The sequence below is a fragment of the Lactuca virosa genome, chromosome 5 (genome assembly GCF_052849685.1).
Source record: "Lactuca virosa cultivar CGN04683 chromosome 5, Lactuca_virosa_CGN04683_v6, whole genome shotgun sequence".
NCBI classification, from domain to species: domain Eukaryota; kingdom Viridiplantae; phylum Streptophyta; class Magnoliopsida; order Asterales; family Asteraceae; genus Lactuca; species Lactuca virosa.
Genome location: NC_136430.1, coordinates 273,141,961 through 273,214,049, shown reverse-complemented (window position 1 = coordinate 273,214,049; position 72,089 = coordinate 273,141,961). Strand labels below are relative to the sequence as shown.

The 72,089-nt window shown below is 37.8% G+C and overlaps 1 long non-coding RNA gene and 1 pseudogene across 5 annotated transcripts; both read left to right on the top strand.

Annotated features, from left to right (window-relative positions):
* The first annotated feature begins 38,087 nt into the window (after positions 1–38,087).
* On the top strand, positions 38,088–42,327 carry LOC145116219 (uncharacterized). Of its 5 annotated transcripts, XR_013711928.1 has the most exons (8): positions 38,088–38,356; positions 38,466–39,174; positions 39,266–39,362; positions 39,435–39,522; positions 39,615–39,741; positions 39,976–40,019; positions 40,911–40,986; positions 42,075–42,327. It is a non-coding gene; the product is annotated as an uncharacterized LOC145116219 (long non-coding RNA). The 5 variants fall into 5 exon arrangements; XR_013711926.1 differs by having other exon boundaries at positions 38,098–39,174; XR_013711929.1 differs by having other exon boundaries at positions 38,099–39,174; positions 39,459–39,522.
* Positions 42,328–57,066: 14,739 nt separating this feature from the next.
* Positions 57,067–57,711, top strand: LOC145112752 (secreted RxLR effector protein 161 pseudogene; annotated as a pseudogene).
* The last annotated feature ends 14,378 nt before the right edge of the window (positions 57,712–72,089 follow it).

Sequence of the window (72,089 nt, the reverse complement as noted above, 5' to 3'; positions counted from 1 at the left end):
CTAACGATTTTGAGTTAGAACAACTTGATGTCACTACAGCTTTCCTAAATGGTGAGCTTGAGGAAGAGATTTTTATGCAACAACCTGAAGGTTTTGCAGTTCCTGGAAAGGAGAACTACGTATGCAAATTGAACAAATCTCTTTATGGCCTCAAGCAGTCTCCTAGACAATGGTACAAGAGGTTCGATTCTTTCATGACCAGTCACAAATTCAGCAGGTGCACCTATGATAGCTGCGTTTATTTCAAGAAAGGTGACAATGGTTCAAAGATCTACTTACTCTTGTACGTGGATGACATGTTGATTGCAGCAAAAGATATGAAGGAGATTCAGAAGTTAAAAGACCAGTTGAAAGCTGAATTTGAAATGAAGGACTTAGGAGCTGCCAAAAAGATTTTAGGTATGGAAATTATTCGTGACAGGAAGTCTAGGATCTTGCATCTTTCTCAGAAAAGTTATATTGAGAAAGTCCTAAGACGCTTCAGTATGCACGAAGCAAAGTCTGTCAACACACCTTTTGCAGCTCATTTCAAGCTATCATCCGCTTTGAGTCCTACTAATGAGACTGATATGGCTTACATGGCACGTGTTCCATACTCTAGTGCTGTTGGATCTTTGATGTATGTTATGATCTGCACGCGCCCTGATTTGGCTTATGCTGTTAGCATGGTTAGTAGATACATGGCGAACCCGGGGAAAGAACACTGGAAAGCAGTACAGTGGATTTTTCGTTATTTACGCGGTACGTCTTCTATGTGTTTACGTTTTGGTAAATCTAACACTGGGGTGTTCGGATATGTTGATTCAGATTATGGCAAAGATTTGGATAAACGAAGATCAATTACAGGATATGTGTTTACTCTAAATGGTTGTGCTGTTAGTTGGAAAGCCCAGTTACAGTCTACAGTTGCCCTGTCTTCTACCGAGGCAGAGTACATGGCGATTACAGAAGCAGTTAAGGAAGATATCTGGTTGAAGGGGTTATTTGGAGAACTCGATGATAGAATAAAGGTGACCACAGTTTTCTGTGACAACCAGAGTGCTATCTTCTTGAGTAAAGATCAAATGTTTCATGACCGAACTAAGCATATTGATATTCGTTATCATTTTGTGCGGGATATCATTGAAAAAGGCGATTGTGTTGTGGACAAGATTCATACAGATTATAATCCCGCTGATATGTTCACTGAAAGTCTTCCTATAGCCAAGTTCAAATTATGTTTGGACATGGTGGGTGTTTCTGATCGCAGTTGAGCCTGAAGGCTCGTAGGTGGAGGAAGTATTATTTATTTTTCGGAAACAATTTTTCTCTATATAATTTTGTAGGTTCTTATGGAAGTTTTAGAGTTTGAAGAGCTATAGGTTTTGACTAATCGTAAAGCATGACTTGCTTAATTTTGATGTCAAGGTGGAGATTGTGGAAAATGTTGCCTCCAAAATTAGCAAGTGGCAAATAGTTCAGGGGTTATTTCTGTAACTTATCATTTACTATTCATAGTTTATGAATAGTAATATAAGTATGAAATGTTTGAAAATGAGAATGGACGGTAATATGGATTGGCAACTTGTTTGGTAAATATTAGGCGCATGCTTTTTGGGTCAACAATGGAGGCGCAGTATAAACAAGTCAAATTAGAAGGCGCAGCAATTTTTGGACGGAAAACACTTTTTTCTTTTCCTTTCATATTACATTCCCTTTGGCTATAAATAGCCTAAGCCATTTTCATCATAAACACACGAACCGAAATCAAAGTATATATAGAAAAGCATTAAATATATATACTTATACACCACCGTGTATTTTAGCTCTCCCACTCTATTTGTAATCTCTTTCATAATCCCTGTAAACACTGCAAATTATAGTGAATTGTTTCTCGGCTTCCTCCGCCCGTGGTTTTTTTCCCGATTTGGGTTTCCACGTAAATTCTTGTGTCTCTATTCTATTTATTTTATTCGTATTACGTTGTGATTATTACGTTTTGATAATTTTTGATCCCATTCCGCATTGAGCTAATATTATTTAAGTCAATTCGTATCCGTCGTATTTTACAACAATTGGTATCAGAGCATCCGGGTTGTGATATTAGCTCGTTGGGATCATTTTATCAAGTAATTAATCATGACTTCGGTAAAATACGATATTCCACTACTGGATCGTAACACCCGATTTCCGTTGTGGCAAGTAAAGATGAGAGACATTCTCATTCAGATGGATTTACACAAGGCGCTCTTGGGTTTCAATAAGATGCCCGATACATGGACCGAAGAAGAAAAGGAGATGAAAGATCTGAAGGCTTTATCCCAGATTCGTTTGCACTTGTCAAACGATGTTTTGCAAGATGTTCTAAAAGAAACGTCAGCGGCTTCTTTATGGCTAAAGTTGGAGCAACTGTTGATGACCAAGAGCTTACCAAACAAGTTGCATTTGAAGCAACGATTGTTCAATCTCAAGATGATTGAAGGAGGCTCTTTAACTGAACATATATCCACATTTAAAGAGTTAGTAAATAACTTAGAGAATATGGATGTTCAGTATGAAGATGAAGACTTGGCTCTATTCTTACTATCGTCGTTGCCAGAATCCTATAGCCATTTTTGTGATACTATTATCTATAGCCGTGACACTCTAGTTTTAGATTAAGTCTATACAGCTTTGGATTCAAAAGAGAAGATGAAGCATATTACTGGTTGTGGTTCAAGTGATGCTAAAGCCGAAGGTTTGAATGCCAGAGGAAGAACAACAGAGAGAAGTAGAACTTCTCAATCTTCCAACAGAACCAGATCCAAGTCAAAAGGCAAACGAAAGTTTTGCAACTATTGTCACAAGAAGGGACATGTGCTTGAAGAATGCTTCAAGTTGAAGAACAAAGAAAAAGAGAAGACGGCAGCAAATGGTAAACAAGCTAGCACTTCGGGTGAAGCCGATCTAGCTGAGGTCGAAGGTATTGGAGAACTTTTGACAGTTTATTCAGATAAACTGGATTCCACTGGTGATTGGATACTCGAATCTGGTTGTACTTTTCATATGTGTCACAACAAAAGTTGGTTTTACACATTTGAAAAGGTTAACCAGGGCTATGTGTTGATGGGTAACAATACTACATGTCCAGTTCTTGGACATGGTTCAGTCAGGATCCGTATGTTTGACGGAGTTATTCGAACCATGGGGGATGTTAGATATGTTCCTGACCTCAGAAGAAACTTGTTATCTCTCAGTTCCTTTGACAAAAAGGGATACGAGTTTGCTGGTAAAGGTGGAGTTCTCAGGGTATTCAAAGACGGTTCCGACAAACTGAGAGCCGAACGAAAAACCTCAGATCTTTACTTTCTTGACGGGCAAACAATTTCGAGTGATGCTGCTGTTGTGTCAAAGTCACTTTCTGATCCAGATCAGTCCTGTCTTTGGCACCTTCGACTCGGCCATATGAGTTTTCAAGGCATGTCAGAATTGAGTCGAAGAGGTTTACTTGGTCAACAAAAGATTGTTGATTTGGATTTCTGTGAAGACTGTGTATATGGCAAGGCAAAACGAGTAAGGTTTGCAAGTGGTATCCATACAACGAAAGGACCACTTGATTATGTTCACTCGGATTTGTGGGGACCGGCTCGAGTTGCTTCAAAAGGTGGAGCTATTTATATGCTCACTATTATTGATGATTTCTCCAGGAAGGTGTGGTCTTTCTTCTTAAAAAATAAAGGAGACGTTTTCTCTACCTTCAGAAATTGGAAAGTTCAGGTTGAAAAGCAATCAGGTCTGGTGGTAAAGTATCTTCGTACGGATAATGGACTTGAGTTTTGCTCAGAAGAGTTTAATGTCTATTGTCAAAAGGAAGGCATTACTCGACATCGCACAGTAGTCCATTCACCTCAACAAAATGGTGTAGCTGAAAGAATGAATCGCACCATTATGGAGAAGGTCCGGTGTATGCTTTCTAATTCCAAATTGCCAAAGTCTTTTTGGGCGGAGGCTGCTTCGACTGCTTACTATGTTATCAACCGATCACCGTCACGAGCAATCGAGAAGAAAACTCCGTTTGAATTATGGTCCGGTAAACCTGCAAATTATTCAGATTTAAAACCATTCGGATGTCCAGCGTATGCACGAGTTGACAATGTGAAGCTAGAACCAAGAGCAATCAAATGCGTTTTTCTTGGGTACAATCAAGGTGTAAAGGGTTACAAGTTATGGAGCTTTGATTTGAAGAAAATTATCATCTCAAGAGATGTTACTTTTGATGAGTCTGCTATAATTCAACCAGTTGCTGACTCTTCTAAAAGAACAGATGCATCAGATGTATCATCCGAAGCAAATAAAGAGAATGCTCAAATGGAGGTGGAGCTTCCTACTTCACCTACCACTAATCAGAGTACAAATCAGCATCAAGATTCTTCTTCGTCGGATGAGCATGTTGTTGGTGAAGATTCAACACCTTCACAACCACAAGCTACTACTCCAAGCATTGCAAGAGATAGACCGAGAAGACAGATTATTCCTCCGAAGAGGTATGTTGAATCTGATTTGGTTGCCTATGCTTTTATTGTTGCTGATAATATTGAGTCTGCAACGGAGCCTGCAAATTATGACGAGGCTATCAAATCTGAAGACTCAAATGATTGGATGCTCGCTATGCAAAATGAGATGGAATCCTTGCAGCGAAACAGTACTTGGAATTTAGTTCCTATTCCGAAAGGGAAGAGACCAGTTAAATGCAAGTGGGTCTACAAGCTCAAGGAACCTGTCAACCCAAACGATAAACCAAGATACAAAGCTCGGTTAGTAGCTAAAGGCTACAGTCAGATTCCTGGTATTGATTACACTGACATTTATTCCCCAGTTGTCAAACATACTTCCATTCGTGTATTGTTGGGGTTGGTTGCTTCTAACGATTTTGAGTTAGAACAACTTGATGTCACTACAGCTTTCCTAAATGGTGAGCTTGAGGAAGAGATTTTTATGCAACAACCTGAAGGTTTTGCAGTTCCTGGAAAGGAGAACTACGTATGCAAATTGAACAAATCTCTTTATGGCCTCAAGCAGTCTCCTAGACAATGGTACAAGAGGTTCGATTCTTTCATGACCAGTCACAAATTCAGCAGGTGCACCTATGATAGCTGCGTTTATTTCAAGAAAGGTGACAATGGTTCAAAGATCTACTTACTCTTGTACGTGGATGACATGTTGATTGCAGCAAAAGATATGAAGGAGATTCAGAAGTTAAAAGACCAGTTGAAAGCTGAATTTGAAATAAAGGACTTAGGAGCTGCCAAAAAGATTTTAGGTATGGAAATTATTCGTGACAGGAAGTCTAGGATCTTCCATCTTTCTCAGAAAAGTTATATTGAGAAAGTCCTAAGACGCTTCAGTATGCACGAAGCAAAGTCTGTCAACACACCTTTTGCAGCTCATTTCAAGCTATCATCCGCTTTGAGTCCTACTAATGAGACTGATATGGCTTACATGGCACGTGTTCCATACTCTAGTGCTGTTGGATCTTTGATGTATGCTATGATCTGCACGCGCCCTGATTTGGCTTATGCTGTTAGCATGGTTAGTAGATACATGGCGAACCCGGGGAAAGAACACTGGAAAGCAGTACAGTGGATTTTTCGTTATTTACGCGGTACGTCTTCTATGTGTTTACGTTTTGGTAAATCTAACACTGGGGTATTCGGATATGTTGATTCAGATTATGGCAAAGATTTGGATAAACGAAGATCAATTACAGGATATGTGTTTACTCTAAATGGTTGTGCTGTTAGTTGGAAAGCCCAGTTACAGTCTACAGTTGCCCTGTCTTCTACCGAGGCAGAGTACATGGCGATTACAGAAGCAGTTAAGGAAGATATCTGGTTGAAGGGGTTATTTGGAGAACTCGATGATAGAATAAAGGTGACCACAGTTTTCTGTGACAACCAGAGTGCTATCTTCTTGAGTAAAGATCAAATGTTTCATGACCGAACTAAGCATATTGATATTCGTTATCATTTTGTGCGGGATATCATTGAAAAAGGCGATTGTGTTGTGGACAAGATTCATACAGATTATAATCCCGCTGATATGTTCACTAAAAGTCTTCCTATAGCCAAGTTCAAATTATGTTTGGACATGGTGGGTGTTTCTGATCGCAGTTGAGCCTGAAGGCTCGTAGGTGGAGGAAGTATTATTTATTTTTCGGAAACAATTTTTCTCTATATAATTTTGCAGGTTCTTATGGAAGTTTTAGAGTTTGAAGAGCTATAGGTTTTGACTAATCGTAAAGCATGACTTGCTTAATTTTGATGTCAAGGTGGAGATTGTGGAAAATGTTGCCTCCAAAATTAGCAAGTGGCAAATAGTTCAGGGGTTATTTCTGTAACTTATCATTTACTATTCATAGTTTATGAATAGTAATATAAGTATGAAATGTTTGAAAATGAGAATGGACGGTAATATGGATTGGCAACTTGTTTGGTAAATATTAGGCGCATGCTTTTTGGGTCAACAATGGAGGCGCAGTATAAACAAGTCAAATTAGAAGGCGCAGCAATTTTTGGACGAAAAACTCTTTTTTCTTTTCCTTTCATATTACATTCCCTTTGGCTATAAATAGCCTAAGCCATTTTCATCATAAACACACGAACCGAAATCAAAGTATATATAGAAAAGCATTAAATATATATACTTATACACCACCGTGTATTTTAGCTCTCCCACTCTATTTGTAATCTCTTTCATAATCCCTGTAAACACTGTAAATTATAGTGAATTGTTTCTCGGCTTCCTCCGCCCGTGGTTTTTTTCCCGATTTGGGTTTCCACGTAAATTCTTGTGTCTCTATTCTATTTATTTTATTCGTATTACGTTGTGATTATTACGTTTTGATAATTTTTGATCCCATTCCGCATTGAGCTAATATTATTTAAGTCAATTCGTATCCGTCGTATTTTACAACAATTGGTATCAGAGCATCCGGGTTGTGATATTAGCTCGTTGGGATCATTTTATCAAGTAATTAATCATGACTTCGGTAAAATACGATATTCCACTACTGGATCGTAACACCCGATTTCCGTTGTGGCAAGTAAAGATGAGAGACATTCTCATTCAGATGGATTTACACAAGGCGCTCTTGGGTTTCAATAAGATGCCCGATACATGGACCGAAGAAGAAAAGGAGATGAAAGATCTGAAGGCTTTATCCCAGATTCGTTTGCACTTGTCAAACGATGTTTTGCAAGATGTTCTAAAAGAAACGTCAGCGGCTTCTTTATGGCTAAAGTTGGAGCAACTGTTGATGACCAAGAGCTTACCAAACAAGTTGCATTTGAAGCAACGATTGTTCAATCTCAAGATGATTGAAGGAGGCTCTTTAACTGAACATATATCCACATTTAAAGAGTTAGTAAATAACTTAGAGAATATGGATGTTCAGTATGAAGATGAAGACTTGGCTCTATTCTTACTATCGTCGTTGCCAGAATCCTATAGCCATTTTTGTGATACTATTATCTATAGCCGTGACACTCTAGTTTTAGATTAAGTCTATACAGCTTTGGATTCAAAAGAGAAGATGAAGCATATTACTGGTTGTGGTTCAAGTGATGCTAAAGCCGAAGGTTTGAATGCCAGAGGAAGAACAACAGAGAGAAGTAGAACTTCTCAATCTTCCAACAGAACCAGATCCAAGTCAAAAGGCAAACGAAAGTTTTGCAACTATTGTCACAAGAAGGGACATGTGCTTGAAGAATGCTTCAAGTTGAAGAACAAAGAAAAAGAGAAGACGGCAGCAAATGGTAAACAAGCTAGCACTTCGGGTGAAGCCGATCTAGCTGAGGTCGAAGGTATTGGAGAACTTTTGACAGTTTATTCAGATAAACTGGATTCCACTGGTGATTGGATACTCGACTCTGGTTGTACTTTTCATATGTGTCACAACAAAAGTTGGTTTTACACATTTGAAAAGGTTAACCAGGGCTATGTGTTGATGGGTAACAATACTACATGTCCAGTTCTTGGACATGGTTCAGTCAGGATCCGTATGTTTGACGGAGTTATTCGAACCATGGGGGATGTTAGATATGTTCCTGACCTCAGAAGAAACTTGTTATCTCTCAGTTCCTTTGACAAAAAGGGATACGAGTTTGCTGGTAAAGGTGGAGTTCTCAGGGTATTCAAAGACGGTTCCGACAAACTGAGAGCCGAACGAAAAACCTCATATCTTTACTTTCTTGACGGGCAAACAATTTCGAGTGATGCTGCTGTTGTGTCAAAGTCACTTTCTGATCCAGATCAGTCCTGTCTTTGGCACCTTCGACTCGGCCATATGAGTTTTCAAGGCATGTCAGAATTGAGTCGAAGAGGTTTACTTGGTCAACAAAAGATTGTTGATTTGGATTTCTGTGAAGACTGTGTATATGGCAAGGCAAAACGAGTAAGGTTTGCAAGTGGTATCCATACAACGAAAGGACCACTTGATTATGTTCACTCGGATTTGTGGGGACCGGCTCGAGTTGCTTCAAAAGGTGGAGCTATTTATATGCTCACTATTATTGATGATTTCTCCAGGAAGGTGTGGTCTTTCTTCTTAAAAAATAAAGGAGACGTTTTCTCTACCTTCAGAAATTGGAAAGTTCAGGTTGAAAAGCAATCAGGTCTGGTGGTAAAGTATCTTCGTACGGATAATGAACTTGAGTTTTGCTCAGAAGAGTTTAATGTCTATTGTCAAAAGGAAGGCATTACTCGACATCGCACAGTAGTCCATTCACCTCAACAAAATGGTGTAGCTGAAAGAATGAATCGCACCATTATGGAGAAGGTCCGGTGTATGCTTTCTAATTCCAAATTGCCAAAGTCTTTTTGGGCGGAGGCTGCTTCGACTGCTTACTATGTTATCAACCGATCACCGTCACGAGCAATCGAGAAGAAAACTCCGTTTGAATTATGGTCCGGTAAACCTGCAAATTATTCAGATTTAAAACCATTCGGATGTCCAGCGTATGCACGAGTTGACAATGTGAAGCTAGAACCAAGAGCAATCAAATGCGTTTTTCTTGGGTACAATCAAGGTGTAAAGGGTTACAAGTTATGGAGCTTTGATTTGAAGAAAATTATCATCTCAAGAGATGTTACTTTTGATGAGTCTGCTATAATTCAACCAGTTGCTGACTCTTCTAAAAGAACAGATGCTTCAGATGTATCATCCGAAGCAAATAAAGAGAATGCTCAAATGGAGGTGGAGCTTCCTACTTCACCTACCACTAATCAGAGTACAAATCAGCATCAAGATTCTTCTTCGTCGGATGAGCATGTTGTTGGTGAAGATTCAACACCTTCACAACCACAAGCTACTACTCCAAGCATTGCAAGAGATAGACCGAGAAGACAGATTATTCCTCCGAAGAGGTATGCTGAATCTGATTTGGTTGCCTATGCTTTTATTGTTGCTGATAATATTGAGTCTGCAACGGAGCCTGCAAATTATGACGAGGCTATCAAATCTGAAGACTCAAATGATTGGATGCTCGCTATGCAAAATGAGATGGAATCCTTGCAGCGAAACAGTACTTGGAATTTAGTTCCTATTCCGAAAGGGAAGAGACCAGTTAAATGCAAGTGGGTCTACAAGCTCAAGGAACCTGTCAACCCAAACGATAAACCAAGATACAAAGCTCGGTTAGTAGCTAAAGGCTACAGTCAGATTCCTGGTATTGATTACACTGACATTTATTCCCCAGTTGTCAAACATACTTCCATTCGTGTATTGTTGGGGTTGGTTGCTTCTAACGATTTTGAGTTAGAACAACTTGATGTCACTACAGCTTTCCTAAATGGTGAGCTTGAGGAAGAGATTTTTATGCAACAACCTGAAGGTTTTGCAGTTCCTGGAAAGGAGAACTACGTATGCAAATTGAACAAATCTCTTTATGGCCTCAAGCAGTCTCCTAGACAATGGTACAAGAGGTTCGATTCTTTCATGACCAGTCACAAATTCAGCAGGTGCACCTATGATAGCTGCGTTTATTTCAAGAAAGGTGACAATGGTTCAAAGATCTACTTACTCTTGTACGTGGATGACATGTTGATTGCAGCAAAAGATATGAAGGAGATTCAGAAGTTAAAAGACCAGTTGAAAGCTGAATTTGAAATGAAGGACTTAGGAGCTGCCAAAAAGATTTTAGGTATGGAAATTATTCGTGACAGGAAGTCTAGGATCTTGCATCTTTCTCAGAAAAGTTATATTGAGAAAGTCCTAAGACGCTTCAGTATGCACGAAGCAAAGTCTGTCAACACACCTTTTGCAGCTCATTTCAAGCTATCATCCGCTTTGAGTCCTACTAATGAGACTGATATGGCTTACATGGCACGTGTTCCATACTCTAGTGCTGTTGGATCTTTGATGTATGCTATGATCTGCACGCGCCCTGATTTGGCTTATGCTGTTAGCATGGTTAGTAGATACATGGCGAACCCGGGGAAAGAACACTGGAAAGCAGTACAGTGGATTTTTCGTTATTTACGCGGTACGTCTTCTATGTGTTTACGTTTTGGTAAATCTAACACTGGGGTGTTCGGATATGTTGATTCAGATTATGGCAAAGATTTGGATAAACGAAGATCAATTACAGGATATGTGTTTACTCTAAATGGTTGTGCTGTTAGTTGGAAAGCCCAGTTACAGTCTACAGTTGCCCTGTCTTCTACCGAGGCAGAGTACATGGCGATTACAGAAGCAGTTAAGGAAGATATCTGGTTGAAGGGGTTATTTGGAGAACTCGATGATAGAATAAAGGTGACCATAGTTTTCTGTGACAACCAGAGTGCTATCTTCTTGAGTAAAGATCAAATGTTTCATGACCGAACTAAGCATATTGATATTCGTTATCATTTTGTGCGGGATATCATTGAAAAAGGCGATTGTGTTGTGGACAAGATTCATACAGATTATAATCCCGCTGATATGTTCACTAAAAGTCTTCCTATAGCCAAGTTCAAATTATGTTTGGACATGGTGGGTGTTTCTGATCGCAGTTGAGCCTGAAGGCTCGTAGGTGGAGGAAGTATTATTTATTTTTCGGAAACAATTTTTCTCTATATAATTTTGCAGGTTCTTATGGAAGCTTTAGAGTTTGAAGAGCTATAGGTTTTGACTAATCGTAAAGCATGACTTGCTTAATTTTGATGTCAATGTGGAGATTGTGGAAAATGTTGCCTCCAAAATTAGCAAGTGGCAAATAGTTCAGGGGTTATTTCTGTAACTTATCATTTACTATTCATAGTTTATGAATAGTAATATAAGTATGAAATGTTTGAAAATGAGAATGGACGGTAATATGGATTGGCAACTTGTTTGGTAAATATTAGGCGCATGCTTTTTGGGTCAACAATGGAGGCGCAGTATAAACAAGTCAAATTAGAAGGCGCAGCAATTTTTGGACGAAAAACTCTTTTTTCTTTTCCTTTCATATTACATTCCCTTTGGCTATAAATAGCCTAAGCCATTTTCATCATAAACACACGAACCGAAATCAAAGTATATATAGAAAAGCATTAAATATATATACTTATACACCACCGTGTATTTTAGCTCTCCCACTCTATTTGTAATCTCTTTCATAATCCCTGTAAACACTGCAAATTATAGTGAATTGTTTCTCGGCTTCCTCCGCCCGTGGTTTTTTTCCCGATTTGGGTTTCCACGTAAATTCTTGTGTCTCTATTCTATTTATTTTATTCGTATTACGTTGTGATTATTACGTTTTGATAATTTTTTATCCCATTCCGCATTGAGCTAATATTATTTAAGTCAATTCGTATCCGTCGTATTTTACAACACTCACGATAATCCACACAATAAGAAATCACAGCTAGATAACCTTGGATGGTTGTTAGTTCTCGTGTTTCCCAACTGGTGTCTGGCAATGCAACCGTACCAAAAACATGAGTGCTCAAATCGAATGTCAGTATATAGCAAAGATCGACTATGCCATTTGATTGACTAAAATAAGGTTCTACCTCTACCACCCAATGCAATGCTCCATTCACAAAACACGCATTTGATAACACCTCATGAAACAAAGGAGTAGGGGAAGCAATTGCACACCAAGTACCTGTCTTCATGGCATAAACAAATGAACTTCGGTTGTGTATACTCACAATCTTGTAATCATTAGTAATTTGGTCAAAACCAAACCCAGTTCTTTACCCGAGAAAAGGATCTATGAGGACAATCAGGTAAGGTTAATTTGTGCCTAATTGAAGGGTTCCAGAGACTAATGCACTTTGCTTCTAAATAATCGTACACACAGAGAATTCCATTACATGAACCAATAATACAGAAATCTCTCCCAAAAGGGAACTCGACTGCAGTCATACCGATGTATCCACGTTCTAAGCACAATGGCAATTCATCTTCTCCATGAAATGTATAAAAGTCTGGTTCTTCATTTTTGTAACTACTTCCGTGTCTGAATAGGAGTTTTTGTTGGGATTGAAAAGTGTGTATGCGGATGAAATCTGGGCTACAAATATAAGAAGACCATTTTTTGCAAAGTGATCTAAACCGGAGGAGGGATTTGGGTGGTAGTCTTTTCAAGATGTTAACAATCAACTCTTCACATAGGTAATCTGACATTGTGTAATTCTGCGTTTTCCCAATAAATCATATTCAGTAGTAATATCATGATGCAATCAAAACTAGTGATGTTATTTGCTCAATATATTATGTTTTTTTATTTCAAAAATATTAACTGAAACCGAACCAGTTTAACCTGTTTTTTATTTAATTGGTTTGGTTTCCAGATATGTTCGACTAACATATGTTAAATCTTTTTTGGGTTGGTAAACTATTTTCGATATGCAACTTAATAGAATTACTTCATATTTGATCAAATTTCAAATTAAAACTACAGGATCGGACCTTAGCTTGGCCAGACTAGACCTTATATATATTTTGCGATGTGTATTATTTATCAAATGATGATGTCTTCTAAATGTATTTTCGTGTTTTTTACTATCGACCACATAGAAGGGTATGATATTATGGGATTATCAATGAATTCATCTGTAATTTGATGCCTTATTTTCTACCTGTAAGCATATACCCTAATTTTCACATGGTAAGTACATATAATCCATATATATAATTCAAGAAAATTATTAGAAGTTTCCAAAAACTGTATTATGATATTGTCATCACAGTTTCTTTTTTTTTTAAAGAAAAAAAAAACTCTGCCATATGAGGCCCAAAGGCAAGGCCAACGTGGGAGGTACTTCCCAAAACACTACTGACTTTCCAGTGTAAAATTCCATGATCATCATCACCATAGTTTAGGAACGGGTTTTTGTCAAATGTCAAATATTAAATATAAAAAATTGGTCATGGCGCGAATCATTAAGAAATATATAATTTACAAAAAGCGAATCCCGCCTAACCTAATTAACATCGCATATATTAAAAAAACAAGAAAATATAATCTTAAAAGGAATCAACGATCAACAATATCACTCACCAGAGAAAAGGATCAATACACGATGAAGATGAAGATGAAGAAGGTTTTAGCAAGAAGACGTCGGACGATAGACGGGGTAGTTGTCGACTTCTCTCTAAGGAAATAGATGGTCTGGAGACAGGGATGACTGGTTTGGGCTTAGATACACTAACCCTTAAATAGGTTTGATGTGGGCCCAGTCCAATGAATGAGTAATCTAACACATATAAATAAAGATTTTGAAAAACAATAACAACCAATTTCTAATTTTTGAAACATGACAGACCGGAACGTGGCATTCTGGGGCGAACTTCGAGATAACGAACAAGTACTCTGGAGTCTGGAGTGGCATTCCGAAATAGTTAATAATTTTTTGTTTGTGTTTATTTATGTTTTTTTATAAAATGTATATATTACAAAAATAACAGTGATTGATAATTTTAAATCTATCAAAACTAATAATTACGTCAAGCTACTATGTTTTAAATAATTACATAAATCTAACTTGGGAAAATTTCATCCGTATATTCTTATAACCTTTAATTTAATAATATTTAATATATATTATTTTGAAAATAATTAATTTGTAACATTACAATATCATCATTATCCTATATTGTTATTCTCTACCTATTTACTTTACGAGTCCTTACAAAATATTGACACTCACATTCAAATAGTTTATCCATGATTTTACCTAAACGAAATAACAAGAGGAAGAAAAATTTTGTTTAGAAGAGAATAACCACGGGTCTACTAAATCGATTGTAGGAGATGAAATATTTTTTAGCATTCGATTATGAATATGCAATCATCGGGTTTTGCTAATCAATTATGTAGAATATGAAACAATGAATAATGATCAGATCGTGAATAACCATATCGTGAATAAGGATACTGATTGTGGGAGTGATTGCAAAAGGGTATTTTAGTAATTTAGTTATAATCTCATTTAAAGATAACTTTTGTAATTTTAAATATATTAATTTTCATTAAATTAAGTATTTAGGTATAAATGTGATATATATATATATATATATATATAATTTAGTTATAATTTCATTTAAAGATAACTTTTGTAATTTTAAATATATTAATTTTCATTAAATTAAGTATTTAGGTATAAATGTGATATATATATATATATATATATATATATATATATATATAATTTTAAGTTTTACAATGATATAAACGTAATTATAAAAGTTTGCAAGGATATATATATATATATATATATATATATATATATATATATATATATTCTCCCTAATTTTTAAATATACCAAAACTAATAACCAGTGTTTCATATGTTTTAAATAATACTACATCGTTCAAATGGAACAGTATCTTTTCATGGTTCCCCAAAAAAATTCCACCAATCGCTTGTGATATCATGTCACCCAGGTTTTGGTTGAACCCTCTATCCTATATGATTTCCCCGTGAGTAACATCTTAATAAACCAAAAAAAAAACCCACAATTCTCTTTATTGTCAGCCTGTTGTGGTACGTCTGCGCCCTTTTCAAATGTGACTTTTAAGTTCTCTAGGATCTATAGATTAGTGGGTTTGGTACCCCAATAATTGATACCCACTAGGATTTTGTGGATATAGGCTTGCATAGGTGAAAACCAAGATGCATCATTTGAAAAATAACCCTCCTCCTAGTAACTATCGTATATAGTCATTTTGAATGTCGTCAAATCCAAAACACCCAAAAAACCAGTGAACACTCAGTATATTGATAGGGATGTAAAGCTGCACAAAAGGATGGAATTAAGTAATCATCAAATAACATTTTATTATAAATGACTATTACATTGGTAATGTAATCGAAATATAGTTATAACTCATTATACTCAGAGTAAGCTAGGTAAATGAATCCACCATCCATGTGACTCCAGTCATATGAATCTATGTTGAAAGTTGACGGCACAATCATCCACCGAGCATCATCAGGTATGCACTCAACAATGAGATCCACGTCATGATGTGCTGCCAATCAACACATATATACAATAAAGTAAGTATTGTTATTAGAAGCGTACTACTTAGTGATCACAATTATATAATTATAACTTGCATCACACTCCAACCCGCCCGCGTAACTATCCCCATATAAGTGCGTCCAAAACTCAATTGTCAGTATAGCAGTGATATAAGGGTGTGAAACAACAATGAAACATCTTGTTCTTTATATAGAATGTGAATGGTAGGGTCTAAAAGACTGTCCAATGGTGTTGACTGTTGGCATGCAACACTTTTCTTCCTCATTTATATCAATGGGGACTTACACCATATGGATATAACTTTTTGACGTAGAGAATGCCTAAGAGGTGTTGCAAGCGTTTTACATTCTTCCTGAGGAATCACTTTTAAATCCGGCGAGTCATTATATACAGACATATGCTTGGGTCCTTCATCCGGTGGTTGTTCAGGTGTACCTAACTCAACCATGCACCCAGAACTCATTGTTGTATGTGGTACCAACATCTTCCATGATAAGTGCCTATACGGTTCAATAGTATTTAATTATAAATGATACAATCATGGGTATACCATAGAGTTAAATAAAAAATATACAGGAGTGATATATTAAATCAAAGTACCTCCACCCCCTTTGTGGTACCAACATCATCTCTAGCAACCTTATTATTAAGTTTTAGAAGCATGACTACCATAGTTTTAAGTTATAGAAAACACATATCATATTCCCTCAACTTCTCGCGACATTCATGGACCTCGTTTTTAAACTCAGTAATAATTTGGTTCTTATAAGTTGATGGTATAGTGGGAGGCGGTGGTGGGTCATATGAATTTGAAACTTTCGCAACATCTATTTGTGTCTTCTTTTGTCGAGGCTCATGGGTAGGCTAGTGTTAGGGTGATGATGTTAGGGAAGGTGCCCTGTGAACATCTATGTTAGGTAAATCAGGGCGATCAATCCGTGTCGAGCTAACAGTCCACCATTCAGCACGACTCTCATCTGTTGTCGGCTCCAACTTCTATATAAGTCTATTATCCTACTAACAAAAATATAAAATTATAAATAAACATAAATTATACATATAGATGATAATTATAAATTTTATTAGCAATCATACATCGTTGATGATTAGAAACTGGTTACACTAAATAGTATTCATCTTCTTCAATTTCGACCATGAAACAGTCCGAGGGATCACATTCGATTGTCGGGTGCCAAATAAAACTGCTCACAGGAAAACTCTCAAGAATCAATATCCAAAAGAATAATGTATTATAATATTATCAAACAAAAAATGTTAATTTGTTAATCATGTAATTTACCTTAAAAGCATATAAAATTTCGCTTAAGATGTACGCTGTTTTTTGAGGTGTTTTAGCTTTTGGTTCAACTGGATGTATAAGGTTTTCATATTTATTGAATATAGTCAATAGTTGAGAGTAGAATTGATCCCAAATTATCCTCCCCCATGGATATCTGCAAACATAAAAATTTCACAATTAAATTTGTAAAAAATATTAGTAATGATAATTATAATCTAACGACATGATACATGTTGAATTCATAGTTGGATAGCAAAGTGAAATACTCCTCTATCACTGGCTGACGAGGTAACCGCCCATTGAAACCCTTCTCTAACAGATATAGAGGACATACACAGACCATATCCTTGTCCGTTAACTCATTAAGCGAATGATTAAACACATGAACCACATCTTCTAATTTCACAGAGACATTCCTCTCAAACATAGGAAATACATGGGATCGAAAATCAGCATCGGAAATGGAGGCAGGAAAATAGTCGCCAAAGTGGAAGCCGATGAGAAGACAATAATATTCTTTCTTCTCGAAAGTCAGCTCATAACCCCCAATCTCAAAAACCATTTTCTCTACTTCGCTTCAAGGGTCCATGATAACTTCGTGACAAAACACGTAATGTAGAAGTAAAGGATCCCCATCTACCGCAAGAATATCTAACTACCTCCCAAAACATGAATTTTGGAGCATAGTCTCGCATGTCGGTCTCTCTCTGAGTACCGCAAGAATATCCACGACTTTGGGTTTGCAAGTAGTGTAATTGATGCATCAAAAATCTGGTCATGCACCAAATATAAAACTGGTGGTAGTGGTGTTGGCGGCGACGGTGGTGGTGGTGGTGGTGGCAGCGGTGGAGGTGGTGGTGGTGGAGGCGGTGGTAGTGGTAGTGGTGGTGGGTGATGGTAGTGGTGGTGGTAGTGGCGGTAGCAGTGGTGGTGGCGGTGACGACGATGGTAGTGTTGGTGGTGGCGGTGGTGGTGGTGAAGGTGGAATTGGATTCATATATTTTATATAATGTATCTTTACATGTAAATTAGAAAATAAAGTAAAATTAAGCAAAACAGACAAAAATGATAATTTTGTCATTTTACATGGATTCTAGTTCCATTTCATGCGAACCAAACAGAATCTGGAATTAATTCTAATTTCATTTCATGTCAACCAAACAGGATATGGAATTGAATTCGAATTCCTAACGTATTACTTTTTCAATTTCCATTGCAATTCTTTTAGAAACATTTTGTCAATCAAACAACACCTTAGTTGCTTTTAAACTTATATTATACTAATGGTCACTAATTTTTCCTTCTTATTACACATGCAATTCCCGATACTAGATTTCTTCACATAATTGCTTTAGAAACTTTCAGTTTTATCTGTTAAGTAAGTTTCATTAATCTCTCATATGTTAATTTAAATGAATTACTTCCATTTTAGTCTTCCTTTAAGAGAATCAACACCCTCCATTAATTTAAATTCCAAATAAACTCTATGATATTAATTAAACCCTTATTATAAAATGGAATGTCAAATAAACTTTTTTTATAATTTATATTAGTACATCTTAAATTAATAACTAAACACCAAACGTCTAACCTCGATTTTCGGGTGTTACAATATCTTAGGTGAACACCATTCCTTCTCTTGTGGTGCCGCAAGAATATGTGGGTTCTGCTGGTTACCGAGCTCGTCCAACTGAAAGGGAGTTCAAATGTTACTTGTGTTGTCGATTTTTTCAAAGGTATCACCCATTATCACAATCAAATTCACAGAACTCCGGGTTAGATTCTAATCATTCTATTAATTTCCTCAATGTGACTAAAAGTTGTAGTTATGAATGTTATATATAGGTCAAAATTTCAGCCAGTTTTTCTCTATCTTTTGTTTATGGAACAATGATCATGGTGTTGGATTAGGTGTCTAAGCCCATAACTATAATTGGTATGTACTTGAATTGATAGCAGCACAGTCCTTTTGGGTTGCCCTCAACCTAGCAACTGGACAAGGAAATTATGAAAGGAGAGATATTAATTTATAAGATTAATGAATTAATATAAATGATTTATTAATATGTTAAAAGATTAATATATTAATTATAAATCATTATGTTTAATTAATAGTTAGCCAGAAATTAATCAGAATTAATTTTGGGGTTAAAAGAATTAATTATAAAGTGCAGGGACTAGTTTGCAATTAACTAATAGTTGAGTGGAAGGTTCCAGAACCCCCTTGGAAGGAGGTGGACGAAATTCTTAGGGGAAACCCTAGAGATTTCGTCCAAGGGGTCCAAATAAGGCCTTTGGATCTTGCTTAGGCCCTAAGCAAAGGATAACTAGGGTTTTCCCTAAACCCTAGATCCCTCAGCTATTTAAGGAGCCTCCTGGCTCACATTTGAGGTCACTGATTTCTTTGGAAGAAACCCTAAGGCCGAAATTGCATACTCTCTCCATCCTCTCTCCTCCAAGTTTCCTTCTTGCTAGTTCTTGGGTGTGATTCCATTAGAGGCATTACATTTGTGGTGCTAAGCTTCCAAGAAGATCAAGATCAAGATCAAGAGGATTATCAATTGTTTGCTATAACAATTGAAAGGTATGTAACTCCTAAACCCTAGTTTGTTAATTTTGAAATTAGCCTCTCTCCTCTAGGGTTCTTGTTTTGTAATTCAAAGTTATATGTTCAATAGTTAAAACATAGATCCAAAGTAGGTTGCATGTGAACTTAGGAATTGTTTTCTAGTTTATTTGTTTTACCTAAAACCCATCAGTGGCATCAAAGCCATTGTTTGTTTTAAATTGAATTGCTATAATTGTTGAATTGCAAATTAGGGTTTATAGCTATTAAACCCTAAAGGCCAAATTTTCGATTTCTAGGGTTTTAGATAAAAGGGTTTTTTCGAAAACCCTAGCCTCCAAAGAACCCTAATCGAAATTAAGGTTAGGGTTTTGAAAACCCTAGCCTCCTCCCTTGTAAATTTCGAAATTGCTAGAATTTTTAGGGTTTCTTGTTTTGGATAATTGTTACTTAATTAGATTAATTGGATAATTATCCTTACCCTATTTTCGAAATTTAGAGGGATAAGGATTAGGATTAAATTAATTGATTAATTTAATTAGATAATCCTTACAAGATTTAATATTTTGATTAATAGTTAATTAAAAGATAAATATTAAATCTAGTTAATTGGTTTATTTAAATTTAAATTTAATAGTTTGAATTTCGAAATTTATATAAACCTTTAAAGTTTTAAAATGTTTTAAAACACACCCTATATATGTATTATGATTAAAAGTTTAATATTATATATGTATAAGAATATGGTCAGTCAAATCGCTAGTATGTCTCATTCACGAAGCTAATCTATAAGGGGGGTATAAGGAAACTGCCTATAAAATGGTAGTTGAATGGGTGTCCACTCTCACCCACCGCTTCCTTGATTAGTGGAGGGTCGTTAGCAGAACGGATTTGATAGGACAACTACTTCTCATTAAAAGTATAATGACATTAAAGAAAGTACTAGAACATTATTTTTAAAATCTCAACTCTAGTTACTTTAGGAAAAATGTGAAAAGTATGCTAATCCATGAAATTGAGCATTATGCTTTATTGGTCGTTAGTGGAGCGTGTGTGGTTAACCAGCACACTAAAGGGCACTAATAAAAAGTAGTAGTGGGTATCTCATAGTTGTCATTTTGATGGAGCGTGTGTGGTTTACCAGCGCATCAATAGTTAATGATAAAGACAATGAGGTTACCAAGCACATTTGCATGGTTATTCACATCTTGTTTGTGATCCTCGGCATCCCAGTCACAAATAGAAGAGCATAATCTGAGGTTAAAACATGCCATTGAATAGTTTCAATGTATCTCAAAAGAATTAGGAATTTCACTTCGTTTGTTTCGTCTAATGGTGGAATTGGTGAATCGTCATTCACCTACCTTTTATGAAATTTACACTTGGATCTCGGCATCCCATTTCTAAGTTGTGAATCTTCATAGTTGGATCCTAACCTTGATATTTTATCTTTGGGTTATTATATTGAGGTATCTTGAAATCTAACTAAAACTTTCTTTCTTTTCAGATGTCTACTCCTGGAAACACTTCTGCTTCATCCTCCTCCAACCAGAACTTCTCTTTGCTCAATATCTGCTCCAAAGTCGTTATGGATGGCTCAAACTATAACGATTGGATGCGCAACATCAAGATGGCTCTTCGTTTTGAGAACAAAGAATATGTTCTTGAAAAGGAGCTCAAAGAGCTTGATGAGTCTGAAGCCACTCCTGAAGATCTTGCTGCCTACAAGAAACATTACGATGATGCTACCAAAGTGGCGTGCATCATGGTGGCAACCATGTCCCCAGAACTGCAGAGGTACTATGAGGACTACTGGCCTTTTGAGATGAACAAGGACCTTATGGAAAAGTACCATAAGCGAGCTCGTCAAGAAAAGTTTGAAGTAGTCAAGTCACTCATGGCTTGCAAGATGAAAGAAGGGGAATCGGTTGTGTCACATGTGCAAAGAATGCAACGCTACATAGAGCGTTTGGTCAAGATCAACATTCACTTTGATGAGGAATTGGCCATTGACATGGTCTTGAACTCACTACCTGATTGTTATGGTCAGTTTATTCTAACTTACCATTTGAACAATACTGAGCAGACCTTGGCCCAATTGCACAACTTGTTGCAGACAGCTGAGGCAGGAATGAAGGGTAAAAGTATACCCTCCACGCCTACAAGTGCCCCTGTGTTGGCTATTGGACAGGGAAAGGGGAAAAAGAGGAAAGGTCCTCCCAAGCAAAACTGGAAGAGCAAGGCTCAAGTTGGGTCGTCTAGTAATGGCCCAAAGGCTAAGCCCAATGGTTCCACTCCCCATGTTTCTGATCCAAAAGAGGCCGTTTGCTTTTACTGCAATCAAAAGGGGCATTGGAAGAGATCTTGCCCACAATATCTGCAAGATATCAAGGATGGCAAAGTGAAGCCATCTTCGGCAGGTATTTACACTATTTCTGTTAATAACTCATTATCTTCTCGTTCATGGGTCCTTGATACAGGATGTGGTTTTCATATCTGTTCTGATTTGCAGGGACTAAAGGAAAGTGAGGAGATAGAGCGAGGAAGGATAAACTTGATCATGGGAAACAGAAAGTCTTCACCAGTGACCAAGATCAGAGTTTATCAGCTTCTGCTTAGCAATGATGTTAGATTAGATTTAATAAATTGTTGCTATTCGTCTGAGATGACGAGAAACATTATTTCATTTCATGCATTGTTCAGACAAGGTTTCAAATATTCTTTTAATGATTTGAATGGTTCAATTTCTGTTTATAAGAATGGTGTTTTTATGTTTGAAGCTTTACCTTGTGATGGTGTGTATGAAACAGTGACTTGTGTTGATAGCTTAGGAAATAGTGTACTTAATATTGACTTGTCTAATAGTGTAGACAAGGCATGCTTGTGGCATTGTCGTCTTGGACACATTAACAAGAAACGTATAGCCCAACTCCAAAAGGATGGAGTGTTGGAATCATTTGACCTAAAATCAGATGATATGTGTGAATCTTGTCTTTTGGGAAAGATGACAAAATCACCATTCACAGGGTCTTGTGAAAGAGGTGAAGGTCTGTTGGATCTCATACACACAGATGTGTGTGGGTCCTTCAGATCAACTACAAGAGATGCTAATCGATTCTATGTGACTTTCACTGACGATTATAGCAGATATGGATATATCTACTTGATCAAGCATAAGTCAGAAACTTTTGAAAAGTTCAAAGAGTTTAAGCATGAAGTCGAAAATCAATTGGGCAGAAAAATAAAGATACTTAGATCCGATAGAGGCGGGGAGTATCTTAGTATCGAGTTTAACGACTATCTGAAAGAATGTGGGATAGTCTCACAATTGACTCCTCCTAGGACACCACAGTTAAATGGTGTAGCTGAGAGGCGTAATCGAACCTTGTTAGACATGGTTCGTTCTATGATGAGTCGGGCTTCGCTTCCCATTCACTTCTGGGGGTATGCCTTAGAGACAGCCGCCCACATCCTCAATCTTGTCCCTACAAAGAAGGTTGTCAAAACACCTCACGAAATGTGGACAGGGAAAGTTCCCTCGTTAGCACATATTAAAGTCTGGGGTTGTGAAGCTTTCGTAAGACGAGAGACTCACGACAAGCTAGCAGCTAGAAGTGAGAAATGTGTTTTCATTGGTTACCCAAAGCAGTCTTTTGGATATTTGTTCTACAGGCCTAGTGAGAACGTGGTCTTTGTAGCACGAAGAGGAGTCTTTCTTGAAAGAGAGCTCATATTCAAAGAGGACAGTGGGAGCATTATTGACCTTGAAGAAATTCAAGAGTCAGCCAATGAAGGAACCTTAGATGACACTAGCACTCAACTAGAGGAAACAGTTCATGTTGAACCAATCGATAACTCATTACCTCTTAGAAGATCCACTAGGGTGAGTGTGCCACCTGAGTTGTATGGTTTTCATATTACTTCAGATGGTGGCACATTCATAAGTGACAGAACACTGGTAAACTTAGATGAACCAGTCACTTATAAGGAAGCAATGGCAGGCCCAAAGGCTTCCAAGTGGAAAGAGGCAATGGACAGCGAGATTAAGTCCATGTATGACAACCAAGTTTGGAATTTGGTTGATAGTGCACCAGGTCGTAAGACAGTTGGGTGCAAACGGATCTTCAAGAAGAAGACATACATGGATGGAAATGTGCACACATTCAAGGCTCGACTGGTTGCAAAAGGTTTCACTCAAACCCCAGGGGTTGACTATGATGAGACCTTCTCGCCAGTGGCTAAGATTAAATCTATTAGGATATTGCTCGCCATAGCTGCCTTTCATGATTATGAAATCTGGCAGATGGATGTCAAAACTGCTTTCCTTAATGGGAAGTTGGCTGAAGATGTTTACATGAGTCAGCCAGAGGGTTTTGTTGATGCAAAGTTCCCCAATAGAGTGTGCAAGCTTGAGAAATCCATTTATGGATTGAAACAAGCATCTCGCAGTTGGAATCTTTGCTTCCATGAGAAAGTCAAAGAGTTTGGTTTCTCTAGAAGTGAAGATGAGTTCTGTGTGTATATCAAGGCTAGTGGGAGTATAGTAACTTTTCTGGTGTTGTATGTCGATGACATATTACTCATTGGTAACGACGTTCCAACCTTGAAAGAAGTCAAGTCTTGGCTTGGAAAGTGTTTTGCCATGAAAGACCTTGGAGAAGCTGCCTATATTCTTGGGATTAGAATATTGAGAGATAGAAAGAAGAGACTAATTGGACTTAGTCAGAGCACATACTTGGATAAGGTATTAAGAGGTTTAGTATGGAAAATTCCAAGAAGGGAGAGCTACCTATCCAGAGCAATACCAAATTGAGTAAGACTCAATGCCCGAGTACAGATGTTGAAATAGATGACATGAGTCGTGTACCTTATGCTTCCGCTGTCGGATCGATCATGTACGCTATGACATGTACTCGCCCTGATGTGGCATTTGCTTTGAGCATGGTCAGTCGCTATCAGGGAAACCCAGGTAGAGCTCATTGGATAGCAGTTAAGAATATACTCAAGTATTTGCGAAGGACAAAGGACTGGGTCCTTGTGCTTGGTGGCAGTGATACTTTGAGAGTAGATGGTTACAGTGATGCCAGCTTTCAGACGGATAGAGATAACTTCCGTTCTCAGTCGGACTGGGTGTTTTTACTGAATGGAGGAGCAATTACTTGGAAGAGTTCCAAGCAAAATACGGTGGCTGATTCTACTTGTGAATCAGAGTACATAGCAGCAAGTGAAGCGTCGAAAGAAGCAGCTTGGTTGAGGAACTTCATCGGGGATCTCGGAGTTGTTCCAACCATCCAGGAGCCTATGGAACTGTTATGCGATAATGAAGGAGCGGTTGCCTTGACAAAGGAACCGAGAGATCATGGTAAGACCAGACATATCGACAGAAAGTACCATTTCATCAGACATAGAGTTGAAGAAGGCCATCTTATAGTAAAGAGGGTGTCATCTGAAGATAACCCAGTAGATCCCCTCACAAAGGGTCTGAGTAGGGCTAAGCATATTCAGCATGCTCGGAGCATAGGACTGAAAGATGATATTAGTTTTAGTAGTTAGATTAGTTTTATTCTGAAACTTGTAACAAAGTAAATGTAATTGACTTTTGGTGATTAAATAATAAAGTATTATTTATAAGTTTGGTTTCTGCCTTTTGTCAATTGTTTATTATTGTGTTTCATTTTTGCATGTTTTACTTCCCGAATAATAAGATTATTCAAACTCCACAGTCACTCATACTTTTGGAAGTAAGTAGTGAATTAAGACTGTCATGAACTGGATTGTAGATTGTCTAAGGATAGACATGGCAATAGAATTGCTGCAACGTTCATGAGTACTCAGAAATTGAGATTTGAGTACTGGATAAACCCTCGCTCAGAGTATCACTTCATGGAATTCATCACGAGTAATACTGAGACGATAATATCTTATAATCTTGAAACGAAGATATATGAGTTGCAATTTACAAGTCGGTCATGCATTGGTGATACGAAAACGCATCAGTAACTTGGTGTTATAAAACGTATTGTCATGTATAATTTGATGAGTAAAAGATACAAGCATATGAGTCAACGTTTATTCGTTCCTTTTGCCCTAATAGGAAAAGCGATATCTGTGGGCCCCTCGATGATTTGGTGTTGACTTATGTGCTGGGCCCAGCCAGGACTAGATTGATGTGTTCGATTAGAAGTCCTACATCATCACAAATCAGAAATCGGGAAACATAGATTCTGGACAAAGAGATTAATTACATCCCATGTCTTTTGTCTAGGGATATCTGGCAGAACGAAGGATTATATGATCACTTATCTTAGGACACGTAACTGACTGGGTCAGATTTCGGCAGCAGCTTTTTGGAAGCTATAATTTGCTGGACAAATTTAGAAGGCATACTAGCAATTATAGTTACAAACTTATCCAAGTGGGAGATTGTTGGATTAGGTGTCTAAGCCCATAACTATAATTGGTATGTACTTGAATTGATAGCAGCACAGTCCTTTTGGGTTGCCCTCAACCTAGCAACCGGACAAGGAAATTATGAAAGGAGAGATATTAATTTATAAGATTAATGAATTAATATAAATGATTTATTAATATGTTAAAAGATTAATATATTAATTATAAATCATTATGTTTAATTAATAGTTAGCCAGAAATTAATCAGAATTAATTTTGGGGTTAAAAGAATTAATTATAAAGTGCAGGGACTAGTTTGCAATTAACTAATAGTTGAGTGGAAGGTTCCAGAACCCCCTTGGAAGGAGGTGGACGAAATTCTTAGGGGAAACCCTAGAGATTTCGTCCAAGGGGTCCAAATAAGGCCTTTGGATCTTGCTTAGGCCCTAAGCAAAGGATAACTAGGGTTTTCCCTAAACCCTAGATCCCTCAGCTATTTAAGGAGCCTCCTGGCTCACATTTGAGGTCACTGATTTCTTTGGAAGAAACCCTAAGGCCGAAATTGCATACTCTCTCCATCATCTCTCCTCCAAGTTTCCTTCTTGTTAGTTCTTGGGTGTGATTCCATTAGAGGCATTACATTTGTGGTGCTAAGCTTCCAAGAAGATCAAGATCAAGATCAAGAGGATTATCAATTGTTTGCTATAACAATTGAAAGGTATGTAACTCCTAAACCCTAGTTTGTTAATTTCGAAATTAGCCTCTCTCCTCTAGGGTTCTTGTTTTGTAATTCAAAATTATATGTTCAATAGTTAAAACATAGATCCAAAGTAGGTTGCATGTGAACTTAGGAATTGTTTTCTAGTTTATTTGTTTTACCTAAAACTCATCACATGGAACAAACACCATTTCTTCAATCATTGAGTTCTGATTGCATCATATTAACATGTTACTTTGATGGCTTTTATATCCTTGCAATATGCTTATTATTAAGATTTTTAAATATGAAAACAAGAGAGAGCATCTATTAAAGTAAGATTTGATATTTTTTTATTTACTTACATTTTCATTATAAAGCCCTAGAAGATACCGTACAAAAAAGACAAAGGAGTTTAAACCTTATTAATTACACATCACTGGTTTGTTTCAGTTACCATCTTCCTATGTACCTCTCATCGATTTTTGTGTATAATTATTTTTAATCCCCCATCGATTTTTGTTTTATTGTTGTGCTTTACTGGTTTTTGCTTTTGATTTCCATTGACTTGCAATAACAGACGAAGATATGACCAAGTTTTGAGAAGAAAAGTTTGACTTGCAACACTAGGATTCTTGTTTATGCATAATCTAATTTAAAACCACTTCGGTCTGTTCTCTTTCTTCATTGTAGTGTATTGTAATTGTTGCAGGTTTTGTGATAAGGTAGCATTCAAGTTAGCAAATGTAGAATCCGAAAACAAGGTACCAAGTCCAGTTCCCTTCAATTGCAATTCTGGATAATTTTGATGAAACACTTCGGTGGTACTTTAATTTCTACATTGTTGACATGTAACAAAAGGTTCCGGCTGGTTTGATGTTGAAATGTAAGTTTTTTTATGCACTACTACTTTTTTGAGACTTATTCCAAACTTGATGTTACCTTTAGTGATGTTCTGTAACTAAACCTGAAAGTAGCAGTGCCCAGTTGGCATTTTATTGGTCTTGTTATTGATCACTGAATTGAATATCCATTTTACAATTACTCTTTAATTCATTGTTTATTTTGATGTTGTTGGGGATGTAGGTTAACAAAAACTAACTATCGTTTCACCCCATCTATATATGTTATGAAGATTACATATCTAATTTCTATAGGCAATAACATCTGTCGATTGTCGTTGATAATAGTTGTTTGTTTTCATTATCGTTTAACAAACTTTAAGCCAAAACCTTAATTTGTGCTCCAAGAATTCTTAAATACGATATGGTAATTTGTTTTATGTGTTTGTTGAAAATAGTTTGATTCAATTCATTGGGAACGTTTTGTATTTGACTTTTGAGAACTAACGTATTGTAGAATCTCTATATTGTTTAAATGTGATATAATTATGTAGACTATTTTGCTGAATAGTTTGCTCATGTCCGGTGGCAGATCCAAAAAAACGTTTAGGGGTAGCACACTTTTTTTCATGTAAGACATAAAAATGGATCTTTTAAACTCAAAGGTAAAACCAGAAAAACTTCAGTTTTAGAGGTTGGATTTTAACCATTTACAATCCTTAATTGTTCAAGCTCATCAAACACCATTTTCAATTACCATTATGGTTTATGTTACTAGAAATAAGATGTTATCATAACTAACAAATAATAAGAGAAAATAAATAGCATTGAAAACATACACAATACCAATATATATTAATAATAAGAGGAAACTATTTTGACATTAGTGGAGTGGTTTATATTTGAATACTTAATGGTTTCAGTATTATCTTGCCTTAATTGTATATTAGTAAAAAAGTATAAATGTAAACTTAACAAAAACATTTATATGAAATGAGAATTAAAGACAACTAGAAACGACATATAGGGGAGGTAGGTAGCTACCAATGAGATAAAGAAAAAAAAATGAAAATGTAATTTTTAAAATAAAAGTAGGTAGATTTAGACAAAATTGCAAAAATGGTCCATGTGGTTGTTAAAATTCTGCAGTTTTGGTCCAAAAAAGTTTAGTGGTGCACAAATAGTCCAATTTTGGATCTTTTTAGTGATTTTGATCCCTATACACTTGAAATTACTTTTATACCCTTATAATTTATTTTTCCTTTTTTTATTGCTGTAATACTTTAATTAGTTTAATTTATATATTTTTTTCATCATAAAACAAAATAAATAAATAAATAAATAACCCACTACTCTTCCATCTTTATCATAAAACCCAATCATCACCAACTTCACCTCCATAACCGGTGCAACCCTCTTTTGTCCGGAACCACCATCGTCGGCTGCCATTTCGCCTGAAACTACCTCCGGTGCCCACCATTTTCCCCGGAAAAACGTAGGAGACTTCTTTGGAATATTATATTTCACCGGAAATCATAAAAAGGCAGCGTGTGTTTCATCCAAAACCAAGACATCCGGCGAACACCAAAACTCCGGCGAGCACCTGAACTCCAACACAGCCCCTATAATCGTCATCTTCCTTTTCTTCTTCTTCTTCTTCTTCTTCTTTCTGTTCTCCTGTTCCATTTTCTGACGACGAACACCAAAACTCCGTCGTCATTGTCAACTACCAGGATCTTCGTCACTTCTCCCTCATCTACTATTCTCCTCTGGTTCTCATTCTCCTATATCTTATGACCACTCTTCGAAACATGGCTTCTAATGGACGACAATGGTGGAGCTTCTCTAAAATCATGCTCTTTAAAGCCACCGTCAACATCATCCACCATTGGAGCTTCTTCCAAGTCCTCTTGAACTTGTTTCTGAAAATTAGGGCTTGTGTATGTCTGTTCTTCTCTTCCTCTATTGGGGGCTCCGTCTCGTTCACCTTCTCAGGTTAATTTCCGGTGCTCTACTGTGTTTGATTGAACTTCTGCACAATGGATCTGACCACCACCATCGTTGTCACATACCATCACCATTTGTCACCACAAGGAAACCCTAGCCCTAAAAAATGTAGATTGGAACCACCGATGAAGGAAGAAGGTTTCCGTTGGTGGTGTTTTCTGGAGATGAAGAAAGAAGGATGGTTCCGGTTGTGGTGTTTTCTGGTTACCGTGATGAGAATAGTGATGTTCGAGGAGGAAAATGGGTGGTCCATCGGTGGTTCATAGTTAAATTTTTGGAAGCCATCTTCAAAATCCCTAAATCAAAACTGAGTGGTGGTGTTTGGAGAATGGCTACCGAGAGAGAGAGAGAGAGAGAGAGAGAGAGAGAGAGAGAGAGAGAGAGAGTAGTGTTACTTTATTTTTATTTTTTTAATTTATTTTTTAATTAAAATAGTAATAAAAAATTAAAAATAAATAAAAAAGAATTATCAAAGGGCATATTCGTCATTTCATGTTGGGTCTGGACCAAAAACACATAACAATTCCAACTATAGAGACCAAAACCGCATAAGATATTCGAAATTGGACCACTGATGCACCACCAAACTTTTTTAGACCAGAACTGCAGAATTTTGACAACCACAGGGACCATTTTTGCAATTTTGTCGTAGATTTAAGTAAAAGTATTGGATAGGGGTATCACATCAACAATTTTAGTTGTAGAAAAATAACACCTTAAATTAAAATGATTTCTTTTTTTCCAAAACTTTTACACTACTTAGCCTTTTTTGATGGGTGGCTAGTGCTATCCCATGCTATAACATAGCTCCGCCAAAGCTCATGTATTAGATGGTGTTTGTTCTTTAAAAGGGAAAATGTCTTCTGTATTTTTTTTTCATAATAAAATGTATACCAAAAGTATTTTTCCATGTCTTTAGTTTTCATAAAAATAATTGTTTGTTAAGTTTTCATAAAAAAAGACCGGAGATGTTGGTGGTTGTAGAGGCGGCGATTTTGATGTTGGTGGTGATGGAGATGGCGGAAGGGGTGATGGGGGCGGAGGTGTTGATGATGGCGGCGGTGGCGGCAGTTGTGGATGTTGTGGCAGTCCAAAAAGTTTTCGACTCGTAAAAATGGTCCTTATTTGAGGGTTTTACTGTGGATTTTGTCCCATCTTGTCTTTTTTTTCATTTGGGATGGTTGCATTCTTTCTGGTCTGTAATGACTTCTTTAAGTTAGGTTACACCTCAAATATTATGAATCCAAATCCATAAAGAAAGGGTTGAATTGAAATTTATTGCAGAAAACCAAACCAAAATTTAGATATTTTCATATTGACGAATCGGGATCTATGAATACATGAAGGAGCATCGAATGTCAACTATGGTATACGTCATCGGAAACCTACATCTCGGTATTCATAAATCAAAAATTGAACTAGATGGCGTAGATGGGATATGACTCTCTCTCTCTCTCTCTCTCAATAGCCTCCCAATTTGACGTTTAATATCTTCAATTCAATGGCGAGCACATATGGCATGTTTATGTTAGACAGTCGCCTGACATTGAGTACATTCTTATTGAGGCTGTGTGTATAATGAAAAACCAGCCAGCAATAAATATCTTGAAATTTTTAACGTATCCTTTTTTGTTAAAATGGATAAGATGTTGTCTCTGTTGCTTTCTCGGTGTATTGAATTTCACGAAGTCGGTGTTACGGTTTTTCCCTAAGAGACCGGTATTTGTCGAGCCATCTGAAGGTTATCTTCAAGACATGTATGTAGAAATATTTGGAGAGGTGCAATTTGATCCTTAGGTCCATGGTGCGGTGCAAAATGATCCTTAGGTGAGGTGTAGTATCACTACTACATATAGGCACATATAAAACTCGATTTTTGAAGAAACCGAGTTATATTGTGCAAAAACAAGGTTTATTGAAAGGGAAGGTCATATGACCCTGTTGAACCGGGTCTTATTTTATAACTAAAGAGCTCGTTTCTATTGATATAACCGGGTCTTTTAGCGTACATTAATATAACCCGTTTTTTAGAGCAAAATCGTATTTTATGAAAGGCTAGACACGAATTACATGACCTTCATGTTGGTGATTTTAGTGTCACCATGTCATTTTAAGTAACTGGAACCAACATGTGAGCTAAGGGACTTCATGATTTGTACTCTAATATATGTATGGGGTTGTGCGGAGTGCACGCATGTATAAAATCGAATTAGAAGCCGGTTCGACAACTAGTCGGGGGTCCGGGGGCAGCGCCCCCGGGTCCGGGGTTTCCAAAGAGGCAGCGCCCCTAGCGGGGTCCAAGGGGCAGAGCCCCTGGCTGGGGTCCCGCTAAATCCTCATTAAATCCGGATTAACATTACTTGCTTCCAAAACAACTAATGACGGTCCAACCCTAATGAAACCCTAATCGTGTTTAGTATATAAACAACTCTTCTTCTACAGAAGAGGGGGACGATCTTAAGCTCTCGTATTTCATCACACTTTCACAGAATCCTCTAGCATATTGGCTTACAATTTTTGTGCCTATAATCGTAAGTGTCCACTTGGATTATCCTAGGCTGAATTTCTTGTAACTCAGGCATAGAGTAGAAATATCAGTTCAGTATCTAGATCTCCACTACAAACCCTATTTTTCCCAACACCTCATAGAACCCGTTTTGCAACCACCGGGACTTTTTTAAACTTCACAATTACCACCAAAAAGCCAATAAAATTACAGGAAAGATAAAATTATTTTAGAGGATAATTGCCTTTACTTCCTGGGATTACTTAGTTTATTGTAATCCACCATTAATGCACACATAATATCAGAAGAAGAAGAATAATGCATCTTACTCCATTAACACACAAGAAAACCAAAAACAGCTTGATATGTATCTTTAATCTAGTTAAGTGTTTGCTTTTAACAGCTTTACACTTCCTCTGCAATTCCACTCAATTAATGATAACATATGTAGACACAGGTTTAATGTTAATTTAAATGTAGAAAATCGAGATACACAATAGAATCCAGAAAGAGACTATAATCAATGTTGGATCAACCAGATCCATCACATTCTGAATACGAATGGTGTAAACCGTTGATATCAAGATGGGACAAAGATGCAAAATAAGGAAGATTGGAAGAGGGACTTGACTGTTTGTGAATGACTAGCAGATAAGATGATTGTTTTGGGGAGGCAGTATAAAGTCATGAAGTTATAGGGTAGATGATGATGAATTTTTGGCGGGAATAAGTGGAAGTAATCCCGCCTTTCTTCCAAAACTAAATTGCACGATATATATTAGTGGATAAAAGTTTTGGCATGATATAATATTAATGGAGTTTTTCACATTTAGATTTTCATATTACAAAACAAAATGAATGAATAATTTATTCTATTCTAAAAAACAAATCAAAATACTAATAAATCGTTATATTGCCTAATTGGTTTTATTAGTTTTTTTTTAACGTAAAACGAATTAAATGGAAACTTACTCGTAATATTTCAACGAGCACCCCGAGTTCGAACTCATTTACAATGCAAACCCAGCTCCTACAGGGATTTTCAAGAAAAAAATCTTACATGTGGCACCACAAGAGGTAATATAAGAGAATCGAACTCTCAATCTCACGCCTCACATGGGTATAAAACTGGATGCATCAACCCAGCTATGTTTGACATCACTTGTGTTTTATTAGTTTTTTTTGGAAACGGCAAACGATTTATTAGAAGCCTCACCACAATATTTCAATGGTGACCCCGAGTTCGAGCTCCTATACAGGGCAAACTCAGCCCCAAGGGGATTTCCAGGGAAAACTTCCCACACATGGGGCATAATTGCAAGAGACAAATTTAACAGGTTCAAAGATTTGAACTCCTGACCTCAAACTCACGTGGGTATCAAACTCGGTGCATCAATCCAGCTAGGCTAGGCATCACTTGCATGTGTTTTATTAGTTGATTCATTGTATTCTTTTATATCAATATAATAAGACAAATTTTATAAATGATCCATGTGGTTTCTAAAAAGTAGCACTTTTGAGATATCTTTAGAAAATGTTAAACCAAAAATCTATATAGTTTTAATTTTTTCATGGTTGGTCTCATGGTTTCATTTTGATACGAATTTAATATAAAATTACTATATTGTCCTTTATTAAATATTGTAATGGTTTTTATTAGTATAATTTAATTTAAAACTAATTAATGAATAACTCATCCCCTTTAAAACCCTTCCATCGTTCACACTCGAGATGTTTATCACGTCTCCTTCACGTTGAATCAGACCCACCACCCGTTGTCGCCCCCCTTTGTTATCACCTCCAACATTCTTCATTCCCTCCAACTTTCTTCATTATCTATGTTTCTCTAGCATAGATCAGTGAAGCGGCCATGTAGGGTTGAGCCTTATATCTAATTTGTTTGATGACAGTGGGTAGGTTTTGTCGATGGTGGTTTTTTGAGGCTGAAGGGAAGAACCACCATTTTTGCTTCCAGGGAAGGAGGAGGTGTGGTGCAGGGTTGGAATTCGGGAGCCTTACGAATCAGCTGGTTTGGATAAAGTGAGTAGTTAAGGGTTATTTGGAGCATCAGTTGTGCATTAGAAAGTCTCTTGCGGAGTGTTTACATTATAAATGTCATTTGTTCACAATTTGTTATTAGGGGTTTGGTTTCCAAGGTTGGGTTTTGGTTATGGAGTCTCGAGTCGTGAAGTTCATTGTGAATGTCTCTAGTGATTTGCCAGGTGGGGACACACCTGATCTGATGAAGGTGGGATGCAAATGTGAAAATTATTGGATTTCTCATCTTTACTCGTAGGAGCAGTGGTTGGTAAGGACGTGTCAGGGAGTCAAAGGTTTATTTAAGGTTCTTGGTACATCTTATAGATTTGGAATTGGAAGAAATTCGCGAATCGATGTATTGTGAGTACTTCATTCCGCGTGTTGGGCAATGATCATATTCAAAGGCAAGGGGTGGATTCAACGAGTGGATGAATATCAGTCCTGGATTATGGGTTATGAAGTTTAGATCTAATGGGTTCCCATTCTCAGGAAGCATATTGTTAGAGTTGATTCGGTGTTTGTAGTCTTGAGAGTCAGCGGGTCTGTGATTCTCACTAGAAGTTCGGTTTTATAGCCACACGTTTATAGAATATGTTGGTGTTGTTTTAGAAATCGTAACCAAGACAGATTTCGAGGATGAAATCTAATTTAAGTAGGGAGAATTATAACATCTTGTTTCCTACCATTTATGGGTCGTGGGTCGGAAGTCAGTTGTGTAAGGCTTTGGGCCTGAAGGAGGCAAAAGTTTAGTCCTTGTGGAAGGAGGTAATTTTAGTTAAGAGGTTTTACCCGTGAATTACGTTTCAGGCCAAAGGGTAAAACGAGAAAAGTCATAGGTCGGGTTCTTGCATGAAATATGGATTTTTATCGAGAAGTTTTTAGTCCAAGATATTTATATAATATTGTAGAGCTCTTCAATACCTTTTTTCGTGGATATAAAGAACGTCAAAAACGGAGTTGGAACGAAGAAGTTACGACCGTTTGAAGTTAGGCGATTTCTAGGTCAACCGCGTACGTAGGGCGTACTAGGGCATCCCTAGTACGTTGGGCGTACTCAACATGAACGTTGGGCGTACTAGGGCATCCCTAGTATGCTGGGAGTAAATTGGGTATGCAGGGCGTATGCAATCAGTGCCCAAACCTTATTTTTGTGGTTTGAGCTCTATTTAAGCTCCTTAACTTCCTTAAACCCACTCAATTCTCAGCCTCCACCTCTCCAACACCCTCTCTTGAAACCCTAACCCTATATTGATATTTGTGAGCAAAAAGAAGGTGTTTTTAAGTGTTTTGGAGTGTTCTTGCTGCACCTTGTAAAAGAAGGAACTCATGGAAGAAGTGTCGGTTGCATATGAGCTTGTAGATCCAGACTTTGTTCACCTTGATCTTTCATCTAAAGGTATAAAGTTTGAATCTTGATGATGATATTGTTAGATCTAGCTAGTTTTGAGTGTTATGAGCTTTTGGTCACTTTAAGTGCATAAAGTTTAGATCTTGAAAGTTTATAACCATGTAATAGATAAAGTTGGAAACTTTATCCATCTAAACATCATTTTGATTCAGATATGAAGATTATAGACTTGGACTTAATGGATCAGGTTGAAAATATGCATTTTTTGGGTCCCTTTGAGACTTAAAGACTAGATGTTGTTTGTTGGGACCATTCTAATGGGTAAAGTTGGAAACTTTATCCATTATGGAGCTATTATGAACCATGAAAATATGATATTGAGTGTTGTATGTAACCCATGCATGTGTTAGATGGTCTTAATGGGTTAAGAACATAGGGTTTTGGACATTAAGTACTTAATGGCCATGCAAGACCATAAAGTTGGAAACTTTATGGTCAAGGACATCATTTTGGGCTTGGATCTGGAAAACAAGCTTAAGATCTTAAGGATTAAGCTCTTAATGAGTTGGGTTGACAGCCAATTGCGTATGTTGGGCGTATTTTGGGTATTTTTGGATTGTGTTTGAGAACTGGTCATTTGGATGGATAGATGACGGTTAGAGTTGAGATTCGGAGTCAGGACCTCATCAGCTATTGATCAGATTGAGGGGTGAGTTTTCCTCACTGTACTTACGGGTCTAAGTCACCAAGGTCGGCCCATTGGATTGATATACTGGTTTACCATATGTTTCTATGCTGTAGTGATCTGTTAGATCTATATCCTAGTTTCTAGGGCGTTGCTATGCGGTAGTGATCTGTAGATCTGCATGTTCTTCTGTTGGCTGATTATATGTTTATCTATTATGTATATGTCGACATATTTTGGTTGGTGGTTGAGGCTTTACTGCTATGTGCGTGAGCCAACAGACCGGGGTCTAAGTCACCAAGGTCGGCCCATTGGATTGATATACTGGTTTACCATATGTTTCTATGCTGTAGTGATATGTTAGATCTGTATCCTAGTTTCTAGGGCGTTGCTATGCGGTAGTGATCTGTAGATCTGCATGTTCGTCTGTTGGATGATTATATGTTTATCTATTATGTATATGTCGACATATTTTGGTTGGTGGTTGAGGCTTTACTGCTATGTACATGAGCCAACAGACCGGGGGCATTCCAACCCAATGGTGATTGGGCCCGAGGGCATTACATCCCGAGGATGATTGGACATGTTGTATATTGGCATTCCAACCTGGAGTATTCCATCCCGAGGATGACTGGACCTGGAGGTTGAGTTGGCCTGGGGTATTCCAACCCAATGGTTGACTGGACCCGTTGTATATTGGCATTCCAACCTATGGTATTCCATCCCAAGGATCACTGGACCCGAAGGTTGACTGGGCCTGGGGTATTCCAACCTGATGGTTGATTGGACCCAACATGCTTAATTGTATATGTTATATGTTTGTGTGGTGGTACTTTAGGGGAACTCACTAAACTTCGTGCTTATAGTTTAAGTCTAGTGTTTCATGTACTTTAGATGATTGTGGCAAGGCGAAGGCGTGACCGTACACATCCTTGGTTTTACGACTGATTAGATATTGAGAGACTCTAATTTTAAATAATGTTTTGGAAAAAATGGTTTTGTAAACAATTTTTGTAGTAAATGAGTTGTTTTGAAAAGTTTAAATTTGTTGTCATTTTTGAGTTGTTACATAAAGGATTGAAATGGTTAATTACTTGATACTTTTTATCTCAAGTGCTCTGAAAGAGCAATTCGTAGGGTGGAAACTACAAGAATTACTTATGATAAATTGGGGAATCAATTAAAATGATCAATTGCTTAATATTAGGGTTCATTCTGAAACATCTATGGTGGTTCGAGCAGGGGCGGTCGACGTGGTGGTCCATAGGTCTCCGGAGATGACACTGGCTTTTAGGAGGATTTTGAGAGAAGATGGAAGCAGAGCAGATGAAGGTATTGCCGTCTTGATGATAGTCAAAGGTTTTTCTGGATTTGGATTTGATTTCCGGCGACATGGGGAAGCATAGAAAATGGAACGATCGACAAGTTTGTAGGTGCTAAAGAGTATCTTTGGTCGGAGATGACAGAAAGAGGGGAAGGCGAGTCGTATGTGGCGTTTCTAGAACGGAGTGCGAAAACGTGTGTGGCTCTTTTGGAAGAGAAACTTCAATGAAGTTCGGCGGTGGTAAGGATGTTGTCGTCGGTGAAGGTGATAATAGTATCACCAGTTTTAGGACATGATACGAGAGAGATAGAGAGACAGAGATGGAGGAAGAAGACGGTGGTTTGAGAAAGGGGATGGACCTTATTTATCTCTTTAATAATAAACAATAAATAAAAAAGAAATACATGTATAATACAAATATTTAAAAACTTAATAAGGGTATAATAGTCTTCCTAGATCAGATAAGGACCAAACGTGCAACAAAAACATACAATAGGAACCGTTCGAGTTAAAGAAAAAAATTTAAGGACCAAACGCACAAATTATGCCAAACCATAAGGATCATTCGTGTAATTTACTCTTAAATTTATATATAAAAGGACCTCATCTTGCTTTTTCAGTACCAAGTGGTTTTTTTTCCCTTCAAATTTTTATATACAAAAACAAATCACATATATTAATTATGATTATGATTCTCTATAACCCAACAGATTAACATAGTTTGTTTTGCTTGTAGTACAAACATGAATGTAATAGGATGAAATATAAAATAATGACAAAATAAAGATGTTAAATGAATATAAAAAGATAACCAAATATAGTCGTACAAGTAACTAATAGTGACTATAATAATTTTTTTTTTTTTTTTTTTTGACAATCGCAGTAAAAGTACATCAGGGGCATGGGTGCCACCAACCTTGCATTTTGCAATGTGTGAATTTCTCACGTAAGGTCAGCCATTAAATTTTTATAACCCGCCTTTAATTTTTGATATCCCACCTTCAATTTTCGATAAATTTCGATATCCCGCCATTTGACTACATGCGATTTTGAAGCTATTAGTCGCTACTACTACCAATTAAACTTGCAAACAACCAATCGATTATCCTAAAACTCTAAAACAACAAGGTTTCGAAGCTTTATTGTCATTATATTCACCACATCGATCCTATGGAGGTACAATTTCAATTCAAACTCTTTCTTTATGTATATCATGTGTTGGAATCGATCTAAATGACTCGTCGATCCTTTGTGTTGGTTTAATTTATGCTATGTTATGATTTAGGGTTCAATATTGGCTTGATGGTTGTTGGTATTTTTTCTCCCTAGTTCATGGATATTCCACTTTCAGGGCAATTCATAAGAAGATTATGTGTCAAACCCTTCAGACTTGTTGGAATACTTGAGAAATTGAGAATTGATAGTTTAAATCTTTTCATTGCTTTTGTATATTACGTATATGTGGCAACAGTTGTTCATTCTTATAGCTTGGAAAGTTAACAAGAATTTACATAGAAAGTTTATGCCCACATTTGGGACGATTGGGAGGGAATCAAATGAAAAGGTCGCTTCTACCCTTGGCCCTATTTTCAGCCGTTTGGCAAATAATGGGGCACATAACTTCCTATTCATCTCTCGACCTTATATTCTTAATCAAGCAAAAAGGCCTGCTTCGTGTCTGGTATCCGTTGATCGCAGCTTGAAGCTTGAAAATATTATCAAACTTAATGGTTATATTTTGTTGGTTGTGTAAAAAGCATCAGTAGGTAATCTTTATTGAAAAGACAATAAAGATTAAAGGAAAAAGTTTGAAGATTTTCATATTTATTTCACAAAAATACTCCGAATACATGGGAATTTTATTATTTATTGCTTTTTAATTATCATCTGAAAACAACTTTTCATTGTTTCATCTTTTAATTCACGGAGTTTGAAGAGTTTGAAGGATCAGACGATTTTTGTGTCAAATTTGCTTCGCTTTTGTCCCTTTCTTGGTAAGCATCAATTATGCCCCTTTCCTGGTAAGCTCTATTTTTAGTGTCAAATCTATAATATTTTAACTGTGTTTGTTACATCTATTGGTAGGTAAAAAGTGAGAAAGTAAAATCGAGTTGGAAGCTTAATAATAATACAGCCCAACTAGGCCCACTTTTGCTTAATGTATTTTTAAGGCTTTCATGAGGTATAAAAAGTTACATTAACTGTGTTGTAGTTTCCCTTTCCAATTGATGTTCACATTCTATTACAATTTTAGTGCAACCAACTTGGTATTTCACAGAGTGGGTACTATTTACTGAGATGGATGTTTGATTTTGTGATGGAAATATGGATTCCCATATAGAGTAAGTACTTTTCAAATATCTTTTCAATTTGTCATATTGTAACTAACACTCTGTTTTGTCAATCAAGAGTTTTAATTTGATTTGTCATATAGCTTGGTAACCTATGGAATGACAACACTCCCTTTAAGAAAAAGATGTTGGCTTTGATCGTCTCTATGTGGGCTAGAGAGCTTCTGAATACTTATATGAATGGCATGGTCTTCTAAAAATGCATATATGGTTAGTTATTTATCTTTCCAACATCCTACTTTTACTTTGATGATCATTTGTTAATGTTTTTCTTTCTTTGCATCCACCACCTTGGCAACCCCTTTCCTATCATTTGACATCGCTTTAACATGTCATTATGATTTAATTTCATGTAGTAAAAGAGTACCGCATTCTTAAAATTGCTTAAATTCATGTCTCTTGTAATGATGGAAAAAACTCATTAATTTTGTGTTTGTTTTTCAGTGACAACAGAGGATTGAAGATACAACTGCTATACTTGATGTTTGGTATAATACTGTGACAACCCGAAACTTTTATCCTGTACAAATCGATCGTTATATCAATATTAAACTCGATTCCGTTACCTTTTAACGTCATTTAAGGGTCCATTTAAGCGTTCTAAGCTTGAGTACAGTTGGGAATGAGATTAGGAATGAGTCAACATGTCGTTTAGAAACAAAATCAGGCCATACACCCTCATGAGAGGTGTGTATGGCCGCACACCCATCCTCCAGCCGCACACTCACCTATATATATATATATATATATATATATATATATATATATATATATATATATATATATAAGGTGACTTCTTCACTCATTCCTTCCCTTTGGCTTTCTCTCACTACTTTCTCTCTCTAAAAACTTCATCCAAGAACACTCTAAAGGCCTCAAAAACGTGAACCACTTCATCATTCAGCTTGTTATCTTGGTAAAACACCTGAATCTAAGCCTAAAACTCATAGTGTTCTTCGTCCTTTGAAGGTGTACGGCCGCACACCTTCATAAGGTGGCCGCACACACACTAAACTCTCCAAAGTGAAGAGTTTTGGCCTTTATTTACTAATAGGACTTGGTATTAGCACAAGAACGCCTCGAAAACACCTCAAAATCTACATTTCGGACACAAATGAGGAGTGTACGGTCGCACACCCCTGTGTACGGCCGCACACCCCTCTGTACGGCCGCACACTCCTGTGTGCAACCGTACACACAGCTTGGCCTCACACCCTAGCCGCACACACATACCGATGGCCGCACACTTCCTTTATTCGACCATTTATGGCTTCGGCTCTTAGTTCCAAGCATTTCCAAGTCCCTAGGGTGGTTTCCCATCGTGTTCTATCATGAAATGCCTTAATCTAATACGTATAATCATTATTATATGTTAATAGGATCCACTCGTGTACAAAACATCAGTTGACACTCAGTGCTCGAAACCGATCATACATCCGAATCCTACATCAAACTGTGAGTTCATACCCCTACGCTTTTATAAGTTTTTATAACGTTTTCAGGGGGGAATACAAGCCAAACATAAAGGTTTTCGTAACTTAAAAACGGATGCAATTACAATGGTTGTATGTTAAAACATTTAGATACTTTATCCCTTTTGTAAAATGCAGAGTATATGGGACGTTTTCTAAACATAATTGCATAGTTTTCCGAATAGTACATGAACATAACTTATCAATCAAACTATAATAGGTATAGTTTGGAGAATCTCATTTCCGGTTTTTCAGAATCAAACTCCATGCAAGTCAAATGTATAAACTATGACTGATTTAGTTTATCCGTACGAATAACGAGAATATCTTACCAAATAATTATTTTATATAATTATTATACTCCACATTGTTTTCCAACGATTTCGAACTCAAAAAAACTACTCGTAAACTAGTTAATACAGGATTGTGAGATTAATCTTCGTTTTGCCCTTCGGGGTACCAATAAATCCTTTCCGGAAGTATAACCAGAATCTCCTGGAGGGAGAGCGTGAAATTTGTGAATAGATATGTTCGGGACTGACAATCCCACACCAGCACTGTTAGCTACAGTGGGGCGGGCACGCCCGAGGTGACAAATTTTGTAATCGTACGACGTCTGAAGAAACGTCAAGAAGGTCTCGGGTCAAATTAGTATGGTTATCCGACTCACAATATGTAAAACTAATCGTTGTTTACGTGACTTATTCTTCAATAGTTTCATTTAATTATTAAAACTATCTAACTACTTACTGGAGGGAAGTCCAGCGATCTAATCCTTGGTTTTATTTGAATAATAATAAAACTACTTTTCTACTGGTGGTAACCAGAGTTTTCTACGAAACTTACTTTTTATTTAGTATTCGACGAACATGTTAGAAAATATGGGATTTTCTTGGGAAGTATGCATATCTATTTCTAAACTCAATAACGAAGGTTTTCGACATCAAACGGTATTTACTTATAATGAAAAAGGATAAACTTTACAAATTCAGTGACTAGTTTCCAATCCAAAAATGCTTATGAACTCACCAGCTTTATGCTGATATATTTCAAAACTGCTTGTATTCTCAGGGAATTAGTAGACAGGTACTTTCAGGAGCTCGGAGAAGTCGAAGCGTTAGAGTCGCGTCTTTCTATTTTGCTTATGATATGAACAAAACTATGTATCAAAACATTGTAAACCTTTTTCATGTATGTATTCAATGTCTGGTTGTGTTTACTATGCTTGCTATGATACAATTGTTGTGATACTACGCATGACGTCCTCCGCCCCGGAGCATTTCCGCCTTCGGTTCCGGGGTGTGACAAATACATCTACAATGGAATCATGGATGTTATTTTTGTAACTTTTATGCAAGTGTTATATAGTGAAAATTTCCAAAAGAATGATTTTTTTTTTGTCATAGTGTCACACCCCCAAACCAGACGGCGGAAACGTCCGGGGGTGGAGGACTTCATTTGTAGTATCACAACACATGTATTATAGCAATCAAAGTACAAACAACCATTGTATTTAAAAAGTATAAGTATTTACATGTGTTCAATCATTGTATATTGAAACCAAAATAGTTATACAAAAGAAGATATGACTCAAAATAGCTCCATCTTCTCAAAAAGCTCGAGGAGTACCTGTTTATTATTTCCCTGAGAATACAAGTAATTTGAAAAGAGAGTATCAACATAAAGTTGAGTGAGTGCATAAGTGTTTATGTTTGAAAGGATATCTCTGTATCTTGCATATGTAACCTGTTCTAGAAAATCCTATATTTTCTGTTGTATATGAAAAGTAGTTTTATTCCCATAAAACCGTTCTATTTGAAAATCAATGTTTTGTATTTGTATTCCTTTATGTAAAACTTGTAACTGAGAGTGTGCCTGGTTCCATCAGCTGTTATTGAAAACTGTATTGTACTATTGTAGTTTGTATTCTGTAAACTGGTACTTTGAAGGTGTACTTACGTTTAGTTGATTATACACTAACGTATTGTTAATATCTTTTTAATGAGTTATTATAACCATACTAAGATATGATGGCCTGAAACAAACGCTTTGTGAGCGTTTAAACTGTTGATAACAATTGCCACTCATTGGCGTGTATGCCTGACTGTAGCTAGCAGCCTGAGTGTGGGGTTGTCAATCCCAATATAGATCTACACACAACTTGTTTCGATCCCCTGGCTGGAGATTCTGGTTATAATGTCAGGACTTTACCTTGGTTGTCTAAATGAATTAAACAACCTGAATTGAATGACTCATAAAAAGCATATAAACGTTACATGTATAATACTTGTGAAAACCCAATCATCCTGAAATAATGATTGATTGTATGTTCATGAATTAGTATTCCGAACATGTATTTGACAATTGTAAACCCTTGATTTGTTTTGAATCAAAACCCTTGTTTCTTGTAAAACAGTGTGTTCTAGCATACTTGAATCATGAATTATTGTTCTATGTATCATAAATTATACCTATTATAATTTATATGTATTTTCTGAATCGGTATTTAACTGTGTTTGAATGCAATCCCTTGCTCAACATGTTACAAAGGGGTATTTAAACTAGATGAAATAACTTTTATATTTATATACATATACAATTTTATATAAGTAAAATTTAAACGACATTCGGACAAATAACTGGTACTATAAGCCCACATCCAAACAAGGAAAAGGACCCAAAATGAGTTATCAGTCCTAAGCCTTTTAAATCTTGTTCATATAAATATATATATACAAATATGAATTTTGGGGAAAAATATAAGTTTACAAAATAGTTTAATGTTTTGAGTATATTTGATGATTTAATGTCGTTTTATCATGATTTGAAATCATGTATTTATAACACAAAGTTCTTGTGTTATACTTGTATTCCCCCCCCCTTAAAACAGTAGAAATTATGAAAATACGGAGGTATGAACTCACTTGATAGGTGGTGATTTGGACAACGTTTCGTTTCCTGGAAAGGAGTTTATTTGACGAAAAGCCGGCTTAAATCGAGCAGAGTTTCGACTGGAGAAAGTTGTTTTTCTCGGGAATCTCGGGGCTTCGAGGCTTGCTTAGGGTTTGAGATATGATACCGGGGCTTTGGGGGTTGTTTGTAAGTTTATGGAAGTGAAAGGGGTGAAAAAGGATGGAAAATGGTGAAAGAAATGTGTAAAATCCGAGAAGTCTCACAGGCCTTATATAGGCCGAAGCCTCGGATCCGAAGCAGGGAGAAGCTGCCGCGTGTTTGGACAGGTGGCGAGGGAAGAGGGCTCGCTTCGGACAGCTGGCTCGGTCGTGTCAGATCAGGAGTGGACCGAACTTCGGTCCAATCAGGAGGAGGCGCGTGTCCGAGCTCGGTGGCGTGTTCCTGCGAGGGGTGTCGGTTGGCTACTGGACCGCAACTTCGGTCCAATCAGAAGGTGCCACGAACAACTTCGGTCCAATCAGAAGGTGCCACGAGGCAGACACGGAGAAGCCTCGCATGCGAGGGTGACGTGGCCGAAGGTACACCATGCGAATTTTCCCGGTTTTCAACATTTCTCGATTTTTGTGCCCAAAACTTGCGAAAATCATAACTTTCGTATACGAGCTCCGTTTTCGACGTTCTTTATATCCACGCGTAGGTAAAATTATACTCTACGACTTTCGTTTAGACTTCGTAGGCTAATTTTGAATTTATTTTTAATATTATTATTTTTAACAGACCGGGACAGGAAATCCGTTAAAAATTCATAACTTCTTCATCCGACGTCCGTTTTTGTCTGTCTTTTTACCATTGTACTACTATTGACGAGAACTTCAATTCTCGTTTAGGATGTGTCGGGTAAAAATCACTCGATCTTTATTTCGAGTTTTTAGTTGTATACTGCTATACTGAAACTTAGAAAAATCATAACTTCTTCATTATAACTCGGATTTTAGTGTTCTTTATATTTTTGGAAACCTTGTTACAATATCTACCACTTGGTTCATCCCAATAGAGATTGTTTAATACTTTATTTTTGAGGTTCACTTATGTAAATATACACAGTATGCTAAAATTTCTCTTTATTATTTTAAAAAGAACTTCAAATTGACCTATATTATTACATAGGTTTGAAATAACGGTTTGTTACACATAGATATGCTATTTCTTTGATATTGTTTATTTATGTCTATTATGGTTGGTTATTTTGCATGTGCAAACTTACAACAATTCTTATTCAAATGTACATCATTTGTGTTTTTTGTTGAATGCAGAAAAAGCAGAATTGTAACAGTTGTAATGGTATTGCTAATGAGTTTTGGATTTAGAAAAAATAATAATTGTAAAAAGTCTTGTTGCATATTACAAACATGGATATATATTCAAACAAGATTGAACGTTGCATATTAGAACCCGGTTGCATACAAAAGAACCGGGCTAAATAATGGTATAAAAAGGCCTGTCTTCTCCTTATATGTCCCGGTTGCATACATAAGACTCGCCGGCCATAAGACCCGGTTGAAAACCGGGTTTTTTAATTGATTTAACCGTGTCATATAACTCTTTTTTGTAGTAGTGGATGATCCTCAGGATCAGCATGGCGTTGATATTGCGTGTGTTAGCCTAATAAGATTATGAGCTTTATTTTGTATTGGGTCTTATGTTGGCCCATTAGCTAGAAAACCCTAATTAGCTAGTCTATATATTCTGTCTTTTTTCTTTCATTGTATCTTGTACTTCTCATTTGAAAATTATATGAAAACCTAGCCGTTTTATATCTTGTTAGTTTACATGGTATCAAAGCTAGGTTGATCATCTTTACTTTCTTTTTAGGGCGAGTTGTAGCAGGTACGACACTACTGTTCACGCACACTGTTCATCACACTGTTCGCGTGTAATGTTCATCGACACTGTTCACATACACTCTTCACGTACTATTCGCAATTTTTGGTATGGTTTCTTACTCGTTTCTGTATTCAGTTTGATTTAATTTGTTCGTTTCATCAATTCCGAGGGTTTCGTTTCGTCTGTTGGTTTTGTTGATTTTGAGATCTTGATTGTTGCTGCTGCTACTTGTATTTATTGTTATTTTTCGTTTGACTGATATTGAAATATGGCCCAAGAGATGATTCTCTTCAGTCCATTAATATTCAACTCGATGTCAAAGACTATGCCTATTGGAGTTATGTTATGGAAAATTTATTGTGAGGCAAGACTATGTGGGGGATTGTTACAGGTGACAAGAAAAAATCAACAGACGATAAGGCTGCTAATTATGCAACCTTATTGGATTCATGGGAGACTGATAACTCCAAGATCATTACTTGGATTAATAATTCTGTTATCCAATCCATTGGTACTCACTTGACGAAGTATGACACAAAAAGGAGCTTTGGGATCACTTGGCTAAGTTGTATACTCTGTCTAACTTTGCAAACCAGTATCAGTTAGAGTTTGATATTCGAGCCCTCCAACAGAACAATCTCAGTGTTCAATAATTTTATGCATCTATTTCGGATTCGTGGGATCAATTGGCTCTTACAAAAACCTGATGTGTTGAAGGCTTTTAAGCCTTATATTGATAGAAGGGAAGAACAACGTTTGGTTCAGGTCTTGATGGCATTATGTTCAGATTTTGAAGGTTTGTGTGGATCAAATTTTGCATCGCACACCTATTCCCACTGTTGATTCGGTTGTTCATACAGTTCATTGTTGCCAATCCAACTACCATGTCAGCTTTCATGTCTCATTCAGGTCTGTCTTCATCCAACACGTCAGGTATTCTTTCATCCTTGTTGATATTGGATTTTGGTGCATCTTATCACATGTCACCACATTTGTCATCTTTTGCTTCATTATCATATTGTATACTTGTCTCTGTTATGTCTGCTAGTGTTACATCCATGTCAGTAGAGGGTGTTGGTTCTATTGTACTCCTTATATATCTTTAACAGATGTGTATTACATTCTCACACTTGCTTTAAATCTTGCATCGGTCAGTCAGTTATGTAAATCTGGTTGTTCGGTCTTCTTTTCTGATTCATTCTGTTGTGTACGGGACATTCGGCCTCGGAGGGTGATTGGGATAGGTCGTAGACTTGGGGAGCTCTATGTTTTGGAGTAGCTACATGTTGTTGCATCTTGTGTCGAATTGTCGTCTTTTCATTTCTTCGTCATCTGTTTTTATCTTTGGCATTCTCATTTAGGACATGTGTCAGCGTCTCATTTACAGTTTTTGGTTTCTACTGGTGTGTTAGGTTCTTTGAAAAATTTTGATATTTTTTATTGTTGTGGTTATAAACTGGGAAAATTTTCTGCTTTACCGTTTAATAAAAGTGGCACTCGTTTTGTTGCTCCCTTTGATATCGTGCATTCTGATGTGTGGGGTCCATCTCCGATCACCTCTAAATCGGGAGCTAACGATTATGTTTCATTCATTAATGATTAAACTCGTTATACGTGGGTTTATTTTATGAAGCGCATGTCTGGCTTTTTCACCATATATAGTGAATTCAGAGTTCTTATAAAGACTTAAGACTCTGCTGTCATAAAATGTTTTCGGTGTGATTTGGGAGGATAATGTACCTCCAATTATTTTAAACAAATATTGGCATCTGATGGCACTGTGCATCAGTCATCTTGTACAGACATTCCTCAGCAGAATGGTGTTGCAGAAAGAAAACATCGACTTCTCCTAGAAACTGCAAGATCCTTGCTACTTTCTGCTCAAGTTCCCAATATGTTTTGGGGAGAATATGTTCATACCGACACTTATGTTATTAATCGTATTCCTACCGTGTATATTTCGCGGAAGTCTCCTTATGAAATGTTGTTTGGACAACTTCCAGATTATTCTTCATTACGAGTGTTTGAGTGTACCTGTTTTGTCTTGAAGCCTCATATAGAGAGAGATAAGTTATCTTCAAAATCAGCTATTTGTGTTTTTCTAGGATATTGTATTGGTCAGAAAGGTAATTGATGTTATGATCCATCAAATCAGAAATTGTATGTATCTCGCAATCTCACTTTTTTGGAGCATATTTCGTTTTATAGCATTCCTGTTCACTCATATGGTGCAACCCGAGAGGAGCTTCATACTATTGATCCATTTAGCATTGTAATTGATGATTCACCACCTGTCACTGATCCACCACCTACCACTGATCCACCACCTGCTGCTGATCCACCACCTGTCGTTGATCCTCAGCCTGCAGATCATCAAGACCCCCTCCATCGAGGCCTTATCATAATAAGAAGTCCACAAAGCTTTCTGACTTTGTCTATTCCTCTTAATCACTAGTGTTTGCATCCTTTATTGCTAATGTACATCGTCTCTCTAAGACAACATCCTACAAACAGGCCGTTTTTTATCCTCTTTGGCAAACCGCTATGGTTGAGGAACTTGCAGCTCTTTATCATACTCATACATCGGATCTAGTTCCGCTTCCACCCGGAAAGCACACGATTGGTTGTCAGTGGGTATATAAAATCAAAACAAAATCTGATGGATCCGTTGAGTGTTATAAATCCAGACTTGTTGCGAAAGGGTACACGCAAAAGTATGGTATGGATTATGAGGAGACGTTTGCTCCTGTTGCAAAAATGACGACTATTCGCAACTTGATTGCAGTTTCTTCCATTCGCCAATGGAAGATTTATCATATGGATGTCAAGAAAGCATTCTTGAATGGTGATCTTTATGAGGAAGTATACATGTCTCCTCCCCCTGGTATTGCTCACCAACTAGGTGAAGTTTGTCGACTTCGGAAGGCACTATATGGCCTTTAAACAAGCCCCCCGTGCTTGGTTTGAGAAATTTTCTACGGTAATTACTTCGCTTGGTTTTCAACCAAGTAACCATGACTCGGCTCTATTTGTTCGATGTACGAATGTAGGTCGGATTATTCCTTTCTTATATGACGATGGCATGATTATTACTGATGATGATCATGATGGTATAGAGTCTTTAAAGTATGATTTAGCTCACCGTTTTGCTATGAAAGACTTAGGTTTGCTACATTATTTCTTGGGGATTGAAGTGTTGGATTAGGTGTCTAAGCCCATAACTATAATTGGTATGTACTTGAATTGATAGCAGCACAGTCCTTTTGGGTTGCCCTCAACCTAGCAACTGGACAAGGAAATTATGAAAGGAGAGATATTAATTTATAAGATTAATAAATTAATATATATATAAATGATTTATTAATATGTTAATGGATTAATATATTAATTAGAAATCATTATGTTTAATTAATTGTTAGCCAGAAATTAATCAGAATTGATTTTGGGGTTAAAAGAATTAATTATAAGGTGCAGGGACTAGTTTGCAATTATCTAATAGTTGAGTGGAAGGCTCTAGAACCCCCTTGGAAGAGGGTGGACGAAATCTTTAGGGGAAACCCTAATAATTTCGTCCATAGGGGCTTGGATAAGGCCCTTGGGTTTGCTTAGGCCCTAAGCAAAGGATAACTAGGGTTTCCCTTAAACCCTAGATCCCTCAGCTATATAAGGAGCCTCCTGGTTCATGTTTTTGGTGACTCTTTCTTTGGAAGAAACCCTAAGGCCGAAATTGCATACTCTCTCCATCCTCTCTCTTCTACTTTCCTTCTTGCTAGTTTGGGTGTGATTCCATTAGAGGCATTACACTTGTGGTGCTAAAGCTTCCAAGAAGATCAAGATCAAGATCAAGGGAATATCAATTGTTTGCTATAACAATTGAAAGGTATGTAAACCCTAAACCCTAGTTTGTTAATTTCGAAATTAGCCTCTCTCCTCTAGGGTTCTTGTTTTGCAATTCAAAGTTGTATGTTCAATAGTTAAAACATAGATCCAAAGTAGGTTGCATGTGAACTTAGGAATTGTTTTCTAGTTTATTTGTTGTACCTAAAACCCATCAGTGGTATCAGAGCCATTGTTGTTTTAAATTGAATTGCTACAATTGTTGAATTGCAAATTAGGGTTTATAGCTATTAAACCCTAAAGGCCAAAATTTTCGATTTCTAGGGTTTTGGATCAAAGGTTTTTTTTTTTCGAAAACCCTAGCCTCCAAACAACCCTAATCGAAATTAGGGTTAGGGTTTTGAAAACCCTAGCCTCCTCCCTTATGAATTTCGAAATATGCTAAGAGGATAACTAGGGTTTCTTGTTTTTGGATAATTGTTACTTAATTAGATTAATTGGATAATTATCCTTACCCTATTTTTTGAAATTAGAGCGATAAGGATTAGGATTAAATTAATTGATTAATTTAATTAGATAATCCTTACAAGATTTAATAATTTGATTAATAGTTAATTAATAGATAAATATTAAATCTAGTTAATTGGTTTATTTAAATTTGAATTTAATAGCTTAAATTTCGAAATTTATATAAACCCTTGAAGTTTTAAAAGGTTTTAAAACACACCTTATATATATTATAATTAAAGGTTTAATATTATATGTATAAGAATATGGTCAGTCAAATCGCTAGTATGCCTCATTCACGAAGCTAATCTATAAGGGGGGTATAAGGAAACTGCCTATAAAATGGTAGTTGAATGGGTGTCCACTCTCACCCACCGCTTCCTTGATTAGTGGAGGGTCGTTAGCAGAACGGATTTGATAGGACAACTACTTCTCATTAAAAGTATAATGATATTAAAGAAAGTACTAGAACATTATTTTCAAAATCCCAACTCTAGTTACTTTAGGAAAAATGTGAAAAGTATGCTAATCCATGAAATTGCACATTATGCTTTATTGGTCGTTAGTGGAGCGTGTGTGGTTAACCAGCACACTAAAAGGCACTAATAAAGAGTAGCAATGGGTATCTCATAATTGTCATTTTGATGGAGCGTGTGTGGTTTACCAGCACATCAATAGTTAATGATAAAGACAATGAGGTTACCAAGCACATTTGCATGGTTATTCACATCTTGTTTGTGATCCTCGGCATCCCAGTCACAAATAGAAGAGCATAATCTGAGAATAAAACATGCCATTGAATAGTTTCAATGTATCTCAAAAGAATTAGGAATTTCACTTCGTTTGTTTCGTCTAATGGTGGAATTGGTGAATCGTCATTCACCTACCTTTATGAAATTTACACTTGGATCTCGGCATCCCATTTCTAAGTTGTGAATCTTCATAGTTGGATCCTAACCTTGATATTATATCTTTGGGTTATTCTATTAAGGTATCTTGAAATCTAACTAAAACTTTCTTTCTTTTCAGATGTCTACTCCTAGAAACACTTCTGCTTCGTCCTCCTCCAACCAAAACTTCTCTTTGCTCAATATATGCTCCAAAGTCGTTATGGATGGCTCAAACTATAACGATTGGATGCGCAACATCAAGATGGCTCTTCGTTTCGAGAACAAAGAATATGTTCTTGAAAAGGAGCTCAAAGAGCTTGATGAGAATGAAGCTACTCCTGAAGATCTTGCTGCCTACAAGAAACATTACGATGATGCTACCAAAGTGGCATGCATCATGGTGGCAACTATGTCCCCAGAACTGCAGAGGTACTATGAGGACTACTGGCCTTTCGAGATGAACAAGGACCTTATGGAAAAGTACCATAAGCGAGCTCGTCAAGAAAAGTTCGAAGTAGTCAAGTCACTCATGGCTTGCAAGATGAAAGATGGGGAGTCAGTTGAGTCACATGTGCAAAGAATGCAACGCTACATAGAGCGTTTGGTCAAGCTCAATATTCACTTTGATGAGGAATTGGCCATTGACATGGTCTTGAACTCACTTCCTGAATGTTATGGTCAGTTTATTCTAACTTACCATTTGAACAATACTGAGCAGACCTTGGCCCAATTGCATAACTTGTTGCAGACAGCTGAGGCAGGGATGAAAGGTAAAAGTATACCCTCCACACCTGCTAGTGCCCCTGTTTTGGCTATTGGACAGGGAAAGGGGAAAAAGAGGAAAGGTCCTCCCAAGCAAAACTGGAAGAGCAAGGCTCAAGCTGGGTCATCTAGTAATGGCCCAAAGGCTAAGCCCAATGGTTCCACTCCCCATGTTTCTGATCCAAAAGAGGCAGTTTGCTTTTACTGCAACCAAAAGGGGCATTAGAAGAGATCTTGCCCACAGTATCTGCAAGATATCAAGGATGGCAAAGTGAAGCCATCTTCGGCAGGTATTTACACTATTTCTGCTAATAACTCATTATCTTCTCGTTCATGGGTCCTTGATACAGGATGTGGTTTTCATATCTGTTCTGATTTGCAGGGTCTAAAGGAAAGTGAGGAGATAGAGCGAGGAAGGATAAACCTGATCATGGGAAACAGAAAGTCTTCACCAGTAACCAAGATCGGAGTTTATCAGCTTCTGCTTAGTAATGATGTTAGATTAGATTTAATAAATTGTTGCTATTCGTCTGAGATGACGAGAAACATTATTTCATTTCATGCATTGTTCAGACAAGGTTTTACATATTCTTTTAATGATTTGAATGGTTCAATTTCTGTTTATAAGAATGGTGTTTTTATGTTTGAAGCTTTGCCTTGTAATGGTGTGTATGAAACAGTGACTTGTGTTGATAGCCTAGGAAATAGTGTACTTAATATTGACTTGTCGAATAGTGTAGACAAGGCATGCTTGTGGCATTGTCGTCTTGGACACATTAACAAGAAACGCATAGCCCAACTCCAAAAGGATGGAGTGTTGGAATCATTTGACCTAAAGTCAGATGATATGTGTGAGTCTTGTCTTTTGGGAAAGATGACAAAATCACCATTCACAGGGTCTTGTGAAAGAGGTGAAGGTCTGTTGGATCTCATACACACGGATGTGTGTGGACCCTTCAGATCAACTACAAGAGATGCTAATCGATTCTATGTGACCTTCACTGACGATTATAGCAGATATGGATATATCTACTTGATCAAGCATAAGTCAGAAACTTTTGAAAAGTTCAAAGAGTTTAAGCATGAAGTCGAAAATCAATTGGGCAGAAAGATAAAGATACTTAGATCCGATAGAGGCGGGGAGTATCTTAGTATCGAGTTTAACGACTATCTGAAAGAATGTGGGATAGTCTCACAATTGACTCCTCCTAGGACACCACAGTTAAATGGTGTAGCTGAGAGGCGTAATCGAACCTTGTTAGACATGGTTCGTTCTATGATGAGTCGGGCTTCGCTTCCCATTCACTTCTGGGGGTATGCCTTAGAGACAGCCGCCCACATCCTCAATCTTGTCCCTACAAAGAAGGTTGCCAAAACACCTCACGAAATGTGGACAGGGAAAGTTCCCTCGTTAGCACATATTAAAGTCTGGGGTTATGAAGCTTTCGTAAGACGAGAGACTCACGACAAGCTAGCAGCTAGAAGTGAGAAATGTGTTTTCATTGGTTACCCAAAGCAGTCTTTTGGATATTTGTTCTACAGGCCTAGTGAAAACGTGGTCTTTGTAGCACGAAGAGGAGTCTTTCTTGAAAGAGAGCTCATATTCAAAGAGGACAGTAGGAGCACTATTGACCTTGAAGAAATTCAAGATTCAGCCAATGAAGGAACCTTAGATGACACTAGCACTCAACCAGAGGAAACAGTTCCTGTTGAACCAATCGATAACTCATTACCTCTTAGAAGATCCACTAGGGTGAGTGTGCCACCTGAGTTGTATGGTTTCCATATTACTTCAGATGGTGACACATTCATAAGTGACAGAACACTGGTAAACTTAGATGAACCAGTCACTTATAAGGAAGCAATGGAAGGTCCAGAGGCTTCCAAGTGGAAAGAGGCAATGGACAGCGAGATTAAGTCCATGTATGACAACCAAGTTTGGAATTTGGTTGATAGTGCACCAGGTCGTAAGACAGTTGGGTGCAAATGGATCTTCAAGAAGAAGACAGACATGGATGGAAATGTGCACACATTCAAGGCTCGACTGGTTGCAAAAGGTTTCACTCAAACCCCAGGGGTTGACTATGATGAAACCTTCTCGCCAGTGGCTAAGATTAAATCTATTAGGATATTGCTCGCCATAGCTGCCTTTCATGATTATGAAATCTGGCAGATGGATGTCAAAACTGCTTTCCTTAATGGGAAGTTGGCTGAAGATGTTTACATGAGTCAGCCAGAGGGTTTTGTTGATGCAAAGTTCCCTAATAGAGTGTGCAAGCTTGAGAAATCCATTTATGGATTGAAACAAGCATCTCGCAGTTGGAATCTTTGCTTCCATGAGAAAGTCAAAGAATTTGGTTTCTCTAGAAGTGAAGATGAGTTATGTATGTATATCAAAGCTAGTGGGAGTATAGTAACTTTTCTGGTGTTGTATGTCGATGACATATTACTCATTGGTAACGACGTTCCAACCTTGAAAGAAGTCAAGTCTTGGCTTGGAAAGTGTTTTGCCATGAAAGACCTTGGAGAAGCTGCCTATATTCTTGGGATTAGAATATTGAGAGATAGAAAGAAGAGACTAATTGGACTTAGTCAGAGCACATACTTGGATAAGGTACTAAAGAGGTTTAGTATGGAAAATTCCAAGAAGGGAGAGCTACCTATCCAGAGCAATACCAAATTGAGTAAGACTCAATGCCCGAGTACAGATGTTGAAATAGATGACATGAGTCGTGTACCTTATGCTTCCGCTGTCGGATCGATCATGTACGCTATGACATGTACTCGCCCTGATGTGGCATTTGCTTTGAGCATGGTCAGTCGCTATCAGGGAAACCCAGGTAGAGCTCATTGGATAGCAGTTAAGAATATACTCAAGTATTTGCGAAGGACAAAGGACTGGGTTCTTGTGCTTGGTGGCAGTGATACTTTGAGAGTAGATGGTTACAGTGATGCCAGCTTTCAGACGGATAGAGATAACTTCCGTTCTCAGTCAGGCTGGGTATTTTTACTGAATGGAGGAGCAGTTACTTGGAAGAGTTCCAAGCAAAATACGGTGGCTGATTCTACTTGTGAATCAGAGTACATTGCAGCAAGTGAAGCGTCGAAAGAAGCAGCTTGGTTGAGGAACTTCATCGGGGATCTCGGAGTTGTTCCAACCATCCAGGAGCCTATGGAACTGTTCTGCGATAATGAAGGAGCGGTTGCCTTGACAAAGGAACCGAGAGATCATGGTAAGACCAGACATATCGACAGAAAGTACCATTTCATCAGACATAGAGTTGAAGAAGGCCATCTTATAGAGGGTGTCATCTGAAGATAACCCAGCAGATCCCCTCACAAAGGGTCTGAGTAGGGCTAAGCATATTCAGCATGCTCGGAGCATAGGACTGAAAGATGATATTAGTTTTAGTAGTTAGATTAGTTTTTGAAACTTGTAACAAAGTAAATGTAATTGACTTTTGGTGATTAAATAATAAAGTATTATTTATAAGTTTGGCTACTACCTTTTGTCAATTGTTTATTATTGTGTTTCATTTTTGCATGTTTTACTTCCTGAATAATGAGATTATTCAAACTCCACAGTCGCTCGTACTCTTGGAAGTAAGTAGTGAATTAAGACTGTCATGAATTGGATTGCAGATTGTCTAAGGATAGACATGGCAATAGAATTGCTGCAATGTTCATGAGTACTCAGAAATTGAGATTTGAGTATTGGATAAACCCACGCTCAGAGTATTACTTCATGGAATTCATCACGAGTAATACTGAGACGATAATATCTTATAATCTTGAAACGAAGATATATGAGTTGTAATTTACAAGTCGGTTGTGCATTGGTGATACGAAAACGCATCAGTAACTTGGTGTTATAAAACGTATTGTCATGCATAATTTGATGAGTAAAAGATACAAGCATATGAGTCAACGTTTATTCGTTCCTTTTGCCCTAACAGGAAAAGCGATATATGTGGGCCCCTCGATGATTTGGTGTTGACTTATGTGCTGGGCCCAGCCAGGACTAAATTGATGTGTTCGATTAGAAGTCCTACATCATCACAAATCAGGAATCGGGAAACATAGATTCTGGACAAACAGATTGATTACATTCCATGTCTTTTGTCTGGGGATATCAAGCAGAACGAAGGGTTATATGATCACTTATCTTAGGACACGTAACTGACTGGGTCAGAGTTCGGCAGCAGCTTTTTGGAAGCTACAATTTGCTGGTCAAATTTAGAAGGCATACTAGCAATTATAGTTACAGACTTATCCAAGTGGGAGACTGTTGGATTAGGTGTCTAAGCCCATAACTATAATTGGTATGTACTTGAATTGATAGCAGCACAGTCCTTTTGGGTTGCCCTCAACCTAGCAACTGGACAAGGAAATTATGAAAGGAGAGATATTAATTTATAAGATTAATAAATTAATATATATATATATATATATATATATATATATATAAATGATTTATTAATATGTTAATGGATTAATATATTAATTAGAAATCATTATGTTTAATTAACTGTTAGCCAGAAATTAATCAGAATTGATTTTGGGGTTAAAAGAATTAATTATAAGGTGCAGGGACTAGTTTGCAATTATCTAATAGTTGAGTGGAAGGCTCTAGAACCCCCTTGGAAGAGGGTGGACGAAATTTTTAGGGGAAACCCTAATAATTTCGTCCATAGGGGCTTGGATAAGGCCCTTGGGTTTGCTTAGGCCCTAAGCAAAGGATAACTAGGGTTTCCCTTAAACCCTAGATCCCTCAGCTATATAAGGAGCCTCCTGGTTCATGTTTTTGGTGACTCTTTCTTTGGAAGAAACCCTAAGGCCGAAATTACATACTCTCTCCATCCTCTCTCTTCTACTTTCCTTCTTGCTAGTTTGGGTGTGATTCCATTAGAGGCATTACACTTGTGGTGCTAAAGCTTCCAAGAAGATCAAGATCAAGATCAAGGGAATATCAATTGTTTGCTATAACAATTGAAAGGTATGTAAACCCTAAACCCTAGTTTTTTAATTTCGAAATTAGCCTCTCTCCTCTAGGGTTCTTGTTTTGCAATTCAAAGTTGTATGTTCAATAGTTAAAACATAGATCCAAAGTAGGTTGCATGTGAACTTAGGAATTGTTTTCTAGTTTATTTGTTGTACCTAAAACCCATCATGAAGTTGCTCAGTCTCCAAAGGGTTATCTTTTATCTCAAACGAAGTATATTTTAGATTTGTTTGAACGCGCACGACTCACGGATAATCGGACAGTTGATATGCCTATAGAGAGTAATGCAAAGTGTTCTTCAACTGATGGTGTCCCCTTTTCAGATCCAAGCCTTTATCGTACCATTGTAGGGAGTTTGGTTTACCTGACTGTCACTAGACCGGATATTGCTCATGCAGTTCATGTGGTTAGCCAGTTTGTCATTGCTCCTACTAATGTTCATTGGGGAGTTGTTCTTCGTATTTTGAGATATCTACGTGGTACTCAGTTTCGCACTCTTGTGTTTCCATCTACATACTCTCATGAGTTGCGTGTCTATAATGATGCAAATTGGGATTGTGATATTTATGACCGTAAGTCCTCTACTGGGTATTGTATTTTTCTTAGAGATTCATTGATATCATGGAAAAACAAAAAACAAGATGTTGTCTCTCGATCTTCTACAAAATTTGAGTATCGATCCATGGCTATCGCCACTTGTGAGATTGTTTGGTTGAGATGGCTTCTTGCAAATATGGGCATTCACATCTCTCAGCCTACCCTTTTGTATTGTGACAACGAGAGTGCGATAATGATTGCCAAGAATTCAGTGTTTCATGAGAGCACAAAGCACATTGAGATTGATTGTCATTTCACACTACATCATCTCCAGAAGGGTACTATCTCTCTTCCTTATGTTTCCTCTACTTTGTAGATTGTTGATATTCTTACGAAGCCATTGACTGCTCCTCAATTTCATTTTTTGTCTGACAAACTCTCAATGCTTATTGTTGTTACATTGTGAGTTTGAGGTGGGATGTTAGCCTAATAATATTATGGGCTTTATTTTGTATTGGGTCTTATGTTGGCCCATTAGCTAGAAAACCCTAATTAGCTAGTCTATATATTCTGTCTTTTCCTTTCATTGTATCTTGTACTTCTCATTTGATAATAATATGAAACCCCAGTCTTTCTATATCTTGTTCGTTTACAGCGTGGTATGGAGCTGCTTTTCACAAGATGACTCTTGCGACTAGTCTATCTCGTGTGCCACTTAGTTTTTCTTCGACTAAGCCAGGCTACTTCGATAATCTAAGATGTACTAACGAAATTGGAAAGCAAAAGACTAAAGCTTGAGAGTACTTTAAATGAAAAAGAACTTTATATTACAATAACTCGAGAGATTACAAGGCAACTTCGATGGTTTGCTGCAAATGGCTCTACCCCTATTTATAGGGTTCTTATACCTCCACAAATGGAAGTGTCTAGATCCTGATCTTTCTTGATTATTCTAGATTGTTCTACTATACTCTTTATTTTTACAAGGTTCTAAAATATTCTAATCTATGCTATCATGTCCTAGAGAACTCTAGGACGTTCCAGGGTCTTCCAGGTTACCCTTATATGATCTAGTGACTTCTCTAGTACTCCGGAGAACTCTAGTGTAACATCCCATTTAAAATATAATAATTAAATAATAAACCCAGAACCCCGAGAAGAAATTATTATTATTATTATATATTATTATAGTCCATAATCAAATAATAATTAGTGGGGTGTTGGTTTCGGGAAGCCAAATGACGAGATTTGAATCTCTGGGGGTTAAAGTGTAAGTCTGGATTTAATTTGAAAAGGATTTTAGAAGTCATGGTGTGTTTGGTATTATATGGACTTTATATGTAAGGATTTATGGAAGGAAGGGTTCAAATGGTAAATTTTAGGATTTGAATTGAGAATAATAAGGGAGGAGGGGCTGAAATTGATAATATGGGCCAATGTTTAAGAGTAATCGGGACTTATAACCCGTCACCCCCTCATCATAACCCTAAACCTAGCAACACACATCCAGCCGCCATCTTCTTCTCCCTCGTCCAGCCGTATCTCCCTTCGATTCTTTCCTGTTCGGATAAACCAAAGGCCGCCGGTGGACCTTGCTGCTGGCAAGTATGCCTCATTCCACTGTTCCATTTCCGACGACAACCACACAACATGGGTGTAGCTGCTGCCGTTCGTTGAGCGCCGCCATCTGTGCTGGAACCTGAAGACCGACGACGTGGCTGTATCGCTGCCACCTTCTTTCTTCTCTTCTTATTGTTAACCATCGCGGTTACTGCTAGCGCTGCTGCTGCCGTCACCATGTTCGGACAAGACATGAGGTGTTCCGCTACTAGTTCGCGTTTGTGTGTGTTTCAGCCCATGTGTCGCAAGCATGTGAGTGGGTTGTGGTTGTCGTTCGACTGTGAAGACTCGCTTGGCCAGAGAAGCCCCGTGAAGAGCCACCATGGCGGCCGACCATGGTGGCTGCCACCGTCAAGACCGCCGTTGCCCGCTTTCCATGTTGCTGCTGCCGTCACGGCCCACCTCAAGTGGGTGTTGGGTTTATTTTTGGGCAAGAATGTGTGTGTACTATTGATGTATGGTGTTAGCTTTCGTATGTGGGTGGTTATCTTAGCTGGAATCTCAAGTGGGCCACCACCACCACCGAGCGGTGGTGGCTGCCACCACGTGCCACCGCCGGCCACCACAAGGTGGTTGTGTGTGTATGTGTTTATTAGAGTATGTGGTTATATTAGTATGTGTGTGTGTAATTGGATGGTATTGTAAATTGTAACAAAATGGAATAATGAAAGAAAAGTCTAAATGTAGCACCTTGGTCTTGGTACGTATTTCTTTCTAAGTATTTTGCATTTTTGGCCTTGGACTCGGCGAGTTGAAGGACCAACTCGCCGAGTAGAAGCGGGACGGGACGCGGGATGTAAGTAATGGACTCGACGAGTCGGGTCCCGGACTCGACGAGTAGACCCTGTCTGGACAAAAACCCTAATCCGAGGGTTTGCACCCTATTTAAGCAATGTGATGTCGGCCACAACGTGCTTTATGCTCCCAGAACACCTCTCATTGAAACCCTAGCCGTTATTGAAGCAATCTAAGCCTTGTTGGTGGATTTTGGTGCTTGTGGTCTTAAGAAGGAAGGAGAAAAGCTTGAGGAAGCGAGTAAAGACCAAGGGGACCCGAGTTTGTGCACCTTCTACAGTTCATTGAAGGTAAAAAGTTGTAACCTTGCTCTTTCATTTGTTAGAACCCTTTTTGGGGAGATTTAGGGCTTTTATAAGCCATTTTGATGACCAACCATGATTGCAAACATGGTTGGGGGTTGGGGCTTCTGAATCAAGTCATCAAGGGAGTCACAAGGCAGTTGGGGGCTGCTTTTGCACCCATGAAAGGTCCCATGCATCATAAGAGCTTATCTTATGTCTTTTTGAGCTCAAAGTCCCATGCATGCACGTAAAGTTTGTAACTTTACGTGTTAGAACGATTGTAGGAGCCCAGATCTACCTTTTGGTCAAGTGTTGTACATCAGAAATCAAGGATTTAGAGTGTGGATGTCATCGACTCGGCGAGTCCATTCTTGGGACTCGACGAGTCCAAGGCTTTGAGTCCCATATCTGTTGAGGGTCAAAAGGACTCAGTTGGGCGTTAGAAGGGTTGTAACAATACAGAAAAGAGTGACCCAACGCATTGGACTTAGTTTTAGACCTGGAGTTCATGGGACTCGGCGAGTCCAAGGCAATCTTCTTATGTTTGAAGATGAACTCGACGAGTTGTTCATACAACTCGGCGAGTCAAGGACATGACTTGTTCATCAGTTGAAGATGAACTCGGCGAGTGCTCATCAGACTCGGTGAGTCGGATGGAGATTCTGTTGGATAAGGTGTCTAAGTCCATAACTTATTTGGTATATACTTGACCCAACCCGGCATGGTCCATTTGGGTTGCACTTCACCCAAACTGTTTATGGATAATTTTATGAGAATTGTATACTTACGATTTATTAATATATTATAAGTTATAATATATTAATATAAAGTCATGTTATTTAATTAGTTTTAATCTTGAATTAATTATGAATTAATTTAGTGATTAAAAGGAAGACTAATTAAATCATGGGCTATTATATTTATATGGTGTGGGCTAATACTCATTTGTTAATGGGCTAAGCTTATGTGGAAGTCCATGGATGATCCATGGAGCTTTTAACCCATGGATCCTTGGAAAGGAAAAGACATGGGTTATTAGGGTTTCACCCTAACCATGCACACTATATAAACAAGCTCATGTTGCATGAAATAACACCCTAAGTGTGTGTGTAATAGTGGTGGCTGAAATCTAAGAGTTAGTATACTCTCTCATACATTTTCCAAGTTTGTGGTGATTTGTGATTTCCATTTGAGGCATTCACATTATTGGTGCTTGGCTCTCAAACTCCAAGGAATCAACAATCAACAAAAGGTATGTAATTCATCTAGTTCTTTTATGTTTAAAAGTACCCCATGCCATGCTAGATAGGTTATAAACCTTGGAAATTAATATTTTGCATGTACCTTAGACAAACATAGATCCAAGGTTTATTAGGGTTGCATGTACACTTAGGAAGTGTTAGAATGCTCAAAACCCAACAGTGGTATCAGAGCCTAGGCTTGTTTGTTTGATACTTGATGCAAAATAGTGATAAAAAGTCGATTTTTTGCTGTCTGACTGATGAACTCGCCGAGTCCATGGGGGGACTCGCCGAGTTCATGTGTAAACTCATCCTACTCGCCGAGTAGGTTCGTGCACTCGGCGAGTAGGAGCCTTAGAATGCAGATTTTCGACTTTTGCTGCTGGAAATGGACTAGAAACATTACCCTAAACTGTTTTGGTGTTTTAAAACTTGTTTTAGTTGGTGTAATGGTAGTTCTAATCCATTTACAATAGCTTATATCAAAATTTCATGCTTTGTATGTGTTCATATAATTCTTGAAACTTTGATGATCATGTTCATGTTCTTATGAATTTAGAAGATGATAGGAATTATTTGCTGAATTGTTTAGGATTAATTCTTGATCATTTATGTGTTTTAATGGAGTCCATAATTTGTCCTCAAGTTATGGATATCCACAGGTCACTTCTTTTAAACACACACTTAAAACACATAAGTTACATAAAATGAAGAGTCTTCATTTTTATGAACCTTTAATTCATAAGTTATGAAATGAAAAGTTTTGGATAGTTACAAAACTAGCCCTCAAGTTTTGGAATTTGTAAAGTTTCACACACTTTAATAAACTTTAATTCCAAACCCTTAGAGTTTTAAAAGTTAAAATTCAACCCTTATACTATTTATAACATTAATGGTTAATTATTATATATATATGTATAAGATCAAGTCGTTTTACCGTTAGTAGGCCTCATTCACGAAGCCGGTCTATAAGGGGGGTATAAGGTTGTTGCCTATAAAATGGCAACTTAATGAGTGTCCATTCTCACCCACCGCTTCCTTGATCGGTGGAGGGTCGTTAGCCGAACGGGTAGGACAATGACTTTAAATTCTCATTAAAAGTATAATGAATATTATAAAGTAACTAAACCTTTTATAAATTCCCAATCTTAGTTACTTTAGGAAAATGTGAATATGGTGCTAACCCATGAAATTCACACTTTATACCTTACCAAGTCGTTGGTGGAGCGTGTGTGGTTAACCGGCACACTAACTTGGACTAGTAAGGATCACGAAGGGTGACTTAATGTTTATCATAGATCGGTGGAGCGTGTGTGGTTAACCGGCACATCGATTAGGTGATAATATTAAGGGTACCAAGTGAGTTTGCATGGTTATTCACACCTTGTTTTGTGATCCTCGGCATCCCAGTCACAAAACCTGAAGGGCACAATCGAGATTGAAACATGCCATTGAAAAGTTCAATGAATCTCAAAAGATCTAGGAGTTTCAAATCCAATTAAAACCTAATAAATTATTTCGTTTTTCATGGTGGAAATTGGTGAATCGTCATTCACCTACCTTCAAATATTTTATAGCTTGGATTACGGCATCCCTCTTCCAAGTTATAAAATATTGTGTTGGGTCCTAGCCTTAATATTTCATATTGGGTGTTATATTAAGGACTTGAATCAACTAACTTGATTTTCTCCCATTGTAGATGTCTGGTTCAGACAACTATGATCTTCCCAAATCGCTTGAAACAAGCTTTCCTCTTGAAGATGATGTCCCTCAACATCATGCTTCACTCCCCCACCTCCTCCATTTATTCTCCCTGACCCACAAGCTCAAAGATTTGAAAGGTTCAAGATCACTCAAGCTCTACTAGAAATGAAACATAAAGATGGAAGACCTGTGTGCACTCATGTCTTAGGAATGAAGTCACACATAGACAGGTTGAGAATGTTGGGTGCTGTTATTTCAAGGAAGTTCGTTGTTGACTGGGTTCTTCAGTCACTTCCTGAGTCATATAGTGAGTTTATTAAAGACTACCATATGACAGATCCTGACATAACCCTAATAGATCTTTCTTATTTGCTTAGATCTTTCTTATTTGCTTGTTGCTGCTGAATCAGCAATGATTTGGCGCAATGGTCAAGCAAATATTGATGGAAAATCTATTTCTCAAACTTCCATGGACATGGACAATGGTAACATTGGAAGTCCAGAAAAGCTTTCTCGTCCCAATGGAAGGGGATCGGCCTTGGTCAACCCGGTTGACCAAAAGGTAAAGGGAAAGGCTAAGTCTGTGATTGTCTTGTGTACCATTCCCAAAGAGTCTATATGTTTTTATTGTCATGAGAAGGGACATTGGAAGCGAAGCTGCCCTGAATACCTGAAATATTTGAAAGCAAGTAGAGACAAAATGTTTGACTCGGCTTCAGGTAAGTCCACTATCTAACTTTGTTAAAGTTCCTAATTGTTGATTCTTATTACATGATATGACTAGGTTGCATCTTGATGTTTAGCAGGATCGAGCAAAAGGAAGGTTAAAAGAAGAGTGTATTGAATCTGATCACGAAGATGGATTTCTATCGCATGGTTCGAGGATCGGATTTTTGAGCCACTACTTAAAAGTTATGATAGATTGCTAAGAAATATGTAATAGCATAGTTTTCATTTAAAGTTGCATTGTAAGGAATATTTTCCCGCATTTTAATAAAGAAATAAAAGTTTTGTTTAGTTTATTTTATATCCCCTTACAATGGCATTTATGGAAAATTGATGTTTGTATGTTTCTAGCAATATTGGAAATATGAGTTTGATTCTCTCATTTGTGGTAGTGTCTGAATTTACCAAATGAGGAAAGGTTCTCATCACCCAAGCTTCAGTTAGACAGAAACTTGGAATCATACAAGTTGTATTGTATGATGAATGAGAATTTTCATCTTTGTAAAATTGAGACTAATTCATTGATCACATGCATATGTGAGTCAATTGAAGGACTAAGGAATTAGGTACACTGGGTGTGTGCTGGTCAAGGTCCAGCACAAAGATCAATTCGTCATGATTTACTAAAGATTAGTAAATATGGTTATACTTATAAGGTTAAGTATAATTCTGTAACATTGGAAAAGTTTCAATGTATGGCAGAACGGATGAGAAGAATCAAATTTGGCAGAAAGATAAAAGTTTCTCAAATCTGAAAAGATGGGAGAGTACTTTAGTATCATGTTTTTATGATCATCTTAATGATTATGAAACCATATCACAAATTCATACTCTAAGGACATCTTAGTGCATTGTTATGACTAAGATGAGGGGTCATGAATTGTTGGAATGGTTAAAATCAAGAAGATGGATCATACATGGTTTTATGATCATCTTAATGATTATGAAACCATATCACAAATTCATACTCTAAGGACATCTTAGTGCATTGTTATGACTAAGATGAGGGGTCATGAATTGTTGGAATGGTTAAAATCAAGAAGATGGATCATACTTCGTTCCAAAACAACTCTTAGAGTCATAATCCAAGATTGTAACATTGAGTGACATAAAGTAAGGTTTAAAACACTTATCAAATGTAGTGTAAAATGTTTTCTACTCCTGTACATTTGAAATTGGTAAGTTGTGATGTCTTGGATAAGACAAAGACCAACTAAGACCAATTGTGTGAAGTGTTTATCTTAATAAGAATCTGCAATATCCCTTGAATATTTGTTTTGTCAAGGAATGGTTCTTGACTAGGGAAACTTATATGTCAAGAGGACAGTGGGAGTCTTAAAGATCCTGAAAGGATTTCAAGATTTAATCAGGAGTAAAACCTGAGTTTTATCACTAGCACACGACTTAAGGTTTGAAACCTATTAAGTTGACATAATTCTTGTTTCTGTGTCTGTTCCTATTAAGCTGACTATGCATATGAGTTTTGTTAGTTCTAAACTGTGTGCATAACAGCTTGGAAGCATTGGTGGGCCTTGTGCTACCAGATGACAAGAAATTAAGATTGAACAAGTTCAATCCATGTAAGGCTGAATTTGTTACTAACCTTGTCTTGTGATTATGGTTTTGACAAATTCACATGGATAGGAACTCATACACCATAAAATCTAAGTGTCATAAGGTTTCTCTCCGATTCATGAAAATGATGGTGAGGAAATGCTTTCACTAAGAAGATTTTAAGTAAATAGCAATTGTGATGTTTGCATTCTCAAAGTCTTTAGTGGAGCGTGTGTGGTTAACCGGCACACTAACATGGACTTGTGAGAAATGGAAAAGGTCTAAACAATTAAGACTATGATTACGTCATCCCTTTTCATAGTTCTGGAAATTGTTTAGACACACATGTGAGCTATCTAAGAAAGGGTGTACGAATCTAAATTTCAGAAGTCCAGCTGATTTCTGGAAATATGTCAGAGCTAGTGGGAGCATAAGTGTTATGCTGATAATCATCATGTTAGTGGGAGCATGATTATTATGTTTAGTGTTGCAAGTTAGCAATGTTAATTATAGAAAAACAAAAATTTCAATTCGTAAAGTTGTAGGGGTTGAAAAAGTTGTTTTGCTATAATTAAGGGAGAGGAAATTATACTTCATTTCAATTCTAAAAGCTTAGATTGAGTTTTAATCATCTTTAGTCAAGGATATATATATGAATTTTATGTTGGAATGGTTCAACATAAGGAAATTCTATATATATTGCGTTCTCAAATTCGATTATGATTACAGCATCCCTCTTCATAGTCGATTTTTGAAAACACGGAAAATAAAAAAAAATATTGTAGCAAAAGACTGATCCAGTATCAGGTCTTTATGTGAGACATCGTGAATCGTGTCCCATATGCTTCGGGTATAGGATCGGTCACATGTGCTATAATATTCATCCGTTCTAAATTTTTCAAAATGCTTAGAGCATTAAGAGGGAAAAAGGAATAGAACCGGATATGACTAAAATGATTAAGCAATTGTCGAGGACAATCTAAGGTTCACCAAAGATTGGTTGCTCAGGGACAGTTGGAAGTATGATGTAAATTGTTAGAAAGGACCATATTGACATATTCTGAAAAGAGGTAACTCTTGTTCGGAAGTGATAGTCGAAATGGGACTATGGAAATGTCTTCAGAGGTGGAAGTTGTTCAAACTGTGTAAGATTAGAAAACCTTAGTGCAAGAAGGATGTTCAAAGCAATGTACTTTGAATATGAGACTTCGTTTCCATGGAATTGATCTCCTTTGGAATCCTCTGTAATGACTGATGACAAGGTTTTGGTGACCTTGTGCATAATCATTACGAAAGGATCAGTGCATATAAGTTTAAAATCTAACAGATTTTTGGTAAATGGTAGGAATTGGGAATTCTTACATTTACAATAAGGATTTGGGATTGTGAAATGAGCATCATTGGAATCATGTTCAATTGATCTATTTCACAAAGTAAAGATCATAGACAAACATAGTGTGCATACTTGGAGTATGGCATAACTATTGTTTAGAAAAACAAAGTGTACATGCTAGGAGCATGGGACAACTGTTGTTTTTATTCAAGTATTAAGTTGATTATTTGAAACATTATACAATGAATAATGTGTAATCAATATGGTGATAAATAAAAGGTGGTTTTATTTATATTCAAAAGGGTTCTGAGACCATATTAGATTCGATTATTATTGTGTTTCACTTTGCATGTTTTGACTTCCAGAATAGCTAGGTTATTCTTTCCGAATGACTAAGTTATTTAAACACTCCACAGTCGTTCATATGTTGGAAGTAGGTATGAATTAAGACTTTCATGAATCGAGTTTGTAGATGGCTAAACGTGTTTAGACATAGCAATGGTTGCTACAACATTCATGAGTAGTCATAAGTTATGAGTATTGGAATTAACCCACGCTCACTTGTATCACTTCATGGAATTTATCTCGAGTGATCGTGAGACGGTAATATCATATAAGTCTTCAAACCTAGAGATATGAGTTGTTACCTATGAGTTGGTTGTGCATTGATTGCACGTAAACGCATCAGTAACTTGATGTTATAAAACGTGCCTTTGTGTATAATTCAACAAGTAGTAGAAACAAGTATATGAGTCGAAGTTTATCTGTTCCTTCTAGTCCTTGGAGGATTAGAAGCGATATCTGGGCCCCTCGATGATTTTGTTTTGACCTATGTACCGGGCCCGGTCAGAACCTAATTGATGTGTTCAATTTAGTTCTTTGTCAAACAAATCGGAAATCGGGAAACAAACTGTTGGACAATAAGTACGACGTTGTTCCATGTATTTGTCCGGCTGATATCATGAGAACAGAGGATTATATGATCACTTATCTAAAATGGCGCTTCATAGTTCAACAGAGTTTTCGAGAGCTACGATTGCTGGTTGGTTCCTGAAGTAACATACGCAAATACAGTTATTAGACTTATCCAAGTGGGAGACTGTTGGATAAGGTGTCTAAGTCCATAACTTATTTGGTATATACTTGACCCAACCCGACATGGTCCATTTGGGTTGCACTTCACCCAAACTGTTTATGGATAATTTTATGAGAATTGTATACTTACGATTTATTAATATATTATAAGTTATAATATATTAATATAAAGTCATGTTATTTAATTAGTTTTAATCTTGAATTAATTATGAATTAATTTAGTGATTAAAAGGAAGACTAATTAAATCATGGGCTATTATATTTATATGGTGTGGGCTAATACTCATTTGTTAATGGGCTAAGCTTATGTGGAAGTCCATGGATGATCCATGGAGCTTTTAACCCATGGATCCTTGGAAAGGAAAAGACATGGGTTATTAGGGTTTCACCCTAACCATGCACACTATATAAACAAGCTCATGTTGCATGAAATAACACCCTAAGTGTGTGTGTAATAGTGGTGGCTGAAATCTAAGAGTTAGTATACTCTCTCATACATTTTCCAAGTTTGTGGTGATTTGTGATTTCCATTTGAGGCATTCACATTATTGGTGCTTGGCTCTCAAACTCCAAGGAATCAACAATCAACAAAAGGTATGTAATTCATCTAGTTCTTTTATGTTTAAAAGTACCCCATGCCATGCTAGATAGGTTATAAACCTTGAAAATTAATATTTTGCATGTACCTTAGACAAACATAGATCCAAGGTTTATTAGGGTTGCATGTACACTTAGGAAGTGTTAGAATGCTCAAAACCCAACAGATTAATTCGATGTTCATATCAAAGAGGAACTCGTCGAGTCGTCGCTAAACTCGACGAGTAGAGTCGTGGATAAGGACGAGTAAAGGGAAAGGACTCGACGAGTTGACGGCCCAACTCGGCGAGTCCGGTCAACTAGAAGTTGACTTTTGACTTGGACTTGGTTGGGGGTAAAATGGTCATTTTACCCTAAGAGTAGATATCAGTTCTAACTGAGTGTTTGTGGGGATTGTAGCCGGAGGATTTCCGGGGCAGCAGCGGACGGAGGTTTCCCGCACAGATTATCAGCAGCTTCTTGTACAAGGTGAGTTACCTTCCAGTAGGGGTGGGTCTAAGGCCACAATGTCGGCCCACCAAAGGGGAGTATTTGAAAGATGATTGTATTTGTGATAATTATCTTGGTTTGGTTATGTGCTTTGGTCACGAGTATTATCTGCATGATATGTTACGTGTATAGTAGGGATTAGGTTCCCTGACAGCGGCCCTTAGGGCCGTGGGGTAGGTCAGTACCCGGATATGCCTGACTGTATGATTATACCTTGCTGTTGTATGCTAGTGGTAGGGGGTGGAATAGTCCCCAGTTACCGGTTGAAAGATACCGATGATGGTTACCGGTTGAAAGATACCGATGATGGTTACCGGTTGAAAGATACCGATGATGGTTACCGGTTGAAAGATACCGATGATGATTACCGGTTGAAAGATACCGATGTTGGTTACCGGTTGAAAGATACCAATGATGATTACCGGTTGAAAGATATCGATGATATTGTATGGTATGTGGTATGATGGGGGAAATCACTAAGCTTTGTGCTTACGGTTTCGGTTTTGGTTTCAGGTACCTCTTCGTCTAAGGGGAAAGAGCCGGCGGCGTAGCATCGCATCACACACACACATGATTTCCGCATGGAGTTTTCTGGGATTGTACTCTGATATGTTATTACTTTATGACTTGGGTTTTCAGACATGATTCATTATTTATGAGATGATGTGTTTTCACAGTATTTTCTTATGAATGTTTTTATAAGTCGGTTAATTAAAAAGAAACTTTTGGACTTGAAAATTGGGATGTTACAAGTTGGTATCAGAGCCCTGGTTTGAGGGATTCGGACACACCCTCGGGGGTGTCGGGACTCAAACTGAGGGGCTAAAAGGTTTTTACAAGGAAAATGGTTTTCTAAAATCTAAATGAAAGGATTTTAAGAAAGACGAAGTGTGTGATGCATGCGACCGGCCGGGCTCAAGTAAGTTTTCCCCAAGATACCCATACTTGATATGTTGTGCTATATGGTTTTGATTCAGAAAACTGCATGCTAGAATAGGACTAAGGATCTAGGAGGATGCCTTGTGTGCCTGGTATATGATTCTGAGAATTGCATGCTAGTTAGGGCTAAGGATCTAGGAGGATGCCTTATATGCCTGTTGTATGAGCCGTATGCTAGGACTGTTTAGTCAGCAGTAGGATGGCCTGTGTAGGTTATGCCTGATTGGTTACCCAATGCATGAATGCTGCTTGCTTTGTGCTATGGGGGTTCTGGCCATTTTCAACTAGCTAATGAACGAATATGTAACAGTATCCGCAAGTTAGTTAGGGGGGAAGAGGCGGGGACTCCTAGTGCAGCTGATGGCGGAGGGTAGGTCGGAGAGTGCCCTAGGAAAGCCTAGGATGAGGTCTGTGGAAAGAGTATTAGTAAAAGGGACTTGGTGAAGTCGAAAACAATTCTTGAGGAAAGTACGGGTAGATGTGGAAGGTAGTATGGGCCCGTACTACTGGATGCAGAGGACCCGTACTCGAATCAAGGAGGGCCTAGATGGAACCGGGAACCTTGGGGAGTGTGTTAGACCTCTCGGAGGTATGTATGGTCCTGACATTTTATGCGTGTATTTCCAGCATGGTGACCACACGACATGGAACAGGAGGTTCCGGATCAGGATCAGGATCGGGCTCGGGTGCAGGATCCGAGCAGGTTGATGATGGGTTACGCGAGTTCATCGCGTCCGAGATCACGAGGGGCATCCTTGATGCGACGCTGGTTATTTTCGGTTCGATCAAGGAAGGGATTGTTGAGCTGATGGAGGATCGCCTCCGAGCATTCAGGAGTGATATGGCGTCTAGCCAGGCGGGTGCGCGCACACTGTCCTTCAAGGACTTCCGAGGGAGCGGTGCACCGGACTTCCATGGGGCGAAGGACCCCATTGCTGCCAGACGATGGATTGCAGACATTGAGTCTGCATAGTTGACTAGCTTCTGCCCCGAGGGGTCGAAGGTGAGATATGCAGCAGGATGTTTGAGAGACAGAGCTAGAGATTGGTGGGAGTCTGTTGGTGACTCATTGGGAGCCTCGTCTATTGAGGCTATGACCTGGTCAGACTTTGTGACCAGATTCAGGGCGGAGTTTGTCCCAGCTGTGGAGCTTCAGCAGCTGGCCAGGGATTTCTTGGACATGAGACACACTACGGAGACTGTGGCGGAGATCACCGCCAAGTTCCGGGAGAGGGCATTGTTGGTGCCCCAGTATGCGGGTGATGAGGACATGAGGAGGACCCGCTACCATGATATGTTACGAGCTGACATCCTGGAGCATGTCAGTTTCTCAGCTTGCCCTACCCTGGATTCCATGATTGCCAGGGCTAGTGAGAGGGAGATTGATCTGGAGCACATCCTGAAGAGGAAGGCAGAAGAGGGGCAGGTGACTGGGGCTTCGGGGAAGAAGCCCAAGGGATCCGATGGTAGGCCGAAAGGCCAGTCTGGGCGGGACCGCTGTGGGAAATGCGGTCGGTCACACGAGGGAGCTTGTCGCACTGGGTCGGGTTCAGGCTGCTATAAGTGTGGCAAGGTTGGGCATTTTGGCAGAGATTGCACCGCCCCTACTCCTGCGGTACAGATGACAGACCTGATTTGCTTCCATTGCAATCAGAGGGGCCATAAAAGGGCCAACTGCCCGAGATTGACAGCAGCGTCAGCAGCGGCGCCAGCAGTGGCGCCGGTCTCAGCGACAGCGCGGGTTGCAGATGGCCGGAAGGCCAAGACAGAGGCTCCAGTGGTACGGAGCCAAGCATTTCAGTTGACAGCCGAGGAGGCACGCGCTGCACCTGATGTAGTGACGGGTATGGTTCCTTTCTTATACTTTTATGATATGGCGCTGTGATCTTGATATGTTGTGTATGTGCACTGTTTAGGATCGTTCCATGTGAACGGTATCCCAGTTCAGGTACTGTTTGATTCGGGTGCCACCCGATCATTTGTCTCTCTTGCGCTTAGCAAGAAGTTTCCTGAGTCTTCGGGCATGCTGGATTTCCCTCTAGAGGTCGAGATTGCGGATGACCGATCGGTGCGAGCGTCGGAGGTTTACCGAGATTGCGTCCTACGACTGTTTGAGGAGCGTTATCTGGTAGATCTGGTTCCCATACCTTTGCGGGGGAACAAGGTTATTATTGGCATGGATTGGCTGAGCCCCAATGGGGCAGTGATTGACTGTGCGCAGCAGTTGGTGCGGATCAGGACCCCAAGTGGGGGAGAGCTGGTGATTCAGGGCGAGAGGCCACAGAGAGGACCAGCTTTATGTTCAGCAGGGAGAGCTAGGCGTTACCTCCAGCAGGGTTGCGCAGGTTACGTCGCCTATATTATGGATACCCGGGAG